This window comes from Mesoplodon bidens, assembly GCF_964165515.1.
Source record: "Mesoplodon bidens genome assembly, chromosome: 3".
Lineage (NCBI taxonomy): Eukaryota > Metazoa > Chordata > Mammalia > Artiodactyla > Ziphiidae > Mesoplodon > Mesoplodon bidens.
In genome coordinates this window covers 135,848,914-135,921,002 of record NC_138178.1, presented here as the reverse complement: position 1 = coordinate 135,921,002, position 72,089 = coordinate 135,848,914, and the positions used below count along the sequence as shown (strand labels likewise).

At 41.8% G+C, this 72,089-nt stretch overlaps 1 protein-coding gene and 1 long non-coding RNA gene across 3 annotated transcripts; one reads left to right on the top strand and one right to left on the bottom strand.

The window, feature by feature from the left end:
• Nucleotides 1–36,030: 36,030 nt before the first annotated feature.
• DACT1 (dishevelled binding antagonist of beta catenin 1) lies at nt 36,031–46,557 on the bottom strand. 2 transcript variants are annotated; one of them, XM_081228612.1, is made up of 4 exons: nt 46,111–46,557; nt 43,758–43,890; nt 42,524–42,679; nt 36,031–39,089 (listed from the first exon to the last, which is right to left on the bottom strand). In XM_081228612.1, exons 1-4 carry the CDS (start codon nt 46,453–46,455, stop codon nt 37,189–37,191), a joined length of 2,535 nt encoding a protein of 844 aa, XP_081084738.1. In that variant the 5' UTR covers nt 46,456–46,557; the 3' UTR covers nt 36,031–37,188. The 2 variants fall into 2 exon arrangements, with proteins under 2 accessions (XP_081084738.1, XP_081084739.1); XM_081228613.1 differs by having other exon boundaries at nt 36,032–38,978.
• A 617-nt stretch (nt 46,558–47,174) lies between these two features.
• On the top strand, nt 47,175–65,069 carry LOC308614297. The gene is made up of 3 exons (XR_014015373.1): nt 47,175–47,540; nt 52,778–52,884; nt 63,631–65,069. It is a non-coding gene; the product is annotated as an uncharacterized lncRNA (long non-coding RNA).
• Nucleotides 65,070–72,089: the final 7,020 nt, after the last annotated feature.

The following is a 72,089-nucleotide window of genomic DNA, read 5'->3' as shown; positions in this document are numbered from 1 at the left end:
AGTGTCGGGCTTTAAATATTCCAAAGCAAAATTAAAAAACAAGTCAATGGGGATAACTGAGAAAGCATTCATCTTGGGGGAGCTGAGCTCACGTCTCCCTTCTTCAGTGTAGAATGACTGGATTCGAAAGACACTTGGCTGAATGCCAGTGAAGGGAAAAGGGGTGTAAACTTTAAGCAAATAGAGCCAGGTTGTCAAATCTATATGCAGTTAATGTAAGGATTAAGAGATAATAAGAGCCCTGGATTCTGGTTAGATCCTAGGTGGTGCTTAACAAGACTATTAAGACAGAAAAACCTGACCAAGAATAGGCAAGTTGGGGCAAAGCTTTCCAAATCATTTTTAAAAAGCTAAATATAGTGTTTTATAGTTGTTTGTGACACAAAAAATACAGACAACACATTATGACTTTTACATAAATGTCACTGTTCAGACACATTTAATTGTTTCCAATGAAAACTCCCCATCTTACAGATGATTAAGAGTGAGGTCAGGAAGCATTAAGGGACTGACTCACAGTCATGCAGCCATTCTAACCTAGAGGACAACAGCTTTCCATTGCACGCACTACCCCTTATTCACAAACCTCTGATGAGGTAGGGTCCAAAGATAAAGTGTCTGCATTAAGTGACTCTTAAATAGACAACATTAAAAGCATTTTACATTTATGGTTATGAAAAATTGGACTTCTTAAGTTGACCTCCTGGACCAAGGATGGCACATTGGATTTTCCTCATGAGCTAAACTGATCAATTATCTGGAGCCCCTTTTGGACCAATGTTCCAAGGCTACCTCTGGGTTTGGTAGGAAAAAAGCAATGCGGTAGATTAGTGATGTCTGCCATGGCAAGGAAAGGTGTGTGCTAGCAGCACGCATGTCCCATAGTTACCATCCCTGACTTAGACACTTAGATGTTGAACTTACTGTGGATTTTCCCTGGCTCTGACTGGTACTTGGGTTCAGTCCTCCCAATGCAAAAATAATTGCTTGGGCAGGTCAGCCACCTCAGAGAGGACTGATAGGGGAGCTGTGAACACCTTGCTTCAGGTAGAACCATCCCATCAGAAAGCTGAATCAGTGTGTCTGAATTATTTGCTTTATAGCAAATATATCTCAGAGAAAATGCACAGAATATGAAGATTCCATTCTCCCTTGAAGAAAAGCACATTGTTCATCTTGTTGGTGACTGGCAACTTACAGTGAAAAGACTGAGCATACGCTTTATAAATTGCCATATATGGGATAATATATTTTAAAATATTAACTGATTTTTTTTCTCCCATTATTTATCCCTTTTCCTTTTTCTTTTTTTTTTTTTTGGAGGAGTTGTGGGGTTTTTTGGGTTTTTTTGGGGGGAGGGCATGTTTGGCCACACTATGCAGCTTGTGGGATCTTAGTTCCCTGACCAGGAATGTAACGCGTACCCTCGGCAGTGAAATCACCAAGTCCTAACCACTGGACCACCAGGGAATTCCCCCTTTTCCTTTTTCTACCTCTCTCCCCCACTCCCACTTCAAACTGAGAATCTATTTTCAGTGGAGGGATTTGACAAGACAATAAAACTTAAATCCCCTGTCACACACTTGGACATATTTTGTTTATCCATTTTGTTGAATATTTATTTTATTTCTATTATGAATAATGTCACTATGAACACTTGTATACAAATTTTTGTGTAAATATATGTTTTCATTTCTCTTAATGAAGCAACTCCTCTCTTGCTTCTGTTCCTTTGATCAGGGAATCCAAAGATTCACCAATATGCTTCCCCTTCGTTTCATTGGTCAGAGTTTAGTAACATGGTCACCTCTGTCTGTGAGACTGGGAAAAAGAATGTTTCTGGGGGCTTCCCTGGTGGCGCAGTGGTTGAGAGTCCACCTGCCGATGCAGGGGACACTGGTTCGAGCCCTGGTCTGGGAGGATCCCACATGCCGCGGAGCAACTGGGCCCGTGAGCCACAACTACTGAGCCTGCGCGTCTGGAGCTTGTGCTCTGCAACAAGAGAGGCTGTGATAGTGAGAGGCCCGCGCACCGCGATGAAGAGTGGCCCCCGCTTGCCGCAACTAGAGAAAGCCCTCGCACAGAAACGAAGACCCAACACAGCAAAAATAAATTAATAAACTCCTACCCCCAACATCTTCTTAAAAAAAAAAAAGAATGTTTCTGGTTTATTCTATCATGGGAGTTGAGAAAGGGAAGAGGGAGTTGGGAATGACTATTGGGTTATCCAACTAACTGTTCTTCCAACGGACCTGTGCCTGCTGAATATCTCCACTTGTGTCAAAGGCACCTCAAAATCATCACGTCCAGCTCTCAACCCCGCATCTCCTTCTTGCCACCAAACCTGGTCCTTCTCCACCACAGCCTGGCTTCCTGGTCTCCTTTCTTTCCCTTACCCCTGGAGCTAATCAATCCCCAAGTCCTATTTTACCTCCTAAGCACGTCTGAAATCTGTTCATTTCCTTCCATCTCCTCCACACCATTTCAGGAACCTTCATCTCCTCCCTGCACTGACACAATCGCCTCCACTCTCTCCTCCCTCCAACCCATTCTCTACACCCTGCCCAGAACCACAGCTTCCAAATGCAAATTAGTTCATGTTCCTGTGAAACTTAAAATCTTTCAAAGGCTCCTCATTGTAAAAGCGATGGTAAAGACTAACAGCCATCAAGCCCCTTCATGACCTCTCCTGCTGCAGGCCTTTCCACAGGCTGCTCTTTCTGGCTTAAATGTTTCCCCCTATTCCTTTGTCTAATTTTATTTCCTACTCATCTTTCAAAGCTCAGCTCAAACATCCTTCACTCTAAAAATCTTCCTTGATTCCTCAAACCAGGGCAAGTCTTCTGCTCTTATAACATGCATTTTGCCTTTACGCATTTAACACATCCAATTAACTCAATATGTGATTACGTGCTTAACATCTGTCTCTCCAGCATGAAAGTAAGCTCCATGGGTCAGGAAGCGCAGCCTTGCTCTCTGCTGCTTCTCCCGTGCCTAGCACAGTACATCACACGTGGGAGGCGCTCAGATAGTTGTAGAACATAAACAAGAATAAATGAATTAGAAATAGATGGAAAGGGGCTTCCCTGGTGGCGCAGTGGTTGAGAGTCCACCTGCCGATGGAGGGGACACGGGATCATGCCCCGGTCCGGGAAGATCCCACATGCCGCGGAGCAGCTAGGCCCGTGAGCCATGGCCGCTGAGCCTGTGCATCCGGAGCCTGTGCTCCGCAACGGGAGAGGCCACAACAGTGAGAGGCCCGCGTACCGCAAAAAAAAAAAAAAAAAAAAAAGAAATAGATGGAAAGTATTCAGAGCCAATTACTACCACAAAGAAAGCCACTGAAGCAACTCTGTAGCTGGGGACCAAAGGGAGGAAGGGAAGTTTGAAGAGACTTGATTTCCTCCATGAAGTACAATATTGCTTTCTTTGCAGACAAAATCTTCAGGCAGTAGCAGCCTTTGGGCGCCTGATTACCAAAGCTTTCAATGGTATTTGCCCAGATATTATTTTCTGATCCTTTCTTGTCTCAAGTTCAAGTCTGTTGAAAGCTAGGATAGTTTCCGATAAAGTACCTGAAGAGTACTAGCATGACATTTGGTACAAGACAGAGATATCCAATAAATACTTTGAGTTTAATTGAATCCTGATATCACTGAATTTTAGTGTCAGTGGCTTCTGGTCTCCAGAAACGTTGTAAGGGGAGAGAGAAAAGTTCTAAGTGCCTTGAGGGCAAGGACAGTATATTATTATATAATCATCCCCTTGCCTGACACATAGAGGACTTAGAAATGCCCACTGCTTTTGTACCACGTATGGACCCCTCCATAGGTGCTGGCAATGAACAGCCTGTCTCACCAGCCCCACTCTCATTTTACCTCTTAAAACTCTCATGAAATCTTCACTTTACAGGAGAGAAAGTGCCCCATACACTTGTCTGAGGGAGTGATCTGCTTTAGAAGAACTCTTGCTTAAAAGTCAGATACAACCTAGAGGCAGGACAGGAATAAAGACGCAGACAAAGAGAATGGAATAGAGGACATGGGGAGGGGGAAGGGTAAGCTGGGACGAAGTGAGAGGGTGGCATGGACATATGTACACTACCAAACGTAAAATAGACAGCTAGTGGGAAGCAGCCGCATAGCACAGGGAGATCAGCTCGGTGCTTTGTGACCACCTAGAGGGGTGGGATAGGGAGGGTGGGAGTGAGATGCAAGAGGGAGGGGATATGGGGATATATGTATATGTATAGTTGATTCACTTTGTTGTACAGCAGAAACAAACACAGCATTGTAAAGCAATTATACTCCAATAAAGATGTTAAAAAAAAAAAATCAGGGGCTTCCCTGGTGGCGCAGTGGTTGAGAGTCCGCCTGCCAATGCAGGGGACACAGGTTCATGCCCCGGTCTGGGAAGATCCCACATGACGTGGAGCAACTAGGCCCGTGAGCCACAACTACTGAGCCTGCGCATCTGGAGCCTGTGCTCTGCAACAAGAGAGGCCGCGATAGTGAGAGGCCCGCGCACCGCTATGAAGAGTGGCCTCCACTTGCCACAACTAGAGAAAGCCCTCGCACAGAAACGAAGACCCAACACAGCAAAAATAAATTAATTAATTAATAAAATCTCTTTAAAAAAAAAAAATCAGGGAGATCAGCTCAGTGCTTTGTGACCACCTAGAGGGGTGGGATAGGGAGGGTGGGAGGGAGGGAGACGCAAGAGGGAAGAGATATGGGAACATATGTATATGTATAACTGATTCACTTTGTTATAAAGCAGGAACTAACACACCATTGTAAAGCAATTATACTCCAATAAAGATGTAAAAAAAAATTAAATTAGATTAAAAAACAAAAAGTCAGATACAGTGCCTCTAGGCCACCTCAAAAGAGATCACAACTTTCCTTCTCAATTTAAGGAAACAAAAGAAGGAGCTTTGGGGCTCAAGCCTACTCTCTTCGAAGTGACAAAAAAGCGATTTTCCCCTCAGTTGTTCAGAGCTTACCTGGTGATTTAAAAGCGATTTTCCCCTCAGTTGTTCAGAGCTTACCTGGTGATTTCCTTTTCGCCGGCATAGTACACAATTGCATAATTCAGCCCAGTTCCATTGTCCCTAAGCCCTAATACTTTGGCTTTCTCTTAGAGCTAATGATCTCAGGGAAAAGAGCATTAGTGCTTAAAATGTACAAGCCTCTCCTTGAGTCCTATTCTTATTCTGCTCTGCTGCTCAGCACCAAATCATAAAGCAGGGCACCATTTCCTTCTGGGTATCCCCATCACACCTACTTAACACTGAGCACTTAAATCACCCTGCCAAGTAGGAATATGCTCATTGTGCTGTGTCAGGAATCGGCGCCAGGCGACGCCAACCAACTCCCCACAAATGCTCGCTGAAGAATTTCAAGGCCAGCAGAAACCTTTCCAAGAGAAACCTGGCAGCCTTTGAATCAAATTTCAAATAAACGTCTGCAAAGACAGCAATCTTATAAAGGATTTTTATTCCTTGACCTCTATCTTATGGTCTTTTGGTTTTAAAAAATATATTAAAAATTTACTCATCCAATCCTTTGCACCCAGGTATTCAAATCACTTGGCACAGGATAAAATGTCTAACCATACTTTATATTATTTTATAAACAACTTTAAAACTGGAGAAACTTGGACTTCCCTGGTGATGCAGTGGTTAAGAATCTGCCCGCCAATGCAGGGGACAGAGGTTCGAGCCTGTGAGCCACAGCTACTGAGCCAGTCTTCAAGACATGGTGATTTCTTCCTCCTCATCAGACCCCCTCCTCAAAGACCTGAGCCCTGGGTGTTACCCTCTTAGTGATCAGTTCTTTTAGTTCACATAAATAGCCACTTCCAAGTGAGCCAGCTGACCCCAGGAAGGCTGAGTGAGGAGGGGCTCCAGCATCTCTCTCCATATCACAATACCTAATCATTCATGCGTGCGACTCAGGGGGGCCACACAAGCGATTCTGTTAAAGTATAAGGAAACCGTGTTTCAGAATTAGTTTCTGTCCTTGCCTGCATATGAAGCAGCTGGCAACTTCCTCTTCCTGAAGGAAGAGGAGGGGCGGGAACACAGAACTGTAATCTCTGGCTGCAAGCTCCTCTGGAAGAGCAAGCCCACCACACTCAGCAGAGCAGCTCTCCCCTCCCAGACCTTGTTGACAGGGAGCCATGCATTGAACATACCATTTCTTGAAAGAGCCATCGTTGTTGGTGACAGTTCACTGAGTCCTGAACAATCTTCACAGTGGCGTTGCGGTCCATAACGCTAAAACTGTTCCCCACGTTCTTTGGCAAGTTAACACAGCTCACGTCTCACAAAAGGAGAGTGAAGCACACTTCCATTCTATGCTTTGTATTTTTTCTGTAATTGAGAGGAAAGATCTTCAACTACAGGACCTTAGCTGTTCTTCTCTTGCAGAGTGAGTTCCTTTATTTAAAGAGAGATATCTGTCCTCTGAGTCCCAGGGCTTTTTCCCTCCAGATCAGCTGGACAAGTGCTGAGAGTACGCACAACTTAAAGAAGATGGAGAGCATTGTAACTGCCTCTCTTACATTACCCTTTGCTTCTGAAACTTCAGAATCAATTGCAACTTGTACAGTCGTATTTGAATCAGAATTCTTATTCCCGTTGGCAATTTTTCCACCCCCAAAGTTTAAAAGAGAAAATCAAAGACATACATATCTTTTTAAAACATCACTCTGTGTTCTCCTCCTAACTCTATGTTTTTCCCTCTGGCCTTAAGACTGTGCATTCCCTTTGGGCGACCTCGTTAATGAAGCCTCTGATATGAAATCTGCCCTTAGGCCACTTTATCAGGATGGAACTCACCCACCATCCCTGGCCTCAATTATTTTCATAAAGAACCAAAGATTCCTTATGCCAGTTTTTCTATTCCAGAACTATCACACGGTGCCCCAGGATTTTTCTACTATGTAAAATAGAAACTAAGTTGAAAACAATAATAGCAAAATATTTTATCCTGGTGATGAGTGATTCTTGAAGTAATTGGTAATTGCTTATAAAATTTGATTCTGTATTCAGCTCAATTTATGTGATCTCCCCTGAAATTGAAAATTAAAAGGGAGCAGTTTAACCTGTAACAACTTTCAACTTACAGATCAACTGTAATCCAATTATTGTAGAATAATTCAACAAGAGAATACAACTGCAAGAAAGCCTATATAATCGGAAGGAAATCAGTAGATTTTTGCTCAACCTAAAAAGTGAAGATCGATATATGATTAATGATGGAGGGGAAGATGAGTCCAACAGCTTGGAATCCTTTCTGAATTGTTAGGCACTTATAAGTAAATAAATAATGAAATCAACATGGTACTGTTGGTTCTTTTGCCATCAGGACAAACATTAACAAACATTAGTGGTATGTGAACCTGTTCAGTGATTTACTGAACCAATCACTGCCTCTTAGATGCATTATCTTATACATTCCAGTTATATGCTAGTCACTGTGTGCTGTAGTGCCTCCTCAATCTACAAGGCACTATACGACACAGTGGTTAGGAATATGGACTTTGGGGTTAGACTACCTGGGTTCAAGTCCTAGCTCTGCTACTTACTGTGTGGTTTGTGCCAGATGGACCCTGCATCTCTGCTGTGTTGCTGGGCTGTATGGATGACATCAACAGGCTTCAGTAAACTTGAACTTCTGATGAAGTCTGCCTAAGTCTACCACTAAAGACTCCTGGCAGGAGCCCAGAGGGATGGAAAAGGGGTTAGGGTGTTTCTTCCCATGGCTCCTTCTCTGCAAGGCTGCCATGGGCTAACATTGCCCCTACCCCAGAGATCACTGCTCCCTGCAAGGTGCTGTTGGCTTCATGTACCTCTCTCCTCCAGAGTTTTACTGACTGTTCACTACCCTCATCCATTCAGACCTGGGGTAGTAACAGCCTGCTTGCTCCTAGTTCCATCAATTCCTCCCCAAAACCCACATTTATTTTATTTTATTTTTTTTTTTTTGCGGTACGCGGGCCTCTCACTGTTGTGGCCTCTCCCATTGCGGAGCACAGGCTCCGGACACGCAGGCTCAGCGGCCATGGCTCACGGGCCCAGCCGCTCCGCGGCACGTGGGATCTTCCCGGACCGGGGCACGAACCCGTGTGCCCTGCATCGGCAGGCGGACTCTCAACCACTGCGCCACCAGGGAAGCCCCCACATTTATAATTAGCCCATTTTGTAAATAAACCCTCCCAAGTTGACTATTTTTATGTATCATCTATGCTCTGTTTGGATGCTGACTGATAAGCATTGTGATTCTGGATAAATTACATAACCTCTCCATGCCTCCATCTATAAAATGTAGAAAATAGCAATAACTTACTTCCTAGACTTGTGAGGATTAAATGAGTTATTAATACATACGAAATACTTGGAGCATTGTCTGGCATATAGTAAGCATAACTAGTTTATTTTTCTTGGACCACCATTTTCATCATTGTTATCATTAGGCAACACTAATAAACAAAGGTGACATGTCCTCGAGGAGCTAACCATCTGGTTTCTAGCATGCTAAGTTGTTTGTGGAGAGCTATAATTTAAAGAAAGGACCCAGAGAAGTCTGACAATTACTACAGAAAGTAGCTTAAGGGAAAGCCAGTGGTGATTTAACAACACTGGGCAGTTAAGATCGATAGTAATTACTAGTGATCCCAAAGGATTTCTACATTCAGTTGCTTGCTCTGCTTTTTCTCAAAGCCCTTTTGATGTATCTTATCCTAGATTCATAGATGTTTAGCGCCATAAAGGACTCTAACTAGAAACATAACCCCTCATTTAGCACTTTATTTAGAAAAGAAAACTGATTTAACCAAAATAAACTGTGGGCCATTTAGATGCAGACCCTACATAAGAAAAATAAGTGGGAAAAAAATATTGGGGCCTTTTAGTCTTGCTCAAGGGACTCTCTGCTAACCATTTGGAGAGATTTATTTCTAACCAAAGTTTCCTAAATCCAAGAAAGAATATTATTGTATTCTCTCCCTAGAGAAGGGAAATGGATCTTAATAAAGGAAAAAGAAGACGAAGAAGGAGGAGGAGGAGGAGAAGGGGGAGGAGGGGGAGAGGAGAAAGAAGAAAGAAAACAAAGAGAAAACGGAAGTCCCCCATCCATTCTGCAGACTGATTTATAATACCCATTAGGTTCAGCAGAATATGAATTGCTTTGTGTCCAAAGCATTTCACCAGGACTTATATTCAATTCCAAGAGTGATAGTAAATGGCAGGGGGTAGGAGATGGTTATTCCTCAAAAGAAGAGTGAAATTTACAGGATATTATGTGTGTCAAGTCAGGTTGTGAGGGTCTCATTCCCTTGAGATAATGTAGGGCTAGACCCATCATTTCAAAAATCAGAATCTTTGCGGGAAAAGAAACTAGACCCCAACCCTAAATATTTCATTTCATCTCTCTGAGCCTCTATTTCCTGTAAAATGAGACGGCTGAACCAGATGGTCCCTGTGATTCCTTCTAGTCCTTTATATCTAAAATTCAGTGAATTTTGAATTGGATATTACAGATATCAAAGAACCCCCTTCCCAGCCTCAGATTCTATTACAAAGAAACAGATGAAGGCTACACCTCACTTGTGAAAGGATCAAAGTTGCTTTTTTCTTTCTTTCTTTCTTTTTCTTCCTTCTTTCCTTCCTTCCTTCCTTTCTTTCTTTCTTTTTTTTGACATCTCTGAGTGGATTTCTGATCCTTGAGTCCAAAAATTCATTTTAAACTCATCTAGTTGTTTCAAACTCCTGGTGACAAAAATTTAGTTAAAAGAAATGGATTTACAAGTAGCATGCCAAAAGCCACTTCATTAATATGTCCAATTAGGAAACCCACTTGGAAGAGTGAATTGAAATGAGAAGGATGAAAAGATACTTTGAGCAAGGTTAGAAAACAAGCCATCAACTGAGAGAAGATACTTGCATCACAGATAACCAGCAAAGTGCCAGTAGGTGAAACTTGTAAAAACCTGCAAATTAATAAGAGAACAACAATCCAACAGAATAATGGGCAAAAGATTACAAACAGGAGAGAAATGGCCAATAAACATGAAAAGCCGCTCAGCCTCACTAATAATCAGGGAAATGCAGATAAAAACAACAAAGACCATTTCGCTCCTATCACTTAGGCAAAAATTTAAATGACTGATATTACCAAGGTTTGGTGAAGATGTGTAGACATAGGGACACACAAGGCTGGTAGTAGTATAAATAAAAATAAACATTTTAGAGAAAAGAACTAATGAAGTTGAAGACATGCATACACTGAGGCCTAGTATTCTTCCAAGTGTATAATCCAGTGAAACTCTAACATAATAGTTCAAGCAGATAGCTTACAAGAACATGTTTATAACAGCAAAAATTGGGCACAGTCAAATGTCTATCAAGTAATAAAAAATAAATAAATTTGGTGCAATCCTACAACAGGATATTATACAGCAGTTAAAATGAATGAGGTGTCAAGCCAAATACACCAATAGGAACTTGTAAATGTCTAGATATATATAGTCGCAACATTATTTCATTCATCTAGTATTATAAAATATGCCCCAAACTACATAATTTATGGATACACATACATGTAGTCAAAATATAAAGTCATGAACGGGAACATATACAGGGTTGATATGTCTGGCATCAGGAGAGTAAAAACATCTGATGAGGGAAACAAGGAAATGTGATTGAGAAAGTGTTCACAGGGCACAGGGGATTTCCATGATGTTTTGCTTATTTAGAAGAAGAAAAAAGAAAGATCTAGGGATGGAGTAGGGAAACGACAAGATGAGTCTGGAACACCTTGTGGTACCAGGAAGGAAGGAGGAACTCAAAAAGGATGGAGCGTGTAGAAAGTATGTAAGAGTCATCTTGAAAGAGCTATCAGTGGCTAAATCTAGGATATTTTGAATGACAAAATAATGATAGTAATGAATTATAGCTTATAAAACAAAGCAAACTCCATGAGTCCACTTTGATATAATAAAATACTAACTAAATAAATAAATGAGAGAAGTCATGATGGAAATAGAAAAAAAATCACCATTTGGCAAACACCAAAGTAATCATTGTGGCAGACAAGAGCCCCCAATGGATGCTAAAGATATGATGAAAAACAGGATATTTGCATAGTCTCCGTGTATTTCTGCATAAGATACTCATTAATACTTACTAATTGCAAAGGGGAAAAGAGTAAATTCTCTTCAGCCAAATGATCAAAGTGAACATCACCAGTAATGGAACATATCCACATTGAGAACACCCTGATGTGATGCACTGAAAAGGGCACAAAGTCACTTCTGTGGTGTTCTTGCTAAAAATGCATAACATGAATTCAAACATTAGAAAACACCAGACAAATCTAAATTGAGACACATTCCACCAAACAACTGGCCAGTATTTTTCACATGTCCAATCATAAAAGACAAAAGAATACAAGGAACTATCCTAGTGGCAACATAGGACGTTAGTGGGGAAAGTTGGTGATATCTGAATAAGGTCGGTAGGTTAGTTAAGAGTACTGTATCAATGTTATTTTCCCAGTTTCAATCATTGTGCTATGGTTTTGTAAAGGGTTAACATTTGAGGACGCTAGATGAAGGGTATATGCAGACTATTATCTTTGCAACTTTTTAAGTCTAAAATTATTTCAAGATAAAATGTTTTAGAAATAGCTGCAGCAAATATGACAAAATGGCAAAGTGATTAATGGTAGTGAAGGATCTGTTATCTATACTTCTCTGTATGTTTAAAATATTTCATAGTAGGAGGAAAGAAAAAAATGAAGGATGTGTAAATTTAAAATGTGAGTATAAGGAGTTAGTCTAAAGAGATATTTTTATCACATAGCAGTTTTAAAACAATGAGTTACTGTGGTGTGGGCCCAGGCTTTGTATCTGCCAGTCAGGAGCCTTGATTGAAAACTAGAAAAACAAACACTGGCATATTGAGAAGTCCTGATCTTCTGACTCTATTCTAAGCAAAATACATGATGTTAATTTCCTGTCCCCCTGCCTGGTTTTCTCTTGAGGTTCATGCTGATTTCCCTTGGCCTACTACTACTCTAATATTCTTCCTGATTTGCTTTCCACGTAATTCCTCACTAGCCTAGCAGTCTAGGTCCAGTTCATTTTGCAGCTTTAGAAGTAATTGTCAATTTATAGGAAAAGCTATCTGAATGGAAATAGGGAAATCAAGTGTACAAACTAGCTTTGAGGAGATGATGAGTTTGACTTTGAAATGTAGAGTTTGATTGGCTTCATCACGACCTCCACGTGGAGATGCCTTGCCGATTGTTGGAAATGCGAGTCTGGAATTTGGGACTACAATGAGGATATGACCTAGTTTTGGGGGACAGAAGATGTGTGACTTGATAAAACCACCAAGGTTTGGGAACAGAACCTTGAAGAACAATTAAATGTAAGGAGCAGAAAGAAGAGAAACCAGCCTTTATCGGGAATGTAATAAACAATATTACCAGTAGTGTTAAATGATGTAATAAATTCAAGAAAGATGAGAACTGAGTTAAAACTAGTGAGTTTGGTTATTAGAATGTGGTCTTCAAGGCATCAGATGCTTCAGGATTGTATGGAGGAGGGGTGGACTGCAAGAAGCTAAGGCCAAAAGGAGTGGGAAGGGAATGGGGAGGCACAGACATGTGGTGGCGAGATGAGGAGGAAGAGAGAATGAGCGTTAGCCTTGAGGGAATAGCTGCACCAAGGGAAGGATTTTAGAAAACAAAGTGCAAGCTCACTGAGGGAAAGGAGAAGGGGCCAATAGAGAAGGAGAAAAATTATGCGTTAGAAGGGTAGAGCAAAGTCAGGGAGGGGAGAGAACGCAGGTCACAGGCTGAGGGGTGCACCAGCATCAAGGGCTGAGCCTACCATCTTCAGTGCAGTCATGAAAGAAACACTGAAAGTGAGGATTTCGGAGTCAGTGAAGAGAGACACTGAGGAAGCCTCTGCCTAGAGCCTCAGGTCAAATTCACCTGTTGTATGAGGAGTATTAGGGGAGAGACTGAAGGAAAGTAAGGAGGTTCCGGGGGAAATTACAATTTTAAAATAGCATTAAGTGTAAATCCACTGCTATCTTATTTTCTCAACTGACTGTGGAGCAGCCCTGGAGTGGAAAAGTATCAATGCATACAGCATTTAATAAGGCTGCTTTTGCATTTGTTTTGTAACTCTATTCCAATAATCCTATGACATAACTGGAATGGATATTATTAACTCTGTTTTATCAACAAGAAAATCAAGGCTCAGTAGTTAAATGCCTACCAAGATCGTACATCAATCAAATCAGGATTAGAACTCAGTTCTATTCACTTTGTTCCCTCGAAGCACTTTGGAAGAAAGGCCTATTTTATACAAACTATATTCAGCCAAGCAATTTTTTAAAAAGCTCCCAAGAAAAGCTGCCAATGCATGCACTGTCAACAGAATCATGCCTAATAATCTTATTAGTGGAAAAAGAGTCTTCATTAAACTTGTTACATGGTTAGATGAGGGTTGGTAGCAGATGGTAGATATTGAAAGCAGCTCCTTACAGCTAAAAGCTGTTGGCAAGAGCATTTAGAATATACAATGATGGATGACATAGTATTCAATTTAGGGAAGGTGGTTGAGTCTAATACAGTGACCCAAGGGTCAAGCTCAGACTTACTGCTAGTTAACATCTCTTAGGATTCTTGCAGCATGCATAACAACATGCTAATAGAGTCTGAAGACAGTCATAACTGATGGGTGATGGAAATACTAATAAGGCCGGGGAAAGAAAATAAAAAGGAACTTGATACAGTTTAAGGTTTAAAGTGAAGACATTTTTCACTAAAAAAGAAATGCAAATATACTGTAGTAGGGTTGAACCCCTACACTCTCGGAAGAGGATCAAGAAAAACCTAGAAGGTGATCAGAAGAGAAGTAACAGGTGATAATACAGACAGGATGATAGTGCAGCCAAAAGGTTCAACTTGAGTCTCGAGTTAAAATTGCAACTGACATGCTGTCACTTGCTTAACACAAAAGGCGGGGAAGGAATGGATTTATGTGTTTGTGAACCTATAAAATGCACACACGCACACATACATACCCACGCAGAATATCTCTGAAAGGAAACAGAAGAAAATAATAACCTTGGTGGCCTCCTGTGAAACAAACCAGTGCCCCCCAAGCTAAACCCCACCTGCAAACTGTTATATTTGGCAGCACATTTTTAAAGCCCTGAGTATCTTTAGGCTTGGTGTAAATTCTCCAGTTTAGCATAAGCCTCATCATTCTCTCATTTCACATGTTTATGTTATCTGCCTGGCCCTTAGAGGGAATTGAGTTGGCATCACCACACATGTCCAGACACACAGACACAGTCACATATGGAAATAGATAAACATAGAAAAGGGCCTATACAGATATATTTTGAAAGGTTAACAACAATGATCTCAGAGCAGTTAGATTATGGGTGACTTCTTTTATCAACATTTCTAAATGTCCTCCTAAAGACAGCACATATATAACATAAATAGTAAATGCTGGCTGGTCTTAAATTCATGTTTAAATTAACATCAATTAGCAGTCTCTAGCCAAGTACAGGAAGACGTGGTGGGACAATTGTTCTGATAGATTTTGCTTTCTGTTCCTCCTTTTATGCCTGTGCCTACATCTTTGTATGTGTCTTCAACTCAAGCCAAGGCAGGTGAATGGTTCAACCACGTGTAGTAACTGCATGGTATCCACATTTCAAAAAAGGAAAATATTTAAAAGAATTTTTTTGTTTTTATTTTAATAGGTAATATTTTAATGGGTAGTGTTTAAATGATTAAATAATAACCCACTCTCCCAATCATCCAGTTCTCTTTCACAGAGGCAACCAAAGTTACCAGTTTGTTGCGTATTATTTCAGAGGTGGTCTATGCATATAAGTAATTACAAATATATCATCTTTGGGAAAATTTTGCCCAGAGCAAATCTATTGTTTTTATCTGGGCATTATGAAGATGACTTGGAAATGTATTTTGTCTGGTGATGTGAACAGAGGTCACTTTCAAGTATTTGTGGAACATCACGGCATTTGCTTTGAGAGGTACGTGTGTCATTGCAACGGTGGCCATGGAGCCCAACCATTTTCTCACACTTCCAGCTGTAGGGAAAGCAAGAACGGCAGCCTAACCAAATATTTCAACCAAGCAAATCGACTTTGTCAGTACTTTTAACGGTATTCCTCTCATCTGATAATTATTATCCCATTTCTTCCCTGTTGCTGACAAAAAGCCTATAGAGAATAGCTAGTTTCAAAAGTGAAATGGGCCTGACTGTGAAAATATGCAACCTTATGATTTTCGTGACAATTTATCTTAGTCAGAGCTAAGCGAATTCAAATCCAGTCCATCATATCTCTACCTCCAAATCTCCTACACAATGCTGAAAAGACACAGTTGTGTCCGCTTCTCCTTAAGTCATTTATCATTTTTAAAGGGAGGGAGGAGAGAAAGTGGTTTCCTGCATAATTAAAAATCAAGAGTTCCCCACTGTGAAGGTTGGATTCTAACTGAGGCGGGTGTCTTAGCTGAGGGGGATAGAAGAGGGGCTGGGATGTGTGTGTGTGGATGACAGCCCAGGTGAGATAAACACCCCTTCTTTAATAACCCATGCAAACGCCACACTCAAGGGATTAGGGAGAGGCCTCCACTTATCGTCAGGATGTTTCCACATGACAGGTGACCTCTGTGACCTGGTCCTGATGGAGAGAAGAGAGTGTTTAGGAAACAGGGGCCAGCTCTCTTCTCTCTCCTGCCTCTTCCCTCCTGCAATCTAAATGGTGTGATTGAGGCGTGCTGAAAGGTGAGCCTGTCACACAAATCTCCTCTCCAACGGCCTGCCAGAATGTGCAGATGTGACAGGAAAGGTCATGACACCCAAACAGAAGGCTCCCTTGTGATTTTCAGCTGTCACTATACAGGGTAGCAAGGCTGTCTTCTCCTTATTCCAGAGCCTGGGGTAGAGACTTTCCTTGGATCCTCTTCTGGCAAATGCTTTCTCCCCAGCTCCAAATCAGGAGCACATGCTGTCAGCTACTTAGAACAAGAGGCCCTGCGGTTCTAAGAATCGGTCAGGCAGCAGGGGTCAGTCCTCACAACCCTTGGTAATTCATTTTGCTTTGCCCTGGGCTGTCTGGTTCAGTCCTCACTTGCCCACACGTGGCCCCAAGTCCACTGCCCTTACCTTTAGGAACAAATCTTTAGCCTTCCTGAAGCCGTCTGACCCCATCCCCCTAACACCTTTTAACAAGACACTCTCTCCACCACTGTTCCCTCTCTCAAAGCTCAGCCATCTATCTTTAGCAAATCTAAAAACAGACGTCAGGAAGAGATTAAAGTTAAGCGTATCTACTTCAGGATTTTGCCAATCATCTTCCACTCACCCACCCCCATTCCTATCCCACTCTGTGCCCAAAGGGCTTAAAGCCCCCAGAGCTGACAAGAGACAGGAGTAGCCCAGCACAGTTCCGTGGTGGGACTTGGGCACTGCCTACTGTCTGAGGAAAAGTGCTATTTCTATTTGTTGCAAAAATGTCTACAAAGTAGATTAATTGTCTTAGGGAGTTCTACTTTTAAATAGGGGAATAAATGCCATCTACAGTGTCATGTGGTGAGCCAGCTTTGTCTAAGTGAAACTGTATGCTTTTCCCTCACTGGATGTGGACTCATAACCCAATCAGTGTTGCTTTGAAAAGACCCTTATGCTTAGATGTGGGATGCCCATGCAACTGAAAGCAGAGCCTAAGCACGATTAGGGGGAGGGAGAGTATCTAGGCTGGCCTTGCACCCAAGGGCTGCAGGGCTGGACAAACACTGGAGGAGGGGCACTCAGTCTTTGCCTTGGGCTATTTACTGAAATAACATCTCTCTGGGATAAAGAATGTTATCATTTAAAAAAAGAAAAAAAAAAGAGAAACCTAATGGTTTCAAGACTAGTGCCCGGGAGAATTAGGATGAAACACCCTGTCTAATGAGAATAGCAACATTTCTAAAAGGCCTTCAGGGAAAACTGGGGTGAAGGCCTTCGGGTGGACATTGCTTCTGCAGTAGCCAGGTCTCCAACACCCATATTAGTCATTCATCAAAAAAATGTCTGGGGCTTCCCTGGTGGCGCAGTGGTTGAGAGTCCGCCTGCCAAGATGCAGGGGACACGGGTTCGTGCCCCGGTCCGGGAAGATCCCACATGCCGCGGAGCGGCTGGATCCGTGAGCCATGGCCGCTGAGCCTGCGCGTCCGGAGCCTGCGCTCCGCAGCGGGAGAGGCCACAGCAGTGAGAGGCCCGCGTACCGAAAGAAAAAAAAAAAAAGTCTGAATTCCACTCTGCCGGCCTCACCAGGCCCTCGGCTCTTTCTCTGGCCTCTCACTGCCTGCCCCACCCCCAAGAGAAGCCACCTCTCAACACCCTGGGTTCCCACTGCACCCACAAGCCCTCTGCAGCAGCCCCTGCCCCCGTCACCTGGCCCCGGCAGCTATGGCTCCGGCCGCTCTCTTCAAAGATACCTCACACCTGAGCGATGGGGGCTGTGGAAGGCTAGCGCATCCCTCAACCCAGTTCTTTGTAACTTCACCCAAACTTGACAGAGAAATAAAACAAAACCACACTAAATATAACATTTGGGGCCGTAATAACTTAAGATTGATATGAAACTTCTATCATTAGGGACTATACTCTTGGGGAAGTTGGTAATATATGGGAGAAGGCATTATAGGGTGACTGAAACTGACATCCATCTGGAAGCAAAACACTCTATTACTGTCAAAATGTGTGCTGCATACAAATTCTGTGTGGAATGATCAAATACAGAAATAGTTTATTGTTATTCCAAGGCCTTATTTTTTGTGATAGCTTCGTATTATTAGAAAAGAGTGCTGTTCACCACTAAAACCACTTCCAGCTGGTCAGAGACACCACCAACCTAGAGCGGGACTTGCAATTGAGGGCTGAACGCACCCGGGAAAGGAATCAAAATGTGAGGGTGAGTTTTATTCTAATGATTTTCTAGGCACTAAAAACCCCATAACAACACTCTTCCTGTTGTTATAATTTTTCTGTGCATTTAGCTGGGAAACGTCTGAAGCCATTTTCCTGATAAACGAAAGTTTCAACTGACTTTTTGCCATCATCTGGAGGTTTTTGTTTAGCATGTAAAAGAGCCAACGTTTACAGCTGGTTTTAAGGATTTCATTACAAAATGTTACCCCACCTCTTCTCGCACACTGTGAGCCGAGCAGCTTTCAATTACTTGGATCATGTGTACCTGAATGAGATAACGGTTGAGTTTAAAGCAGTTAAGTGGAAAAAATAGTAATTATTTTTCTTTTGCATTTGAAGGGCACACATTATTTTTATTTGAAAAATCAAATCATGTGATTGAAAACAAAATAAATAAGCAGTTCAGGCTCATATCTGTGAAATAGCCTCTGGATGCTTTGAAGGCAAAAAGCAGCTTAGACACCATATTATTTAATCATTTTCTAAATAACCAGCGATAAATATGTCCCCAAACTGCAAATCTAACATAAATGCACTTTGTCAGCTAGACAAACCTGCAAATCTAACATAAATGCATTTTTCTAAACAACCAGCAACAAATATGTCCCAAACTTGCACATCTAACATAAATGCACTTTGTCAACTTGAGACTAATGAACACAAGGGAGAAGATTATCTAATGGCACAATATGATTGTAAACCTGAGACAATACCAACGTGTATAAGAAGTCCCTTCAGACACTGATTTGCCGGGAAAAAATCGGTGCTTCTCTGACCCGACCAAATATCTGCCCCCCAGATTAGGAATGGCTGGCCAACCCAATCCAGGTCATCACACAGCCTGAAGCCAGAACAAACATCATTCCAGAGAGACAAGAATCACCTGTTTCTCAAAGCAGCTACAGGAGAGGTTTCAGCTTTCCCCTGAAAGCCGTCAAGATGCCTCCAGTCTCCACTGCCATCACCCCCTAGCATTCATCCAGCCTGAGTCCTCTTGGCTGTGATTGGAGTCTATCCCCTCTTGGTTTATCCTTAGTGAAGACAAAGAACATCGGTCACCACCTTCTTCCACTAATAATCTGTCATATCCTTACGACTGCACTATGCCCAATAGCAGACTTTTTCTTGATGAATTATCCCTAGTCCTTCAACATCTCCCCTCAGGGCTAAATTTTTCTAGCTCTTTAATCATTCCTATGTCTCTCCTTTGAACAGTCTTCATGTCCGTCCCCGCCCCCACCCCCCCCCCCCGCCAGGATGTAAAGTCCAGGCCAGGATACCGTATTCCAGCTGTGCACAGACGGTGCTGATGAGAATGAGGTTATGCCTAACACACCAAGCAGAGACACAGAGAGGAACCAAGACTAGAGATGGAAAGTCCCAACAGCCTTCCAGTCTTTGCTTTGAGTCTGTTACTAACGTTCCAAGCACCCCTGTCTCCTAATAATCACTTCCTTTTTTTTGCTTAGTTGGCTCCACTGTTTTCTGCTACTTACAAACTTTTTCTTACAAATACAACATCTGTGTTTAACAGTTGCTCCCAAATATAGCTGCTTTAAGATTGACAAGGCTCAGGTACAGAGCAAGACAGAAAGAAGCCCTTAACAGCAAAATGCCAAAGCTTGGCCATTTGGCCCTGTCTGGAGACTGTGTCCTAGAAACTCGCTCTTCCACATTTGACCCACCACCACTTAAGCCTCATGACTCCGGCTTAGAAGACCAATTCACTATAATCTTAGGTAACAACCCTCAACTCAACCTGTGCAACTGCACAGCCCTAGCCCCCTTTCCAACACTCACTAGGGTCACAACCATCTATTCCAACACCATCATGTCACAGATGTGGAAACAGAGGCTGAGACAGACATAAAGTGAGAGCATCTAAATGTACAGCGCTGAAACGTCCTTTCACCTGACTCCTGCCAATCAATCCATGACTTGCCCCAGAGGCACTGAACTCCTTAGCATTGTCTAAATGATGAGGGAATTTGCTATGTCAACTTTCAGCAATGTGATGTCCAGCAAAGTGTTTAATGGTTCTCTGGCTCTGTTTCCCCATCTGTTTCTCAGGGTATTTTGTTTCTCTGAACACCAGCTCCCATGGACACACAGCCCAATGCCAAGGGCCTTGACTACCAAATCACAAGGTTCCTTTTGTCTCTGACCTCAGTTTCCCTTTAAAAAAAAAAAAAAAAAGCTACTTATTTTAACTCTATGACTATTACCAGGAAGAATAGTTTCCGGGCAACGTACCTCAAAAAGATTATCCCCTAGCAACATGAGGCATCTTTCTCACTATCTTTCCATTTCCCCTTATCAAAAAGGGTAAAAATGATCTTTTTAATATGCAGAATCCTACTTATTAATATGTGAATTCTTTTCAAACTCCTGCTCTCCTAGCTGAAAACCCCTTGTTTAGCCTTATGAAGTATTTTTATTTCCAGATAGAGATTGTATTTGTCATTATTTCCCTTCCTTCCTTTCTTGCCTTTTTCTTTCCTTCCTTCCTTCCTTCCTCTCCCATCCTCCTTCCCTCCTTTCTCTCTCCCTTCCTCTTTCTTTCTTTCTTTCTCTTCCTCAGGTTCACACCTCTGCATTCAACCCTTCTGAATTCTTCTGTTTTAATCTCTACTTACTTCCCCAGTTTCCTGCTTGTTATCTAGTCTGAGTCTCTGCTATTCTGGCTACTTTTACCCTTTCCAAATTCTAGATTTAAGGTCCTCGAAGAACTTAGTTAGATTTTATTTTCATTTAATTTCCCATCAATCATTAACACTGCTCCTGAGCATTTACCCTGTATTTTGTATTTTAATAATTGGTCATATCAGAGGAGAGCTAACTGGACTTTCTTGTGCAATTTTGTTGTACATATATTGAGTCCTATTCCGTTTCTAGTCTCCTCTCTGGAGTCTACTCACATTTGCTGGGACATTATACATAATCCATTATCCAGAAAATGGAAATATAATACTAAGTGGCTTACTATAGCCCCCATTCCTTTCATAATGTCATAAAAATTTATAACACTTAAAAGCCAGTGATCCCCAAGGTCATTTATCCTCAAAAAAGAACAAGTTTAGGGCTTCCCTAGTGGCGCAGTGGTTGAGAGTCCGCCTGCCGACGCAGGGGACACGGGTTCGTGCCCCGGTCCGGGAAGATCCCACATGCCGCGGAGCGGCTGGGCCTGTGAGCCATGGCCGCTGAGCCTGCGCGTCCGGAGCCTGTGCTCCGCAACGGGAGAGGCCACAACAGTGAGAGGCCCGCGTACCGCGCAAAAAAAAAAAAAAAAAAAAAAACAAACAAGTTTATTCTTACGGAGCAGAATCTATATCAGATGTAGTTCTCACATTATAAGAAATGTGCCTTTAATGCACAACATCAGGGCAGCCTGTAAGTGCCTAGCATCCATTCAGTGTCCTGATGGTGCAAAGCTAATTAGACGAGGCAGGTGGGCTCTTACCATTCAGAGGTAAGGACCGGTATCTCAGAAATTCACTTCAGCCTCCATATCAGATGTGGCTTCACAGAGAGATAATGATCCCCTTCAAACAATAGGAAATAACTGAGAAAGGTCATTATGTCACTGTTAAAAAATGTACGCGATAATCCTGCCCTAGCAGTTACCTAATCTGAGTTTTATTTCAAAAGGCTCCTGAGCGGGAAGGCTTATGCGCACATACCTACCTCATGAAGTAATTGCTTTCCATGGCCATCAGATAGTGGTAGCGGAATTTGAGCAACTGCAGAGTGAGGGGTGAGGTAACAGGAATGAGGTAGCAGCTAAAGAAGTTCTAAAACGACACCCAGTTACACAGAGCTCTTTCTAACACCAGTTGAAGATAAGGCAAGGTCCTCATCCGGCAGATGAGCACTTTCCGAACACCAGCTGGCCTGAGGTGACTACTCCAGAGCCATCTGCCTCCAAAGAGGCCCTCACCTGGGCTCCAGGCCGCTTCCTGGGGGAGCCCCAGGCTACGGGCGATACTGATCCCTGCCGACAGCCACCTCTCCAGACAGCGTCCTTCGGGAGACACCAGTTGTCCAGGTATTAGGTTCAGCCTCTCAGCCCTGGGCAACTGTGCGACTAACCTTTCCTGGTGACCTTCTTTCAAGCCTTCTGCTCCCCGTCAGGTCCTGTGAGTTAGCAGTTCTCCTACATTCCTGATGAAAAGAAGCACAGCGCACAGGCTTTTCAGATCACCGAAAATTGGTCCTTCCACATCCTCCCAATAAAATATTAGGCAGCCATTTGAAATGATGATGCAGTTACATCTACTGACCAAAAAAAGTCCACGCTAGATTATTAAATTTTCAGTTTAATAATAAAGATTAAAAAACATTAATCTGACAAGTTTTTTTAAAATAAATGTTTATGTGAATATATTTTTTAAAGGGGTTAAAATGTCTGTTAGGGCTTAACATCAAAATATGAACTGTGCAGAGAAAGACAAATATTAAAAGATATCACGTATAAATGGAATCTAAAAAATAATAAAAATGAATTTATTTATAAAAGAGAGACCCACAGACATAGAAAACAAACATATGACTACCAAAAAGGAAAGGGGTGGGGAGGGATAAATTAGGAGTATGGGATTAACAGATACACACTACTATATATAAAATAGATAAACAACAAGGACCTACTATATAGCACAGGGAACTATATTCAGTATCTTGTAATAATCTACAATGGAAAAGAATCTGAAAATATATATATATATATATATAACTGAATCAATTTGTGGTACACCTGAAACTAACACAATACTGTAAATCAACTATCCTTCAGTTTTTTTAAAAAAATGAACTGTGGCCAACTCTGAAGAGTGGAAATTACAGATTATTTTTTTCTTTTTGCTCACCCCTGTTTTCTAATTCTTTGGTGAATGTGCACTATATGTGTGATTTTTAAAAAAAAAAATAAGTTAAGAGAAGGAAATTCAGCCTGTCAATACATGGGGGAATTTTTTGTTCCGTTTTTTATACTGGGGACTTAGGAGACAGCAGTTGCTGAACTGGGCCTGGTTGGGGGGTTGGGGGCAAAGGATTATGGCGCCTGACTCTGGGAGAAATCTCCACTGGCCACAAGGATTCCTTGAGCGCTCTGTGCCCCATAAAGGCACAGAAGAGCCTTATAGAGAAAATTGAGGCCTTGGAGAACCACTGATTAAACACAGAAGAACCACAGGAGGCTTGAAGGGGGAAGTCCAAGTAACATGGCTTTAAAGATTCGCTTAAAGGAAGTAAAAGTACCCCTTAAATAAAATATTGATTTTGAAACTGTATTACTACGACCTTTTCTTGATGATCAAAAGTAGATAGAATTTTATTCATCACCATCATGATTTTATTATTATATTTTTACCACCTCTACCTAATATAAAACATCTGCTGCCCTTGAACTAGCTTCCAATTCTCCCTACCACCCTCTGTGTATCCAGTCCCACCCCTCAGCTATGATGCCATTCTTAACTATATTCTTTCAGTTGGTCTCTCTGTGCTTCATGTCATTTGTACCACTTGTTTGGTTTCAATAATATAAAAGCTTTATGTGGTAAATTAAAATTTAATGTGTGTATAGCTTCACCTCTTAAGAAGATTTAAGTTCACTACCAGAGATCCTGCTAGTTGTCCCCCAAATACATTCTTTCCCTCTTCCAGAGTAATAGAGCCCCTGATTTTACCTGGGGCACATAGCAACCCAAAACAAAGCCCACATTCCCTAGCCTCCTTGCCCTAGAATTGACAATGTGACTAAGTTCTGGCCAGTGTGACATAAGTAAAAGGGCTGTGTGAAATTTACAGGAAGGGCCTTTAAAGAGAGGGAGCGTGCTCTTCTTTTCTCCTTTTTCTTGGAAATGTTGATGTGATGGCTGGAGCTCAAGCAGTGAGTTGGGACCCTGAAGTAAAGCTCAGATGCCAAGGAATACAGAGCAATAAGACACAAGTAAACTGGGCCCTGATATTATGAACCTTCCTTAAACAGCCTGGACTGCTTTTCTCTAGATTTATTTTATGTAAGAAATAAACTTCTGTCTGGTTTAAGCCACTGTTGTTTTGGGGTTTCTGTCACTCACTGATGAACCAAATCCTAACTGATAAAAACAGTGACTGTATTTTCATTCATTCTGTAAACATTTCCTGAGCACCTACTGTGTGTCAGGCACTGAACATCCTGGCTCTGGAAATACAGCAGTGACCAAAGCAGGCAGAGTCCCTCTCCTGTCCTCCCCTCATGGAGCCTACATTCTAGCTCAGCCTCCACACAGCAAGGCATCTAGTAGGTGCTGAAATATTTGGTGAACAAGTCAACAAAGAGCCCTCCTGTTTATCTTTTGGTTTAAAACAGATTTTGTGTTCATGTCTGAGGATATTTGCACAAATAATGCTCAAGAAAAAAATCACAGCTGTTTTTTAAAAGAAATAAAATTACTTAACGAACCTTTTCTGTTGCCATACCTACCCCCCCAAATTAGGTAAACACATTAACAAAGCCTATGGTTGCCTTTTAAATTATAGTAAACAAGGATGATGCCACAATGATAGCTCAAAATAATGCACTGTGGTGCTACACATACCCCTCTATGCCTCCATAATGGGGATTTGTATAAGACTGGTGTGAGAATTAAATGAGAATAACTCAGAAACAGTTATTAAATATTAGCTATATTCAGTTGACAATAAATATTAACAGCTTTAAAAATAGTCATAATTCTAAATTCAGTAAATCCATTTCTGGGATTCTATCCTAAGAAAATAATCCTAAGTATGAGGGGAAATTTTATGAAAAAAAATGCTCTCCCAGAGTCATTTATAATAGGCACAAACCAGAGATTCAGTGACCTTACCCTGCCACCCTGACTCGCATCCAATGGTGAGCTGAGGCCGAGCACTCTGGCCCAGGCCGAGAGCTATAAACCCGGGACTGGCTGGGAAGATGCAGACGGGGTTGGGAAGAAGCAGAGAAGAACGCAGAACTTGAGTCCAACTTCCTGGCAAGGCAGACTTACAAGAAAGAAGAGTTCAAAAGATCAAGTCCATCAGGGTAGAGCAGAGGGAGAAAGCCAAAATTAGGCTTGACCCCTGAGATCAGGCTCCTTGAGGGAACATTCTAGAATGTGGATCTTGGAGAGATGCCCTGAGATCGGGAGGGGAACGGGAGGAAGAACCCTCCACAGAGCATCTCAGGCGCAGTTGGTGGGTGGGCCAGGAAACGCTGGGTCCTGAATAGGAACAAAGTATATTTCCATCATGAGCGGAAGGGCTAAATAAATTATTGAATACCAGAATAATATATTATGTAACCATTACCAAATCTGATTAGAAAGACTGTAGTAATCAGAGAAAAATGCTCAACTATTGCTAAGTATATACGTTTATGTACGTATAGTATATATCATGTATATGTATATATTTATATACATATATTAAAAATATATCTAAGTACTATATGTATATGAAACTATATATATATACTTACACATATATATTCATGGTATGTACTTATATATAAGTATATATGTATATGTGTATATACATATGTATACATGTATATGATAGCAGCTATGGCATATGCATAGGAAAAATATTTGGAGGAACCATATCAAAATGCTAATAATTGAGTAGGAAGGTAATGATGATTTGCCTTTTTTCTCTATTTGTTAAATTTTATTTAATGTGCAGGTTTTAAACTTTTATGTTTAAAAACTTGGATGTGAGGACAAAAAGAAAATTAGGCACATTTATCTAAATGTTATAGTGCTACTCTTCCAGAAATTTGTTTCTTAAGAATAAAATATGTGTGTCTTAGGCAGCAAGCCATATTTTCAGCCTCCTAAATCCTTTCCTCTAAATATCAACTGATGAGATTCCAGAGAAAGAATGTTCCTTCCTTGAACTACTTTTGGCTCTTTGGGAATAATTGTAACTCTTTCCTGACATGGGATATCATTTAGGGGACAAAACTCAAAAACCTTGTTTATGGAATACACTCTAATGGTCAGCAATTACCTGGGTCCTTTCCAAAGGTTCTCACTTGTTCCCAAGGTAAACCTTACACACACATCATATAAAGCAATACAAAAAAAAACAAACAAACAAACAAACAAACAAACAAAAAACAAACAAACAAACAAAAAAAAAAGCAATACAAAAGAAAGGGAAATGCTACAAATGTAAGTACTATTATACTTCTCCCATTATATATTTTCTCATTTTTATTAGGAACTTCTTGATGGAATGGGAGTCATTTTAGCTCCTCAATTCACCAGAGCACAAGTTGATCTTTGGTTTTGGAAATTCTGGAGCTATGATCAGAATCAATTAATATATATGCCAAATTGACCACATGATTATCAATACCAACTATCAGGCCAGCCAAAGACCTCCCATGAATTCTCTGAATCCAATCAATTCAGGCAAATATTTAGAATAACATCCTTAGTAATCAAAGATTGATTTTGAATTTAATTAAAAAATATTTTTTTAAGTTCCTCTAAACAGTTGGGGAAATATGAATGTGAACTAGATATTAGATAAGATGAAAATGCATTTACTGTACATGGAAAGGTGGAGATCCTTGACTTTAAAAATCAAGTGGCAAAATAGCAAGTAAGGTATAATCTCATTATAGGGACAAAAATATATATAAGCATAATTAGAAGGGGATCCAAAAGGATATACAATGATGGGTTGGCAGGAATCATCTCTGGATAATAAAAATAGTGTTTTATATTCTTATTTTTTGCTTCTTTGTATTTTTTATTTTTTAGGCCATGCCGCACAGCATGTGGAATCTTAGTTCCCAGACCAAGGATCCATCCCTCGCCCCCTGCATTGCGAGTGCAGAGTGGACTGGACTGCCAGGGAAGTTCCCTTATTTGTATTTAAAATTTTTTCTATAATACACATACACTGTGTTTGTAATAATAAAAGAATATTTTCAATTAAAAAAAAGCTCCCTTCTGTTTTAAAAATAGACCTCTGCATTTCCTGGTTCTGGCTACGTACAATATTCAGAATAAAATGTCAGACCCATAGAAAGCCAGAAATGTGGGAAGCATCCTCTTAAGTAAAGAACATAGGGCTTCCCTGGTGGCACAGTGGTTGAGAGTCCGCCTGCCGATGCAGGGGACACGGGTTCGTGCCCCGGTCCGGGAAGACCCCACACGCCGCGGAGCGACTGGGCCCGTGAGCCATGGCCGCTGAGCCTGTGCGTCCGGAGCCTGTGCTCCGCAATGGGAGAGGCCACAACAGTGAGAGGCCCGCGTACCGCAAAAACAAAACAAAACAAAACAAAACATAATTTTAAAAGGAAAATCTCATGGGAAAAAGTTGCTTTTGCAAGATTACCTGCCCAAGTTTGCCAGTTCAAAGCTTTAACACGTTTTGCATAATTTTTTGATAAATAAATAGGTTTTAGGGTTATTTACCAAAACCAGGTTCATACTCTGATCATTTTGATGTTACCCATCATTAGTCACACTTTCCCAACAAAATTCTCCAGGCTGCACCTCTACATCCTAGTATCTGTGTATAGCATTCCCTTTAAAATATAACAGCTAGATGAACTAGTGATAAGTTAAGACTTTTTTTTAATATTTTGGTAACCTTGAAATATTCATCTGTTATAGTTAAAAATAAAGGTAAATTATGCATTGACCACTTCAGCTGTAATGATTCCAAAGCAGCTGTTATTTATCTGGGCAATGGTCCTCAAATTAAAATATTCTCTGAATCAGCTCTGGGCTTCATGCTGCTACTCCTTATATTTCACAGATAGGTTGTAGCAGCTCCAAAAAACCACTGTGGGCCAAAGAGTAAATAACCATTTTCAAAAGTGTAATTATATACTGTATTTATATTATAGTCAGAGATATGATGATCAGGTAAATAATTAAAAGTGACAGGTCTGAAACTAAACAAAATGACTCTCAAGGAAACAAAAGGCACTTTTATACTACATTTCAAGCAGTATACCTATGTATAGAGAATGTTATCCTTTTTTCTTAGCCCCAAAAGAAAGAATCAAAGAAATAATTATATAGCTCCCCTCTATCCTCCAAATTAAAGGTCTACACCTAGAAAAAATTAAAATAAAATTGACTGTACCAATCCTAAATACCCCTTCTTGCACATTGATAAAGGATTTCCTTGCTTTTAATGACTCTTACTGTTTTATGAGATTTAAAAACCAGAACACAGAAAGCCTTGTGTGTTTTTCAGAGTTGGGTGGGGAATTTTGGGGAAGCACATGATCGGCTTTTCCTTCAGGACTCTGCTGCATCTTTGAATTCTATCCATATAAAAAATAAATGGGTCAGTGGATTCTGGATCTGCCATGGCAGCCTATTCCTCCTACTAATTACAGCTAAAAACTCTGACAAAAATATGCGGAGAAAAAACTACCTGAGGACTGTGAAAGTAAACAAAAGCAGATGGATTTGGGGGGATGGGTGTGTTTTCCATTTTTTTCTTTTCTCATGCATCTTTATCCTAAGAACAGATCCCAGTTTCAAAGCAGTGTGTGCCATAGGCAGGTAAACTTCCAATAGAAAACATGTCTTTCTAGACAGAGGAACAAGGAAATGATCACTCTGTGGGGTGGAGTGAGTGGGAGAAATCCCAGAGGGGAAAAAACTAGAGAAAGGGGTCCCCTAATTCTGTGTATGAATCCTTGTTTCAATCTAACAGCTGAGCCAAGCATGCAAGGTACAGACTCAAACCAACACAGCAAAGGCATTGAGAGTTTAAATGAGATATGAACCACCTACCTAAGTGTCAGACTAACCCCTGAACTATGCAGGTACAGGACAGACCCAAAGCAGTACAACAAAGGCTTATATGATTGAACTCAGAGTTAAACCACTGCCCACAAAGGTGAGAAGAACTTAGGGTCAGAGCCTAACCGGATTGATAGCCTGCTAAAGCAAAAACATCAACATTCTCCTGAGGATTATGAAAGGACTCAGAACATATGCAGTATTACATTGATATGTTCAGGATACAATCTGAAATTACCTGACAACCAAAGAAACAGGAAAATGTGACCCGTTCTCAAGGGAAAAACAATCAACAGATGCCAACCTCAAGATGACCTACATGTTGGACTTCCCTGGTGGTGCAGTGGTTGAGAGTCTGCCTGCTAATGCAGGGGACACAGGTTCGAGCCCTGGTCCGGGAAGATCCCACATGCCGCGGAGCAACTAGGCCCGTGAGCCACAACTACTGAGCCTGCGCGTCTGGAGCCTGTGCTCTGCAACAAGAGAGGCCGCGATACTGAGAGGCCCGCGCGCCGCGATGAAGAGTGGCCCCCGCTCCCCGCAACTAGAGAAAGCCCTCGCAAAGAAACAAAGACGCAACACAGCCAAAATTAATTAATTAATTAATTAATTAATTTTACAAAAAAGAATAGCATAAAAAAAAAGATGACCTACATGTTGAAACTATCAAACAAAGACTTAAAGCAGCTACTATAACTATGCTCCATGAGGAAAACACATTTGAAGTGAATGAACAGATAGAAATTCTCAGTAGAGAAACAGAAAGTATACACACACACACACACACCAAAACAAAAACAAGCAAACAAAAAAAATCCAGCTAGAAATTTTAAGACTGAAAAATATAATATCTGAAATTTTTTTAAAAACTCACTAGATGGGCTCAATAGTAGAACATAGATAGCAAAGGAAAACGAAGATAGAGCAATAGAAGTTATCTAAACTGAATAGAAGAGAGAAAATATTGGAAAAAAGGTTTCCAGATCTTTAGGACAATATCAAAAACTCTAGGATTGCAATTCTACAAATCAATTACTAAAACTAATAAATGAGTTTAGCAGAGTTTAATGTTAATATACAATATCAACTGTATTCTTATATACCACTAGCAGACAACTAGAAAGTAAGATTTTCAAAACTTCTACTTAGAGTATCACCAAAAATCAAAAAATACATAGAATAAATCTAACAAAAAAATGACCAAGACCTTTCCACTAAAAACTATAAAACATTGCCGAAGAAAATTAAAGAATACCTAAATAAATGGAAAGATATGGCATACTCATGGATTGAAAGACTCACTATTTTTAAGATGGCAGTATCTCTATAGTGAACTATACTCCACGTGATACAAATAAAAGCTTCAGCAGGGTTTTGTTTTGTTTTGTTGTTTTGCAGAAATTGATAAGCTGATTCTAAAATTTACATAATAATGCAAAGGATCAAGAATAATCAAAGGAGTTAAGAAGAAGGAGAATGAGAAAGCAAAGTTGGAGGACTTGCCCTGCCCGATTTCAATAATTACTGTAAAGCTACAAAAATCAAGGCAGTTGGTATTGGTGAAGAAATAGGCAAATAGATAAATGAAAAAGAACAGAATCCAGAGGGGCTTCCCTGGTGGTGCAGTGCTGGGGCTTCCCTGGTGGCGCAGTGGTTAAGAATCCGCCTGCCAGTGCAGGGCACATGGGTTCAAGCCCTGGTCCGGGAAGATCCCACATGCCGCAGAGCAACTAAGCCAGTGCACCACAACTACTGAGCCTGCGCTCTACAGCCTGCGAGCCACAACTACTGAGCCTGAGTGCCACAACTACTGAAGCCCACGAGCCACAACTACTGAAGCCCATGCTCCTAGAGCCCATGCTCTGCAACAAGAGAAGCCACTGCAATGAGAAGCTCGCACACTGCAACGAAGAGTAGCTCCCACTCGCCACAACTAGAGAAAGCCTGTGCACAGCAACGAAGACCCAATACAGCCAATAAATAAATAAATAAATAAATAAATTTATTAAAGAAGAGGAATAGAATCCAGAAATATATATATATTTCAATTTTTTTCTTTTTTTTTTTTACAAAGGTGCCAATTCAGAAGTGAAAGTCATTTCGGTGAATAGTGCTAGACCAAATGAATATCTGTTTGGAAAAATTGAACATCTGTCCTTACTTCTCATCATATCCCAAAATTAACTCAAAATAGGTCATTGACCTACATGTAAACCTAAAACCGTAATACTTCTAGAAGCAAGCATAGGAGAAGATCTCTGCAACCTTGGATTAGGCAAAGGTTTCTTAGATGGGACACCAAAATCACAAACTGTAAATGAAAAAATAGAAAACTGGACTTGATCAAAATAAAAAATGCTCGTTCTTCACAAGGCACCATTAAGAAAGTGAAAAGGCAAGCTACAGACTAGGAGAAAATACTCACAATATATACCAGAGGACTTTTACATGAAATTAAAAAAAAAACAAAAAACTCTTACAACGTAATAACAAGAAGCCCAACAACCCATGGACAAACTATGTGAACAGATACTTCACCAAAGAAGATAGACAGATGGCCAATAAGCACATGAAAAATGTTCAACATCATTAGTCATCAAGGAAATTCAAATTAAAAACACAACAGGATACCATTATACATCCATTAAATTGGCTAAAACTAAAAAGACCGAGCATGCCAAATGATAGGGAGGATATGGAGCAACCAAAACTCTCATATGTTACTTGTAAAAATGTAAAATAGTACAACCCGTTTGGAATATATCTTTGCAGTTAAACATACGCCTACCATAAGACCAACGTATTCCATTTACCCAAGGGAAACAAAGACATCTGTCCACACAAAGACCTGTGCGTGAATGTTCTTCACTGTTTTATTTGTAATAGCCCCAAACTGGAAATAACCCAAATGTCCATCAACAAGTAAATGGGATAAACAAATCATTATTTATCTGTACAGAAGAATACAACTCAGCAATAAAAAAGGAATGAACTATTGAGACATGAAGCAACACAGACAAACCTAAAAATCATTATGCAGAATGAAAAATTCAGGCAAAAAAGCACTGTTTACTTCCATTTATATAGAATTCTATAAAATACATAGTAATCTATAGTGACAGAAAGCAGATCAGTGGTTCCCTGGGGAAAGGGGTGGAGGCAGAGATGGAGTACAAAGATCTCAAGGAAAGTTTTGAGAATGATGGAAATGTTCGTTATTATTGATTGTGGTGATTACACAGGTATATAAGTATATCAAAACTGATCCAATTGTGAAGTTCAAGTATGTGCATTTTATCATACTTCAGTTGTACCTCAATAATATTGTACCAAAAATAAGAGGGGGAAAGGAGAATCCAACTTACTGGCAAAGGCAATGGGTAGTGCTATGGTTTCTGTTTCCAGCCTTTTAATGGATAGACAACCTAATCATTTCACTGTAAAACACTTGGAAATGATGGGTAAACTATTAACAAACATCCTCGTTAAGTGTATATTGACTTCACTAGAAATGAACCCAAGTTTGGTCTACCTTTTTGGAGAGTAGAGGGAGAAGTTTCTGGTCCCTAAAGCAAGGCACACAAGGACAAGGACTTGGCTCTCCGAGGGTAGGATTTGGGACTGAGACTTCCCCATATTCCTACAGGCACAGAAGCACTATACCCTCAGTGAAGGGTCGGTCCAAGAAAAAAAAAAATCCACTTCTTGGCCCAGGATGAAATTAAGGAAGCTCTTCCACCTTGGGAAAGGTCTCCTCTGAGAACATGTAACTTCCATGTGGATTTAGGATTTGAATTTATACTACCTCTGTAGTCAGGTAACCTCAAAGCAGAGAAATGAACTTAAAAGTGGTCCAGCCTGGAAATGTCCCTGAGGCATCTGACAGAAAAAAAGACAAAGCTCCTTGGTATGGCAAAAGCCTTAATCAAGCCTCACAGGATTCCCACGATAATACCCCACTGAAGTGGTCTCACAATACAAAATAACAAAATACATGAGAAAAACTAGAAAGGCAATATGTGTGCAAAAGTATAGCACTCAGGTAACACTTTTGTTGCTAAATATTAGAATTTTTCTAAGCAGAGCAAAAAAGTAGCCCCATAAAATCTGGTGGCTTTTTCCTCTGGTGCCTATTTTCCAAGGACATACTTGGAACCCCATTACAAAGAGAGAATTATATTCACAAAATGAAGGAAGCAAGTTACAGAATGATACATATAAACTGAGACTTGGTTTTGAAGAAAAAATATAAAGGTTATATATTTGTGCATATAACAGAGTATGGAAATATATACACCAACGTTACTGAAGAGTAGAATTTGAGGAGGATTGACAGAGAAGAGTGTAAACACCTGTGTATATATCTGATATCTTTTTCTTTTCTGACAGAGTATTTGTAATTTATTTAAATAAAGGAAAATATTTTAAAGAGCCATTTTGTTTGAAACAACAATAGCAGGTATTTTGTCATTGAAAATAATGGACAAAACCCAATTTTCCAAGTGCAGTACAACTGCTAGCTACAGGGAAGTCAAGCAATAGACAGAGGTGGACAAACCCGAAGTTCTTTGAAAAATCCTATTTTTCATGCTTCTCTTCCTTTGGCATTCTGTCACCTAACATGTAATTATTCAGAAGCTGTTTTTCAGGAAGCGTCCCTTTCTGAGAATAATGCTTATTGAGAATAACTTGGACATGATTCAAGAACTGACTGCAGGTCCCAGTTGCCTTACACAATAAACTTTATAACTTGCCGCCAAAGAGATTGGATCACACCATTAGAAAACATGGAGAGATCATCCCCTTGTTTGTGCCTGGCTTAGATTTAATCAGGTAACCAAAGAAATTCTAGTCAAAGAAGAATGACTGCATATAAAAACATATGAATACGAAAAGACTAGCAACTCTACATTTTCAAAAATTGTCTGAGATGTCTTGTTAAAAAAAAGATGTCTTTTTGAAAAAAAAGTCTTATCTTTAAAAGATAAAGATGATACAGTTTTATAGAAGAAATAATTTGCTATAGTTTCAAAGTTAAAAGCCTTCTTAGAGATAAGAGGGATATAAAATATAGGAAAAGAGATCATTTCCAAGACAGAATAAAAAAATGGATAGTTAAGGGATTTTTGTTGCATTGCAGTTTAGCATGTAAAAAAATCATTTTAATGGAGTACATCTCATAATAAATATATGAATTATGAGACTGAGCTGATTCCAGAGTATCCTTTTAATGAAATGTATCCTCCCACTGGCCAAATTTGGGACATGTTGAGCATCAAAAAGAACAATAACCGTAAGTGATTGTAAAGAATCAAATGAATAAAAATCCACGAATCCATCATGATATTTTAAAAAGAGAAAGGGAAAAAAAAACAAGGAAAGCTCTTTTTTGTAGAATGTCAGCTAGTAAAAGAAGAAAAGATACTTAGAAAACCATTTTGCATCCCCAAGGCAATAACTGATTCAGGCAAGGATCAGCAAAGTAAACTAAAACCAGTAAGTGGAAGGTTATGAAGAACAGGATATCCACACACACTACCAAAGAGTCACCCACAAACACTAACCATTTGCAAAGAGGAAAAACAAAACCTTTATAGTGGAGAAAATTCTGCTCACCGACTTGACTCTTAAGGGATCACTCTTAAATTCAGTAATAGTAGGGCAACCTGATATTCTGTTTCTTGATGTGAAGCAATAAAATACACAAGATCACTAGTGAAACCTTCTTGCCAGGAAGGTTTAACCTGAATCCAATCAAGCCTTCACAGTTTACAGGAAATAGAGGGACTAGAAGATGTTAGAAGACAACATAAAGAAGCAACCAAATTCAGAATGTGGGCCCTTCTACAAGACAACTGCTCTGACTTTAAAAACCCAATGTCATTTGAAAAAAATATGGAGAGGCTATCCCAGACTTAAAAGACTAGGGATCTATAACCAAATGCAACGTATAACATTGACTGAGGGAGGGGATATGGGAACATATGTATATGTATAACTGATTAAATTTGTTATAAAGCAAAAAATAAAAAAAAAAAACATTGACTGAATCCTGGTTGGGAGGAGCAGGGAAGCTGCTACTAAAAAATTCTTGAAACAAATTGGGAAATTTGAATAGAGATTAAATTTTTGATAATAAGAATTATTGTCAATTTTCCTTAAGTGTGATCATGGTGTTGTGATTATATAGGAGAATCTCCTTGTTCTTCGGAAATACATAAATTTTTAGAGATGAAATATCATGATGACTGAAATTTACTTTAAAATAATGTAGTAGGGCTTCCCTGGTGGCGCAGTGGTTGAGAGTCCGCCTGCCGATGCAGGGGACACGGGTTCGTGCCCCGGTCCGGGAAGATCCCACATGCCGCGGAGCGGCTGGGCCCGTGAGCCATGGCCGCTGAGCCTGCGCGTCCGGAGCCTGTGCTCCGCAACGGGAGAGGCCACAACAGTGAGAGGCCCGCGTACCGCAAAAAAAAAAAAATAATAATAATAATGTAGTAGCGTGGTGGGGAGAGGGGGGATTGCCAAAATCTGTCCTTGACCCACAAAACCAGCAATATGGTTTAATCTAATATATATCAATACATAAAGAGTGTTAAAGCAAGCATGGCAAAATGTTAACTGTTGAATCTAGGTGGTGGCTGTACAGGTGTTTATTGTATTATCCTTTCAACTTTTCCATGTTGAAAAGTTTTCATACTTAGAAGTTGAGGGAGAGAGGGGAAGTCTTCTCAGAAATATTTTCCTTAGAAGAGATCAAATGTACCTTAGGGCTTCCCTGGTGGCGCAGTGGTTGAGAGTCCGCCTGCCGATGCAGGGGACGTGGGTCCGTGCCCCGGCCCGGGAGCATCCCACATGCCGCGGAGCGGCTGGGCCCGTGAGCCATGGCCGCTGAGCCTGCGCGTCCGGAGCCTGTGCTCCGCAACGGGAGAGGCCACAATAGTGAGAGGCCCGCGTACCGCAAAAAAAAAAAAAAAAAAAAAAAATGCACCTTAAATTTTAAAGAAGCACCTTAACCATTCTAAAGAAGTAGCTTGCTTTTCCTCATTTGTTTATTCACCATCCATTCCAATACTCCTAAAATCTGCCTTAATTATTATTGCAAATAATATTCTAATGCTAGAATAGGCCTAATATAAATCCCACAATAATCAGCACAAGATTTATAGGTGTAAACATCTGGTTTTATACCCAAATAACAAACTTAACAGCAGTAAAACAAATCGTTTATTACAGCATATAATGCGTTATATTAAATTTACACAAAGATATATAAAAACACATACTGTTTATATCATACAGTCATTTAACATCAACAGGAATATCAAAACAAATACTACTCATGCACAAAACATGCATATACTGATATAAAAAAAGGAATTTTACACAATACTGTTTACCAAAAAAAAAATTTTTTTTTTTTAAAAAGCCCTTCCAAACAGGGTCAGTGGTCCAATCTGGACTGGATTGCACTAATACGTTTGGGCTAATGCTTAGGTGGCACAGTGCTCCGGGAGCAGTTCTGAGCTTGGAGTCGTACCCAAGGGTTATTTCACTAGGAGTGAATTTCTCTGTACCCGATGACCAAAATGTTATCCCAAAGGCAAGACTCCAAGGGAGGAATGGTTGGATCTGCTGCAAATTACGGAGGAGGAGAAAGGCATCAATGTTGGGTAAATGGCCCTAGAAGGGGTTACTGTAACCAGGGCCTAGGCACCAAGTGCGGCAAAGGTTTTAGTGAATCCTTTTAAGGTATTACCAGCCTCCCTATCCAGGTCAGCTCTCTGGATGTAGGGTCTGGTCTTCAAGTTCTGGGTCCAGTAAACCAAAGAGTTCTGAGGAGAATACAGAATAGGGATACATCCGAGAAAAGAAGAGTATATAAAAAACTACAGAAAACCATGACTGCCCCTTGTATCTACCTCACACAATTGTATGTGATACCCCCAACAGGAAAACCCTCATGGAGACGCTGCCCTAAAGAACCAAAGAAGCAAATGTATGTCCTAAAATTCCATCCACCTGACCTCCAGATCAAACGGTCTCATCCCATTAACACTTGAACATCAAAACCTGTGCCTTCACAGATGCTCACAAAACGTCAAATAAAAACCATCTGATACCACAAAAATCACTATCACCACCATTAGAAACTCAATATTCACTTCTAACCAACAAAGACATTCTTTACCTTCCACTAAAGGCACTAGTGTCCATACTTGACGAAGATGAGACATAATTCACCTCGGTTTTATCTAAACCAAAGGAAAGCATTTCATGGGATTATTACACACAAAACAGTAAGACGCCGCCGTTTCTTCGGGAACTAGAAAAACCCCACTTTCTACACCAAGGACGTTACTCAAACGGTCGTCATCAGTTTCAAAGAGCCAGACCGAAAGCGCAGGATTTTCTTCTTGAGGTTGTGTGAAGCCTTAATTTTGACGAAGGTTTTGGTGGGGTTGTGGCGAAGGTCCGGGGCCGGGACCGGCTGCAGAGGGAGAGTCTGGACAAACTGGGACCAAATCAAGCCTCCGCTCTCCTCGGAGTCGCTGGTGCTGGTGCTGTCGCCCACGAACTCGCCCTCGCTCACACTGGACTCGCTGTCGCCGAAGCAGTTCGTGGTGTAGTTGCTGCGCTCGTCCTCGCTGGTGTCCAGCACGGTGGAGTGGAACAGGGACTCGCACTCGGCCGAGTACTCGGAGTCGCTGGCCGCGTAGGCGTAGGGGCTGGCGTAGGGCAGCGGCCCGGCCGCGAACAGCCCCGCGGGCTCCCGGCGGCCCCGCCGCGCGCGTCGCAGGGCCTCCTCGTAGGACACCTCGGCAGCCGACCTCCACCGCCGCGAGTCCGTGCGCTTGTGCTTGGGCTTGGCCACCACCGCCTCCCGGCCGTGGCCGTGGCCATGCCCGCGGCTCCCGGCCCGGTGGCCCGCCCCCAGCGGCCGGCTGGGCGGCCCGGCGTCCGGCTGGCCGCCCCCGCCCCGCCGACCCTTGGCCGGGGCTCTCCGGAGTTTCTTATTTGTATCCGCGTCATCGGGGAACCGACACTTCTTGCCGGCCGCCCGGCCTTTCTCCCTCACGGCGGGCAGCGCGCTCTCCGGCCCGTGGACGGCCGGGGCCCGGGGCTTCAGGGCGGAGCCCCTCGGGGCGACCGCAGGCCGCGTACCCCGGGGCGGCCTGACGCTGGGCGGCTGCGCCAGGACCAGCGGCGCCTTCCCCAGAGGCCCTTCCTCCAGGCTCTGAGAAGAAGAGCCCTCGCTTCTGAAATCCAGGGCAGGCCGCTCTTCCACCGGGAAAGCGGGAGACAGCAGAGCCGAAGCGGCGGGAGGGGGCGCCGCCGTAGGGAGAGCCGGCGGGCTGTTTTTCTGTGGCACCTTTTTCAGTGGCTGGACCACCTTGTTCTCTTGCAGCGAGGCGGGGACCCTCCCAGGGCTGTCTTTTGGGGAGGCAGCTGGGATCTGCCCGCTTTCCTTAGGAGACTCCCCTGCCCCAGCAGGGGGACATCTAGCAAGTTCCTGGGAGGCTGGCTTGGCATTTTTGGGCAGATGCTTACCTGGAAGTTCAGTGGCAGCGCCTGGGGAGATGCCCTCAGGCGCGGGCAACCTCTTGCTTTCCAGTGGTTCTGGCTTTGATTCTTTTGACCACTGTTTCAGTGGGGACAACGTCCCATTGTCCAAAGAGGGGATCCCGCCAGAGGGCAGAGGCACCTGTTTAGAATTCTTAAGGTTCCCACCATTGCCCTGTGAGACGGCCGCAGTCACTCTGACACAAACGCTCCCATTCCTCAGAAGCCCCTTGGTGGGGTCAGCGTTCACACTGGTTCTCGGCTTGTTGGTCCTTACAGGGTGCGTTTTTTTCTGGACCAGGCTCAGAATGTAACCATCCATTTTCTTACTCGATGAAGGATGGGGAGCAGACCACAAACTGCTTGGAGAGGGTAAGGAAGTGTCCGTCTTGACGGCATCCAGCTCAGATCCAACACAAATGTCGTTGGCATGGCTACCGAGCCTCTCGTCTTCCCTCAGGGGATTGCCGGTCAGGCAGAGGAGAAACATTGGGCTCTGCACGGCCACAGCATGAAGCGGACTGGGGTAGCGATACACATCATTCCCGTTTTTAGACACCAGATCACACTGGTACTTGGGATTCACATCTGCAATGACACCAAGGGAATTAGACTGTGATGTGGAGGGGGAATGGCCAACTGCCCCTGAGGCCTGGTCTTCACAGTGGCCTTCTTTATATTCCAACCATCCTATGAGATCTGAAAAACATTTAAAGGTACACTCTGAAGAAATGAATTGGTCAGCACCATCTCGACTCTGGCCAGTTTCTACGAAGACAAATTCATGGCTAGAGGGAGAATGCCAAAGAATCAACAAATACTCCACAAGCTATTCTACTATTTCACATACAGTTCACACTACTGGGTGACGGAAAAAATAATTAACAAAGGAATTTTTAACAAGCTATAACTGTGAAGGAAAAATATTCAGTCATTAAAAATGCTTTCAGGGGCTTCCCCAGTGGCACAGTGGTTGAGAATCCACCTGCCAATGCAGGGGACACGGGTTCGATCCCTGGTCCGGGAAGATCCCACATGCTGCGGAGCAGCTAAGCTCGTGTGCCACAACTACTGAGCCTGTGCTCCAGAGCCCATGAGCCACAGCTACTGAGCCAGCGTGCCGCAACTACTGAAGCCTGCGCGCCTAGAGCCCATGCTCCACAATGAGGGAAGCCACTGCAATGAGAAGCCCACACACCACAACGAAGAGTAGCCCCTGCTCGCCACAACTAGAGAAAGCCCACGTGCAGCAACGAAGACCCAACACAGCCAAAAAAAAAAAAGAAATGCTTTCAGGGCTTCCCTGGTGGTGCAGTGGTTGAGAGTGCACCTGCCAATGCAGGGGACACGGGTTCGTGCCCCGGTCCGGGAAGATCCCACATGCCGCGGAGCGGCTGGGCCCGTGAGCCATGGCCGCTGAGCCTGCGCTCCGCAGCAGGACAGGCCACAACAGTGAGAGGCCCGCATACCGCAAAAAAGAAAAAAATGCTTTCAAACTATTGAATAATATGGGGAAAACACCTTAAAGCGGAGAGAAAATCATAATAACAGACTATTGATTACAGTTTTATTAAGACTGGATATATTCAAAGAAAAAAGTCTGAAATGAAGCACGCCAAGATGCTAATAGAGCACTAGCATCTCAATGTGGTGGGAAAGCAAGTAATGTTTGCTTTCTTCTTTATTTTCTATTTTTTAAATTTTCAGTAAATACGTACTGCATTATTACTGGAAAAATAAATGTTTTTTGAGTCGTTCTTTCTCTAGGCCACTCTCCCTTCTGTGTTCTATTCCTGGTTTCCCTTTAAAATACTTCAGATAAACTATACTCTCTATGTGCTTCCTCCTCATTTTTAATTTTTTTTTTAGACCTAATTATTATTTTTTATTTTTTTATTTTTTGCTTTATAACAAATTTAATCAGTTATACATATACATATGTTCCCATATCCCCTCCCTTTTGCGTCTCCCTCCCACCCTCCCTATCCCACCCTAGACCTAATTATTAATGACATGTGTTCTAGTATAACTGTCAATTGAAAGGTCAGGGTAGCTAATCAAATTTCAATAGACACTAATTAAATTTAAATAATAATCACCCTATGTTTTCAATAGTGACACTAAAAAATAAAGTACAATATTTTAGGAGGGAATTCTTGATGATGTTTTAAAAGGCTGAGTAGTAGTATTAATGAATAAATTTCCCACATCTCAAAAATGTAGATGCCAAAATACAATGACATCAAGCTTTCTTGCTTAATTAAATGATTTTGCTCTCGTCTTGGCATACATTATAAATATCAAATCCCCTGAACGACCTTTAGTTAGAGAAAATCAAAGTTTTTGTCACTATTTAATTTGTTGTCCATTATAATTATATTTATTCACTCAAATATTGAAAACCCACTACATGCTAGGTTCTATGTTAATTGTTAATTTAAGGGAAAGCTCCATGAATTCCAATGATAATTAGCAGTTGGGTGGGGGCGGGGAAGGGGGGAATACAGTCTAGACCCAGAAATGATATGATTCATTTGTAAACAAAAGATTATTGTAAAATAAAAGTGCCATGTCCCCAATCCCACCTCCACTGCCAATAAATAGTTTGTTTTAAGAAGGGGAAACCTCTCTAGCTAATATCCTTGCCCACCCCTCCTCACTACCCCAAGGCCTATCCTTGTCTTACTTTAAGCCACATTCACCTACACATCTTTCATCTCTTTTTCCTCCATAAAGTTAAGGAACAAGACAGGCATCCCAGCCGGCAAGGGCCAGCCCAACTGTCTCAATTATGTAAAGACGTGGCATTTGGGATAGCAGGAGTCTGTCTTTAAGGAAAACCTATACCAAAGTACCTTTAATAGGTTTATAAAATTTCCCTCTGAAGCCAGATCTGCAGAGTGAAAGGGAGCAATTACCAATGAACTTGAGGCCCAGTTACTCTAGATAACACAGATTTGTGCTTCGCCAAACATTTGCTGCTAACAACACACACTGTACAAAGACATCAGCCAATTAGCAGCCTCAGTTGTTTAGTGTTATGTTTGCATTGCCTGGACCTCAGAAATTCAACCTTTTACCCAAGTGGACAACACATACAAACCAAGGGTGCAGTGACTTGTGCCAGGACCCACAGCTCCTCTAACTTCCATATTTTCTCTGATCTTCTGAGGAATCGTACTAAAGCATAACTGAGGAAGGTGTCCCGAGTTTCAGCAACAACTCTGCCATTCAGCAAATGAGAAGCCTCTGACAAAGGCATATAAAACCAAATTCCTCCTCTGTTCGTCGAGAAGGTTGAACACAACAATTTCTGGATTCCCTCAGTGTGGTGGAAAAACATGGACCTGGCAGATAGTCCTAAGCTTGAACCCTGCCTCTGTCACTTACTCTCTATATAACCTTAAGCAACTTACCTAACCTAACCTCAGCAGGCCCCATTTTTCTGATACATAAAATGGAGCTAACAACACCTGTGCCCTGCAGAACTCTCGGGAGGATTCAAAGCACATAAACGTATGCAGAGCACACAGCAGTGTGTGACACATAGTGGAAATGCAGAAACTCTTCCTGTATCAACAATGGCATGATTCTCTCTAGAGGTCACTGCAAGAATAGCCCAAAATGGGCAACATGGTCTAGGGGATCTCCCCCTATCCACCTGCTAAAAGAAGAGAGCTGCCATCATGCAAGGCATTCTGGAGAACAAGGAGGGGCCACTGCTACCAGAAGTGCCAAGCAGCTCTTAGCCAGGCTGACAGATATATTTAACTTAATGTAAGCTTTAGCTTTAAATGATTAATAGAAGAAGAAAACAGATCCAACGTAATTTTGAAAAGAAAATGCAAACAACTGGACAGCAAAAGCTCAAAAAACAGAGCTCAAGAACTATAATATTGGGACAGGATTTCTAAAAATAAGTTATCTTGCTATCATCAGAATATAAAGCCAGGTGATACCCAAAGAGGACTGGAATTGTGGTGATCTTGATTCTAGATGCAACTATGGCACTAAAGGCAGAAAGCTGATGAAATTCTCTGAGCCTTTGTTTTTCATCAGTAGAAGCTAGACAACCTTTAAAGACCTTTGACCCCTTCCAATTAAAAATGTCTATCAATTGTAAAAAGTCTTACCTGCAGATTTGGGGCAACCATCTGAGATAGTCAAGGTTGCCTCCAAGGGGCTGCAGAAACAGGTGCTGGAATGACAGCTGGATAAACACTCACTAAAGACGGAGTTCGAGGAATTGGAAAGGGATCCCGAAGCCCCATCACTCAGTTCATAAAACCCTACAAATAAAAAACACCATTTGGGATTAAGATCATACCAAGCAATAACACACATTTGTGCCTAAAAGGAAATGGGGTAATCATGTAGAAAAGGTAGGAAAAGGAGAATATGAGAGGGAGGGGCACCAATTTTGGTTCACAAGATTTAGTGTCCTGACTTTATGGTTTCATTTCCAGCAATCTTTGGAAAAAGGCAAAAAGCTCATAACTATGGGTATGTTTCAAAGCTAAGAGTACCCTCACTCTCAAACTGACCTAGACCCCACCTTTAAAGATGTGCAAGGAAAGAGACTTAGATCTATCAAACTTCAACTTTTTCATGGACATTTCAGAAAGAATAACTTGAAGAGAAAAACAAATCTATTTAAGTAGCCAAATGGTTTAAAAGAAAAAAAGAACAAACTTTTGAAGTGGTCTCAGGAAGCTGAAGTGTGACTAATTTTCTAGCCCAGTTCTGACTTTCTCAAGTTTCAAAGGAGGAGCACTCTTCCAGAAATCTGAATAGAAGCTTTTATTTTTAAACTCAGGAGACTTCAGTCAGATCAATCTCATTATTATAAAATTTCGTTGTCTAACAAACTTATCTACAAAACAGAAACAGCCTCACAGACATAGAGAACAGACTTGTGGTTGCCAAGGGGGAGGGGAGTGGGGGAGGGATGGATTGGGAATTTGGGATTAGCAAATGCTAATTCTACAGAGAATGGATAAACAATAAGGTCCTACTGGGAACTATAGCACAGGGAACTATATTCAATATCCTGTGATAAACCATAATGGAAAAGAATATGAAAAAGAATGTATATATACATATAACTGAATCACTTTGCTGTACAGTAGAAATTAACACGACATTGTAAATCAACTATAGTTTAACAAAACAAATTTTTTAAAAAAATTTGTTTTCTGATTTTGTTTCCCTCTTATGCAACGGAATGGCAGACTTCTCTTGTTTTGTTTTATTCTCTCCGCACTGGAAACGAACTCCACTGCCATTTGCAGGTCTGGGAACGCTAAGCACAGGGGGCCAAAGCAGAACTCATGACCGCAGAATTCCTCCTTGTACTCCCACACTCACCTGAGCTGGGGCGGCTGTCTGTCTCCAGGTGCTCCTCAGATGTCTTTTCCACATCCAGTCTCAGGTCACTTATCTGCTTGTCGAGTTCCTGCAACTGGTTCAACAAACCAGCATCTCTTCTCCTCAAACAATTCTGATTAGGAAGAAAGGGAGAAAGGAAAACAAACAAATTTTGGTGACAGAGAACCAGAAAGTCTGGCTCTAAGTATTCAAATTACCATCTGAAGAGTTCCCTACATCTTCCAAAACCAAAATTTTTACTGGATGACCTGAAATAAAGAAAAACTTCAAGAATATGTCCTACGTTGAATTCCACTTTCTCACATTTTGTGGTGATATAGTTTCTTCATAAAAACATGACTTGCTTTTAGTTTCAACTAATATATATATATATATATATATATATATATATATATATATATATATATATATATAAACTTACTTTTTATAGGTAGTATGAGAAAAACCCACTGAGATTTTTCAAAAACCCTCTGTGTACAGCCAGTTTTTTACAGAACAGTACTTCACTGTAGACTCTTTAATTTGTCAGAGTATAACAGATTTCCTACAATACACTATAATCTTACTTAGGTGAGATTTTCTGGCCAAATGTCCTGCAGAGTTTTGTTTTCTATTAGTTGCTTTGTGGGGTTTAATCAGTCTTAGGGTCTTTGAAAGTGAGAAACTAATACTAATAGCCAGTGCCAAGTATAATGTGAGCTGGCAGAATCCAAAACCCTCAAGGGAAGGTCCATCAAGATTTGAACTCAGCTCGGGTTTCCAAAGGTGACAGACCGTAGTGCTAACTCACACCGCCACCTAGTGCTTCCTATTGCTGGGGAAGCAAAAAAACAAAACTCAAAAGGCATCTGGTTCAAATCACAAATGCCAAGTCTACAAATGAAAACAGTACCACAAACACTGAGTGGACGGGAATTCTCCTGACGTGCTGCCTTGCTCCCCTCCAGGGGTCAACAGGAATGCGCCACTCACAGTTGTGAGATTCAGGAAGACAAGAAGGTGCTATTGTATAAGACAATGCACACAATGTCAATGACAGGCATAACCAGCAAGAATTGGCTCAAATCAGCGTCTGCTACTAAAAAACACAGCAAAATGCCAAAACAGAGGTATTGCACAAACCACCATACACATATTGTGCATCCTTACAAAACAGATGCTTATGAATCTACCCCTCCTGTCTGTTCTTTGACTTAAAACGCTTGGAGACATAACATGCTTGTTTGTTAGAATGAGTTCAGAAAAAAATGAACCAAACAAGTCAAATCACTTTGATGCTCAAAAAAGAGACAAATTATCTGAAAAGAGATAATACAAGAAAACACTTGACAAATAACCACACAGCATCACTGTTGGTAATCGTAGTAGGGACATTATCTAGCGTGCGTCTAGTTTCAGATAGTATCACATGGTCAGATAAGGATTTTTTTTTCTCCTGTTTTCAAAACTACATTTTTGAGGTCACCGAAACAAAGCTGCCGCCATTACTCTGAGGCTGGGTCAAAAGCTGTTCATCAATACATTAAGCGCCGAAGTTCTTTTTCTTCCCCATTAATGAAGACGGCAGAGAATGTCTGAGACGCTGACACAAATCCAATGATAAATGCTCCCTGAGAGCAGGTTTTTCTCTTCGCCCACCTCCACCTCAAGTCACAGCGAGCAGTACATATAAAATATGAGGGGAGGGGGCACTTTCTCCAGCCAAATTTCCATCATTTGCATCGGTTTTAGCCGCCTTATACAAAAGGGCTTCTATTAAATTAAGCAGCAGCCCCGGCAAAAGCTGGCAGGCTGGGGAAAGCCTTGGGAGGGGCAGGTTCCCCGCGGCCGCTTCCGAGTAATCGTGAAATTCGGCATTGGACAGTCAACCGCGCCACAAGCCCCCTCCTCGGCTTTTGTCCCCTCTCGGCGGGAGGACATGAAGCCAAGAAGCTCCCCAAAGAAATGCTATTTTAAATGAGGCTTTGCAAACCCTCGGGGAGAGGGCACGCTTTCGTCTAACTGGAGAGTTTGAAGGTAACAACCAGGAGACTCCAAGAATTCCAAAGGCAAAGCAGGAGGGGAGAGAGGCCACCCCCGCCCGGCCGTCCGCGCGGGGTTGCCAGCCCCTTACCTGACACAAAGCGGGCACACGCCGGGATCGCGTGGGCGTCGGCAGCCCACACGCCGCGGGCGCCCTCGGGAACCCAGGTCGGGGGGGCACCGGGCGGGGGTCCCGGGAAGCCAAAGGATTTCCCCAGTCAGAGGCACCCCAGCGCCCACCGCAGGCCACCTGCCCGACCCCCGGCCCGTCTGCAGGGACAGCCGTGCCCCACCTCCGGGCACGACCTACCAATTGCTTCCTCAGCAGCAAGATGTTCTCCTCCAAGAACTTCTCCTCCAGGCGGCTGCGCTGCGCCGCCTCCCCCGGCAGCTCCCCGGCGCGGGCTGCAGCTGCCCCCGCGCCCCCAGAGCTGCGCAGGGCGCCCCGGACCAGCAGCTCCTGGCGCTGGCGCAGGTACTCCAGCTCCGCCAGCCCGGCCAGCGTGGCCTCCTGCCGCTCGCGGGTGCGCTGCCGCTCCGTGTCCGCCTCGCCCTTCTCCCGCCAGCGCCCCTCGGGCTCCGCCGTGCGCTGCTCGCCCCGGACCGGCGCCGGCGGCTCCAGCTCCCTCGCCGTCCCGGCCGGACTCGGTTTCATGGCCCCCAACCCTACAGCGCGCACCCGTCCCCGCAGCCGGGCTGCCCGGGCGGAGGAGCGGGCGCTAGGGCTGCGGCCGCGGACTCATGCCTCCCGGCGGCCGGGGCGCGGCGGCAGGGGCGGAGACCCGGAGCGCTCGGAACCCGCGCGCGCGGCCGCTGCCTGCGGCCGTCCGGGAGCGGGCGGCGCCGTCCGCTGTCGCCACGCGTCCCTCGCCGCGGCCCCGCAGCTGATAACGCCCTGCCCGGCGCTACGTCACGCGCGGCGGCCCGGCGAACCCCCGCCCGGCGCCCGCCTCCCCGCGCCGGCCCCTCGGCTGCGAGGCCCGCTCCCCCCCGGCTTCCCCCTCTAGTGTCAGGGGCGCTGCTCGCGCTCGGCGCCGGCCTCCTCCTCGCCGGGCCCTCCCCGCTCCTCCCTCTCTCCTCCCCCGCTCTTCCCGCGGGCCTCCTCGCCCCCTTTTCGGGTTTACAGCACCCAGTTTTTGCCTCGCTCCTTATTGGTTCTTTTCCCTCGCACAAAGCAAGGGGCGAGCACCTCGAGCCCCAGCATCCTGTTACAGTCGGCCTCGCAGGCAGGGTCCGCGAAGGGACGCGGCAGTTGGGCTCCCCAGAGAACTTTCTGAAACTCGACCGAGTTGAAGCACACGTTAACCCTTTCCCCACCCGTCCACTGTTCGTACCCACTCAGGCTGATTTAGGTTTCTTTCACCTTACCCAGCAAGGTACTGCGAATGTATTCAAAGACCATTTCTTGGGTTTGGCTTTTTGGACTCCAAGTTGTAAAGGCAGGCACTACAAGGCACAGTGCAACGTTGTCCTAAAACAGTTTCACTCTTAGTTTTGTTGCTGTTGTTTTAATCTTTTCACGGAAGGCATTTATCAATAAAATTAGGCAGGAGGATGTCGCTCTATAGCAAGCGATTGCATCAGTTCTTTTGCAAGCGCCGGGTTGAGTCCGCGCGCCTGCGCCCTTCGATTTTTGTTTGAGTTTTTTATTGTTATTTAGTCTGCGAGCACAAGAACTCTGACTCTGAAACCAGACTGCCTGAATCTGAATCCCCTTTCCAGCCAAGACTAGCTGTGCAGGCAAGTAACTTCACCTCTCTGTGCCTCCGTTTCCCCAACGGCAAAATGGAGCTAACAGAAGGAGTCTGTTGTTAAGAATTATAATAATATACAGTATATAATATATATGGGAGTAGGGGTGTTTACAACGTGGCAGGCACATAGATAGTAAAGGTTATATGAGTTATATCTTTTTTTTTCCTCCAGAGGGACTAATAAACTTTTCCCCTGCAGTAGCATTTGTGGTGGTCATCTCTGCTTGGGACACTGGTCGCAGGGAATTTCAGTGGGATAGGGGTCTGGAAATGCCACTAGCTGGCTTGTCTAGGGAAAAGTACCATATCTCTTTTATTTTTTTTTTTTTTTATTTTTTTTTTTTTTTTGCGGTACGCGGGCCTCTCACTGTTGTGGCCTCTCCCATTGCGGAGCACAGGCTCTGGATGCGCAGGCTCCGCGGCCATGCCTCACCGGCGCAGCTGCTCCGCGGCATGTGGGATCCTCCCGGATGGGTGCACGAACCCGCGTCCCCTGCATCGGCAGGCGGACTCTCAACCACTGCGCCACCAGGGAAGCCCAACCATATCTCTTTTAAACAGCAGTACATCCAAGAGCCTCAGAAATCGAACCCAGCAAGTCGCAATTTGCTGAAGTTCAGGCAAAGTGTCGTGTGAAGGAGTGCATCCTATATCATTATTTCAGACTCTTACACCTTTACCCAGCTGCTTAGCCCTGCTAAGAATTCTCCATTTCTCCCCTCTGCCTAGTCCAACCTTCTTCCCTCCAAGATCAGTTCAGTTCTCTCCTCTGAACTCCTGTTAACTGCATGAATATTTGATTCTTACCAAATGCTATTTGTATGGTTATTTATATAGGTACGTACACTTACATCTATGTACGTAGGTGTTTATGTGTATCCCTTCTCTCCAATTACATTATTAAAGTTCCCTGAAGGCAGTGATTGTTTTAATATCCTCTTAGTATTACTGTACTCAGGACAATGCCTTTGCAAGCATTCAAGAAACTGCAGGTTGGTTGTAAATTGTTTTCTCATTAACATACTTTCCAGCTAACTTAATAGTACCCATTTAATCTCTGCAACAAATAGAGTCAAGTTGACATGACTTGAGTCATGTCATAGAGTTTTGTTGACAATAGAGTCAACAAAACAAAAACCAGAGTTCTCTTGCCACCCTCCATTGACTTCCCCATTGCTGCCCCTCACAGACTAACTGGAACTATATCTACAACCACGATTCATAATTAACCAGATTGTATATTAGATCTCAAAACAGAGTTATGCTGAGGTGCTCATCAACATACAAAATTAATTCCATTCAGTTCACCTATGCTTTATGCCTACTGTGTGCCAGACACCATACTTGATAATACAGGAATGAAATTTTCCTCCCTAATTTTAGTAAGGCACTAAAGAATAATGACTAATCCTGTCTACCAAATGCCACTCACCCATGTCCTCTGTCATTGTCTCATGCTATTCATTTCTAGGCAAGCTTCTTGCTTTCTAGTTCTGAATTAGATTCCTTCTGGCCGGGTGGAATCTATTATTGTGGCCTGTGTTATGTCACACATCGACAACTATATTTATATAGTTGAGGGGGGGAAAAGCTGAAACATGTTTTTACACACTACTAATAAATCTTGTTAAAGCAGACAAGTCGCTGTGTCTCCAAACCTCCCCACCTCCCAAGCCCCCTACCCACCAAATGCCACTTTGAGCTGGCTCATTAGTCCAAAGCCAATCATTTGCCCTAACAGCTTGTACATCTCCATGAAAAAGCGTTCCCAGCAAGTTTCAATATTAAAAGTAATGTATTCAAATGGTTCCGCCAATAAAATGGTCGCAAATAGGAAAAAAGGTCATGCTTTCTAAAGTGTCCATTACACGTTAATAAATAATGCTGCTCATTCACGCGCCAATTAAAACAAACTCAGGCTGTCAAGTGAAGTTAGAAGCAAGGAGCTCAATGCTGTAATTGTTTTTCCAGGAAAACTCCCAATGTCGTCAGATTAAGTGTGCCTGGTTGGGTTGCCCCTCTTCTCTTCTTAACCCAACAGCCAATTTTTCTCCTCTCCAATTTAGTCCTCTGGCTTTCTTTCCTCTTTGGTTCTTTGTTTTGGTTGCAGGTATTTGGGACGCAGTTGAAGGTAATCACCCACTGTTCACTGCTCCCTCCTGTCAGAGACAGGATCTCACTTCCCCCTATTGTTTTTTTTTAATTTTTAATTTTTATTTATTTTAAAATTTATTTTTGGCTGCGTTGGCTCTTCACTGCTGCACGCAGGCTTTCTCTACTTGTAGCGAGCGGGGGCTACTCTTCATTGCAGCGCGTGGGCTTCTCATTGCGGTGGCTACTCTTGTTGCGGAGCATGGGCTCTAGGTGCGCAGGCTTCAGTAGTTGTGGCACGTGGGTTCAGTAGTTGTGGCTTGCGGGCTCTAGAGCTCAGGCTCAGTAGTTGTGGCCCAGGGGCTTAGTTGCTCCGCGGCATGTGGGATCTTCCTGGACCAGGGATTGAACCCGTGTCCCCTGCATTGGCAGGCGGATTCTTAACCACTGCGCCACCAGGGAAGTGTCCCCCCACCCCCACCCCCACCCCCCGATTTGATTTTTCTTTCCCTTTCTTTTTAAAGCAAGTGCTGGTGCTTCTTCCTCCTCTAACGCCACTTCATCTTCTTTGTAGTATCGCTCAGCTCTCCTTAGTTCTTTTGCTTTCCCTGGAGGCCTCTGTCTTCTCAGACAAGCTGCTAATCGACGCTCAGAAAGTGTGACATTAAAGACGGGGACGGGGTGGATCTGCTGCCCGGAAGATCTGGAGAGTAAGATAAAGTTGCCAGCATGAAAAAGAGTCTCGACTGAATATATCACAGTCGTGTAGCTTATGCTTAAAGATATTTCCTGGGCAGGGTCAGAAAGGGTCCCTCAGATCACACAGTCTAACGCTTTGCTCTTGGGCAGAACAACTCCCAACAGCACCCTCACAAAGTCTGAGCACCACTGTACAAATGCCTTATCCAGCAGTGAACATTCTTTTACAGCCAAGCAAAGTAAGGAGCATCAATTGCACGTTTTGCTATAGAGTAAAGCAACAAAATGATGCCTTGCAGCTTTTATGGCCAAACACAAATGATGTAATTGGGAAAAGCTGTCTCCAAATAGGAGGGAAAAAAATAAAGGGCAATCCTTTGAGTTGGGGTGATGACCACCATTCGAGGGACTGGGATCAAAGCTCCAGCCAGACATCAAAGCCCATCTGAGTCTAATGCCAGAAGAGCCACAGTGAATTAAACTTCATATATAAACTAATTATAGCCTGACCCCACAATCAGGCTTCAGTGAGCACGTAGGGGAAAGAAAGCAGACATTGAAACAAAAGATCAAGAGAAAAGAAGGTTGGTAGCAAAACTGGGCAACATCATGGCCCTGACCACTTTACAAATCTTTTGAGGGCAGAGGGGAATCAGGGAATGGCAGCGGAAACAGCAAACTTTTGACAATGCTGGTCTTGTCTGCAAGGCTATGAAACAGCTTCTTCCACCCTCACTGACTCGTGCACAACCAGAGGCATCCGTATTCCTGGAAGAAAAGGTTTTCTTTTAGCTCTTTTTTAGCACTGTGAAAGAAGTTCCCCGGCACCAGATTTCTGTTGAAGGAGAGAGCACAAGGTGATTCCATGAAGTTTAGGTGTGGATTCCCAGCACATCTGTCTGGCAGTGCCTGGCGCTGCCCACACTCTCAATCACTGATGTCTCCACCAGCTTTGGACTTTAGTCCCTTAGCTCTGCCGTTTCAGCTGGTTATCTTTACAGATGGAAAGCGCAGCATAGCAACCGTGCAAATACCCTAGAACTACTTGCTCTGGTAACAACACCATGAAATAAGACTACTTCATCCCTAGGTAAAATTTAAAAGTGTTTCAATTACAAGTGGCCTCTTTAAACAATTATATTCAGTGGATTTTGCCCTTACTCTGATTTATTGGGACCAGTCACCAATTATTTGAAAGTCTCAATCCCATGAACTGGCAAACCATTGCACATCTGATTTGACAATCCAAAGAACATTTTCAGTCATATTTTTTTGTAGATAAGCGTTAGTGATTTCTTAAAATCACAAAGTCCAAGTGTACAACCTGAGTCTCTTAATTAAGAGAAAAAAATTTAAAGCAGGTATTCTTATAAGATAAAATCAAATATATACCATCATCATTACATTGCACCTCTTTGAGCGATTATTCATGTATTCAACAGATATTTGAGTACCTAATACATGTCTGGCGCTGGGGACAAAATGGTAAACAAATCAGACATAGTCCCTACCTTCATGGAGCTTAAGGTCTAGGAGGTAAACCGACATTAATTAAATAATTACACACATCTGTGATATATATATATATATATACACATATATATATACATATATATGTATATATATATATACACATATATATATACATATATATGTATATATATATATCCAAATTGTGAAACTACCACAATTTGCAAAATAATATAGTGGGATGTGTAAATAATTTCATATTTTAAGAACAGAGAGGGGCTTCCCTGGTGGCGCAGTGGTTGAGAGTCCGCTTGCCGATGCAGGGGACATGGGCTCGTGCCCCGGTCGGGGAAGATCCCACATGCCGCGGAGCACTGGGCCCGTGAGCCACGGCCGCTGAGCCTGTGCGTATGGAGCCTGTGCTCCGCAACGGGAGAGGCCACAGCAGTGAGAGACCCGCGTACCGCAAAAAAAAAAAAAAAAAAAAAAAGAACAGAGAGAAAGGCATCAATATAAATTATCCTTGGAGGCTAATATTTCTTTTAATCCTGTCTAATTGTGTCATCTTAACAAGTAAATATAATTATTGATATTGTATTGAAAAACGGCACCCACACTTCATTTTTCTTTTTTAAAATAATATTTTCAAAGCAGATATATTCTATGATTCTATCCAAAAAGTAATACTCAAGTGAAATCACACACACCCCTCAAAATTATTGACCTTTATAAAAATTTTTTACAGAGAAGGGGATCTTATATTTAACTTTTCATTATCTTTTTAAAAAATATTTACTCTCCTTAGAGCTACATTTGAAAGGTCTATAGGGAGATACTTGATCTATAGCAAACTAACAAAATTTTCATCTAAATATCATTTATTAAAAGGTAGTAACTAATATATGTAAGTAAACTTGAAGATAACTAATTTCCTTACAGATCTGTTTATTACCTTTTCCTCAGAATAATCTCAGAAAGGAGAAAGCTTCGCACCAGTGCATGGTACTCTGAGCGATTTCCAGTGTGGTTTCCTGATCATCATTTCTACACCAGCAAAGGGAAGTGACCAGGTGATGCTTTGCTGAAGAGCTCTGGTTATTCAGGTGAAAGCAGAGGTTTCTGCTTTAGGATTTAGACAGTAGGTCCAGTTCTTTCATTTCCTTTGCTCCTATGAACCTAGACTCTCTGAGGCCAGGGAGAAACCGAAGCAGAACTCATAACGAGCTCCCACCCTGAGTTCTGGGCAGGTGTTTGCCTCCAAGACCCACTAAGCCACTTTAATTAAGATCCCTCGGGGGCCTCAGGACCCCTGTGGAAAAGTCCAGAATGCCATTATCGCCCCGAGAGCGCCCGAAAGCGCTGGCTGCCCCCTGAGGCTTAGGTGGCCTCGCCCCACAGGGAGCCGCTTCCTCTAATCCCGCTGCACCTCCGCGGCAGCGCCCGCCGTGTGAAGAGTAGCACGTCCACTTCAAACAGAAATCGGGCCTTGGGTCTGTTTGGGCGGAGGGGAAGGCAGGGGGTGGTGAAGAGCCGCAGATTCAAAGAGAAGTCAGCTGGGATGACAGGCAGCGGTTCCAGCCCCCAGAGACTGAAGCGGCTGACAGGAGGCCGAGGGGCTCCGCTTCCATCTCCCTCTGCGCCCCGGGGGTCTCTCCCTCCGGGGCCGGGACTCTTTGAAGTCAGGGAGGATGGTTTTGACAACAGATGGGACAATTCGCTTCTGTTCAGTTTGGTCCGTGCAGACTAAATCCAAACAGAGTGGGGGGAGTTTTGCCTCGTGATAAAGGAACGGCTGCCATTTTGTCACACCCAACTCTTCCCCCTCCCAGGCCCCATGGAGGAATTTGCTTGACCCTCTCTAACCTTTAATACATGCTGTTTCCACAGAAGAAAGAATCCGATTCTAACATTAGCACTCACTGTTGTGGTGAGAGGCTGTACACTGAGGGTCAGGCCAGGCTGGATTTGAACCCCAGCTGCACCCCACTCCATGGCTCGGTAATGCCCACCATACACTGGTGCTGCCAACTTGGACCTCTCTCAGCCTCGTTTTACTCATCTGTGAAATGGGCCTTATACCTAACCTTAAAGAGAGGTTGTGAAATGTCTGGAAATAAATGTTGGTTACCCCAAAGTCTCCAATGTTACACGTGCTTGCGCCCTCCCACACACAGAATGGACATTTAAGGACGTTTCTCTCAGATACAAATTATCATTAACCATTGCTTTGCCAGTTTTCATATATTGCTTCGAAATTTTTCCTAAAGCATACATGTCATATTGTTTTCAAAACATTTTATCTGGTTTTGAACTGTGATTTCACCCACTGGCACTTGAGGCTGCCAAGATGAAACACAGGGATCCTGCCCTTAGAAACTATATGGACCCATAGAGCAATATGGTGTATTGGAAAGAGCATACATAAGCTTTGGCCAGCGTTCAACTCCTTAAAAAAGTCTTTTAATCTCTCTGAGCCTCAGTTGCCTTATTTGTAAAATGGGATCACAGTTAAGTCACAGACAGTATATGAAGGATCTGGCACATTATAAATGCTGAAGAACGGTTGACTTCCTTCTTTCTTCGCCTTCATCGTTTATCTGAGGTATTATTTAGGTTAATGAAGTTTATTTGGCCCCTTCCTTTTTTTTTGCATGGCCTTTGATTATGGAAAATTTCAAAACACAAAACTAGAGAGAATGGTATGATGACTTCCCATGAAACCATCACCCAGGTTAACAATTAAAAACAGATTATGAACAGGGCACATTTAGAAATAAATATTTTGATAATTTGGGGCTCAACGGATATAGAGTTACAGATTAAAGCCATATTCCCATCTTTAGTTTAATGCCAGGCATATAATAAGCATTCAATAAATGCTAGATATTACTATCATTGTTATCACTTATTTTTTTCTAAACATATCCAAAAACCTTTTACAGAGCTTATATAATACACCTTTCATCCAAAGGGGGCAAAGCGTTTCCCACAGTCCTTACAGTACATCGTGATGTGGGGAGATGAAGTTACCCTGAAGAAAAAGCCGTGGAGTGATTCTCACAGCCTCTCAGGACAAGACCCCGGTTACTGGTCCCGTGGTTCTTGGTTTTGTGCACCAACGCCTTTTCCCTCGTGCTCTGGCTCACCTGCTGAGCTTGGCAGTGAGCTCCTTGAGAACTGGATTCATGCCTGATGCAGCTTGACCTCTCCAGGGAAAGTGGCTGGGTGAGTGCTTAATGTTCAAAGTCATCGAGTCTGGAACAAAGTACTATTAGGAAAAGAACTAATGAAGCCAAATTAGCTTGAAAATTAGTTAAAGCATCCCCAGTGTCTAGACTGAGTTTCCTTCATTTGGGTTAGAGAGGTCTTTTTTCATGAACAACTAAATCTACTATGATACATAGATTAAAACTACTGGACCCTTTTGGCCATTATATATAGAAACACTGAAGCCAAGAATGTGAATTCAAAAACTCAAAAGTAAATTCTTGGCTTAATCAGTGTTGCCTCTTATTCAATTTGACTTTAAACTCCTCAAGGGCAGGGACAAATCCTACTTCCTTCCTCAAGGGCAGGGACAAATCCTACTTCCTCTCTAACTCCCTCAGAACAAAGCCCGATACAAAGCAGATACTCACCAAATGCTTGTTTAATTCAATCGCCTTTCAAGGTAGATTGAGATGGAATCCCGTCTCTGATGGACTGGCTTTGGAAAATTCTACAAATAGATCTTTAGAAACAAAATTGGGTACTTTTCCAGTCAGCTCCACTTTCAGAAACAACTTCTGTAAGTTTGTGTCTTTTAGGAAAATATTGAGGAAACAGGAAAAAGAGGAACCATTCCATTTCTGAAAAGATAAGAATAAAGTCTGATAAAGACAAAAGGCATTTGGGGTCAGTAGAGTTAAAACAAACTCAGACTGCCCAGCCTGTTTGAAGTTGACAAGAAACAGAGAATGACCCACTGGTCCATTATGGAGCACAAAGCAACTTAATCAGCATTTCATCAATGAGACGACACCATGGGGTAGCCCAGCCAGGCCAACTGGCACTGTGTAAAAAGCCGTGGGTATTTTTACCCAAAGAGCATTTCTACCTGAGCACATCTGTGTGTGTTTGTGTGTGTGCTGAGTATAAGGATGAGGAATGGCAGGGGGTATCACTAATGTGGGATCCATGCTTTCTCATTGTTTCCCATAATGGAATTCCTATGAAGATTCTTAAAAAATGGTTTCATTTTCTTTTGTCATTAATTCAGGTTTACTCCTTCATGGTAGTTTGTAGCACCTCACAGAGTCCTAAGCACCTACTAGGAGTTTAATAAAACGCTTGTTGTATTGGGTAGGTACAAGGGGTAGAAATCACTAATGTAATATTAAACAGATGCATTTCCACTGAAGACATACTTTGGTGAGGGCTCTTCTAACTGAAAATGTTTCCTTTCCTATGCTATCACTTATATGTGGAATCTAAAAAAATGATACAAATGAATTTATTTACAAAACAGAAATAGACTCCCAGACAAAGAAAACCAACTTATGGTGGTTACCAAAGGGCAGCGGGGTGGGGGGATGGGTGATAAATTAGGAGTTTGGGATTAAAATATACACACTACTATACATAAAATAGATAACCACAAGGACCTACTATAGAGAACATGGAACTATACTCAATATCTTATAATAACCGTTAATGTAAGAGAATGTAAAAAAAGAATATATATAACTGAATCTTTGACGTACACCTGAAACTAACACAACATTGTAAATCAAATATATTCAATAAAATTTTTTTAAAGAATGGTTCATTTCCAAAGATGGATGCATGTGAGCCCACTTCTCTGAGCGCAGAAAGTTTTACGTTAAAAACTGTTCCAACCTCAAGCCCTTCTTCCTAGTCAACCTGCACCTGGGAAAGACCCAAATATACTCTGACTGACGCTGGGTTCTTCTCAGGATTTTTCCAGGAAGCCAGGATCTTACCTTGCCAACTGCTGTAGCTGCAGCTGCTTCAGTCAACTACAAAGGGAGGGAAATCTGGGGCTGCTGCATGACCGGTGTCCCTTCAAGCATCAGGCTGCCCTTTGCACCTGGGGGATTTCACTGGCTTAGGAAAAGCAACACAGACAAAAAAGCCCAGAGCTTACAAATATATCTTTTCCTTCCCCTTTTAGCTCATTTCCACATCAAAGAATTAAGTTTCTCTATTTTCAAGAGAGCTGAGGCCATTTTAGAATTACAACGCATACCACTCTCTTAATCTGGACCAACTGTGTCTCCTGACACTGTCCAAACCACATCACCCTCTCTTTCCTCCCTCCTTCCTTTTTAAATATCCCCTCTCCTCTGAGGACCCTAAATAAGCATCTTGGCAATGGAAGGCAGTAGAAATTAAAGTGGATCTTTGGCATATCATATACTGTTGAAGAAACACAGAAAACTGAGAGCTGTTTAGCATGTGACCTAAGCGGGGACTTTGACCCTTAATAATCCAAGAAGGGAAGCATGCAGATATGTTGCTATGCATCACTAGGTAATTGCTTGAATTCTCGGTCTTTACAAAAAGTTTGTCATCCTGTCCAACTTGTCTTCTGAGAAAGAATGAAATTAGCTCTTTACCTTTCCCCCATCATCACAAAGAACAAAACCCCAAAGCTAGGTGACTATGTTTCAGGCCCCTGTGTACCCCTTCTGCCCCATATGTTCTGACCAGGAGCCTATCAGAAGAATGTGAATAATGAGGCTACGTTTTCTTTTGACCCAGCTGTTTACAAACAAAGCTCTGCCTTCTAGGAAAGGCAACGAGATTTAAATTGCTGAAAATTATCAGCCTCAACTCATCGAAATTTCATTGCAGTGCTACTCATTCAGGAAATGGGAACCATGAGAAATTTCCCTTTTTTTAAATTGCCACCAGATGTGGCATACAAAGAATCTTTATTAAAATATCACACAGTAGCCAATGCCCTCCAATTTTTTCTTCTGACACTTTGGTCAGAAAATGAATAACAAACCACTGATCAGAGAAAAAGAGCTCTAGATGTTATCTGGGAAATTGCAAAGGCCTTCACCTGCCCCCAGAGCCTCCAGCCACCTTGCCCTGCCTTACCTTGTCTTTTTTCCATAGCACTTAACACATTATTACACTATATACTTATTTATTATGTTCATTATTTATTGCCTGTCTCTCTTGCTAGAATGCATGTTCCATAAAAGCAGGGATCTTTGTTTTGTTCACTGATATATCCCAAGGGCCTAGAACGGTGCCTGGCACACTATACCTGCTCAAATATTTGTTGAGTGAATGAATCAATGAGTCAGTTTGTCCATTCTTATTTTTTTTTATTTTTGAAGTTTTTATTGGAGTATAGTTGATTTACAATGTTGTGTTTGTCAATTCTTATGGGGTCAAAATCTCTAGGCCTCACCTCGGAAGTGGCACTAATGCCACATATCCTATTCCACACAGGTATCATCAGAAGGATAATCCCAATCTGAATTCCAGATACACTTTGTCTCGCTCCCTTTACCCTGCTTCTCTCCCGAGAGTATCTATTTTTGTCAATGACAACACAATCTACTAGTCCTAACACTAAAATTCTTATTCTGTTACACTTCCCTCTTCCTCAGATCACTAAGTCATCAAATTCCTGAAGATGCACCCTTTCAAATGTCTCTCCGATTTGTCCCTTCCTCTCTATTCTCATTGCCCTTGTCTACACAATTATCACCTCAAATAGATTCCTAATTGATCCCTTAGCCTCTAGTCTCTCCCCCCTACAGGTTCTTTTGCATATCATAAGCATCGTTTTGAACACATCAATCCTCTTCCAAAGCCAGCTGTGATCTGGCCCACCTAGCAAACCTGACCTTCCTGAGTGGTCAAATGGTCAGGAGTTAAGTCTTGAAAAAATAGAAAGTGTTGCATAGGCAAATGAGTTATGATACGTAGGGGGAGGGGACAGGATCGCAACTGTTAGGCTAAGGAGCTTGAACTCCATCCTGGAGGCTGACTGGAGACAGAATTCATGGTCTATTGAAAGATATTTCTGACGATTAATTCAACAATTATCTACTGTGTATCCACTATATCTCTGGCAGTGTTGAAGGTGCTGGGGATACAGGAGGGAATCGTTTTTCTTGGGATTCTGGGACAGGTAGAGAGAAAACAGCAAAGACCAATAACAAGCCACCCACAGCCTCTGTCCTTGTGCTCACTTGTTCCCTTCTACTGGCCCCAGACACTCTCAGATTTAAAATAAGCACAGTTAGCCAGGCTAGTCATCACTTCACCTATTCTCTTGCTCAAAGCTGCTGCTGCTGAAGACTTGGGCCACAGGTTAGTTAGGAAAAAGAAAAGAAATGTTTCGTATAAGTCATGAGTCAACAAACTTTTTCTGTGAACAGCCAGACAGGAAATATTTTAGGCTGTGGACCTTACACTGACTATCACATTGACTCAACTGTAACACAAAAGCAGCCACAGATAACACTTAGACAAGTGGGCATGGCTGCATTCCAATAAAACTTTATTTACAAAATCAGGTAGTGGGCAGATTTGGTCAGTTAGTTCACTGACCTCTGCTCTAATATATTAGGATATTTCAAATCTAATGCTTTGCTTTAATTAGGGAAGGTAGCATGGAGGAATGTAAAGATAATGAGCTTTGGAGCTCAGAAAATTGGAAAAGAATTCCAACTTAACAACAAAACCTGGGGCATTAGGAAAATAAACTACAGCTTCCTAATATATAAAATGAGACGCAGCATAGCATGGTGGCCTGTAGAGTCAGTCTGCCTGGGTTCAAATCCCAGCTCTTCCACTTTCTACTTTTGTGATTTGGGGCAAGTTTCTTCATCACTCTGAGCTTCAGTCTCTTCAGCTATTTTCAGGGGGATGAAAAATTAAACCCTCTTCATTTTGAGGATTAAGTGAGCTCATGCATATTAAGCGCCTGGAACAGAGTAAGCACTTGATAGCTGTTAGCTATTATTATTGTTATTATTACTGTAATATTACTGTGACTTTCCTAAGGAGTGGCTATTGAGCCATTACCAATACAAGTATTTGTTTTCTTCTTTCAGAGACTAAAAACAGACAGGAGTTGTTCTGTTCTTACACTTTGAACATTTTTTACACAATTACAGGAAGCTGAAGCCACCTTGTAAAGCAGCCCCTGCTTTTTTCAAATATTTGCCTATAAGTGGATTTCAAAGTCTGAAGATTATCATGCATAATATATTATGCTTATGTCAGCATTAAAATTTTTCCGTTGATTTTTCTCTTGCCCCCATCAAGGGTTTTGTTGGACATGACTTTGTCTCAAGAGGAGGCTGCTTTTGCTTATTCCGAATTGTGAGCACAAAGAATTTCTTTCAGGCTTAGTGTCTTTAAATCAACTTATGTGGTTTTTGTCTCCAATTACAACCAAGTTAAAATTCTCCAATACATACTAAACGTCCCTTCCCAGGTTAGACAGACATAAGATTGTCCCAGTCCATTCAACACCATCAGGAGAAAACAGGACTGGATTTTGGGTGTCTCCACCCAGAGCACCCTGTCCTCCTGGCAACTGGTGCCAAAACTGAGGAAAGAAAGTAGATTCATGAGTCTAAGGAAATCTTTTACTCCAGGGTGCTGTATCCAGAGTTTAATCATAATGGACGAGTAACCTTTCAAAGCACACACAGAAAAAGAGATATTATCTTTCACACTCTATAGCACACATCAAGAATAATACTGCTCCAAAGTACATTAAAGCAAAGATGGTCTTATTTGAGTGAGAATCTGTAGGATCACTTTTGTTGTCTGTTATGCTTTATAGAATGCATCTCAGAAATCTTAATGGCTCTTCACATAAAGATCCCTTGAGCCAGGAGTATGGACTGTTCCCTTCTGGTCATGTCACCGCTAGTAAGCACAGCAGCCTTCTCCTAGCCTGCTCAGAGAGTGGCGGCCTGCATTTCAGGTTGTCTCAGACAATCCAAGCCACTGTATACGTCTGCTCTTTGTTAGAAGTAATCAGCCCCAGGAGCAGAGGTGGTAAACAGTAATTAATATGCAAATTTGCAAGTAACTTGCCTCAGGGTGCTGAGCGTTCTTTGTTTGTTTGCACAGTCGTGGACAAACTGGGATTTGTCTTTGCCGTAATTAGCAGGATAAATATAAAATTATGACATTAATTGTTAGCTGTTTTTTTAAAATGGTAGTATACCCCTGCTGTGCCTGAAATGCTGCAGCTCCGTAGGGGGTTCCTTCAAAAATGAATTTTAAAATGCCGAAGTACCCATTTTAATTAAAAGGCAAACACTGAAATGAGTTTGTCACTTCAAAACGCATAGTTACCGGGCAACAAATCATCAATGCATATATTAACAATTAGTATTTGTACATCAGTTGACCTTATCTCAATGCAAAAAAAAAATCACTCTTTTATAATAATAATGAAGAGTAATATTTATTAAGTACTCTGCACCAGGCACTGTGTTAAGCACTTTTCTTGCATTATTTCAATGACTCCTAGTAGCAGACAGACTGGGTAGTGCTATTAATGTCCGCATACGTGGAAGCCAATGCTTTAAGATAGGTTTTTCTGGGTCTGCTCTCTAACTCTTGTGTCTTCAAGATTATATGTGCAGCTCTGGTTTCTTTTCTTTTCGGGTTCTCTCTTCACTGAGAAGCTTTTACCATCTGGCTGCTTTCAATTAATGTTTCGCAGCATACTGATGATGGCCTAAACCTTATCTCTAGCTCCAACTTGTCTCCACTACATTTTAGTCCTCATCAGATTCTTGCTTCTGCTACCAGGTAAAGCCCATATTCCTTAGCCTGATATTGAAGGCTCTCCCCAGTCTGGCTGGCTAATTTCCATCTTTTATTTCCCATTTTATTCTTTCATGGTTCAGCTCAGCTCCCATTATTTAGTGCTAATTGGCAAAGTCATTATATTTGTTCCTGGGGGTGGGATGGGAAATGGGAAAGTGAAATTTTAAAAAGCAACAGTTCTCAAGGAGGTTCTGGCGAGAATTCAAAGGAAGCAACGATCAACTTCTAAACTAAGACTTCTGATTGTCCTGATTATAGAGAAGTAGGAATAGGAACCCAGTGCCTCTCTCTTTTGGTAACACAGCCCAGTGCCTTAGGTATGGCATGCGGCGTGATGCCACAAAGCCCTTGGCAGTGGTTTTCTTCCAACTTGATGTACGTATCTCTGAAGTTCTTCCTTTCCTTCCAAGTCTCAGCTCTAGGTCGCCTCGCTCGGAAAGCCTTCCCTGCTTCTCCCCAGCACATGAGGCATCCTCTGTCCCATTCCCACTGCAGCCTTCCTTTGACAATTACAATACGATATCACACCACGGTGTGATTTCGTGTTTACCTGGCTGTCTCCCCACTAAACTGTGAGCACCTTGAGGTTAGAAAAAGGATCTTCTCCCCTTTATGTCTCCCATGCCTAGAAGAGTGCTGGCACCTTATTGGCACTAGTTGCTCCTTGCAAGCAGCCAGACAGTGTCAGACCTGCTAACAAAGTCAGACAGTGCCTTCAGAGAGGAAATTAACAATTCAAAGCAGGGGCCAGTAAAAAGGAACCTGGAGGAGTAGCTGGGGAAAAGCTACCTCCAGGCTGGCCAGGGCAAGTGATCTCCAAACCTCCAGCTGATTACTGAGGGCTGGGAATGGGAGTGGCTGCAAAAGAAAGGCTTAGCAAAATGACTTTATAAACTGCTCCATTCCAGGACTTTCTGAAACAAAATACCCCAGGAACTGCCCTTTGAATCTCTGAATATGGCAACTTTGGGCAGGTTCCTTGGGAAGAGTAGGTGTAATATTTATTCTACTCTTTTAAGAGATGGTGAAATAATGGTGCCACTAGAAGGCAATTGCCTCGATACTGCCACAGTAGCCATTAGAAGTCTGTAAAACTTGACCTCAGTGGATGTTCAAAGGGATACACACCAGCAGCCCAAGAGCTGTGAGGCCTCTTTCTGGCACTGTCTGTGGCTCCATCATGCAGGGCCAGAGATAGTCAAGGCAGGAGGCAAAAGAAGGAATGATGAGAAGAAGAAAAGCATCCCCGGGTTTTCAATGTACCTTCAACCTCCCACTCTTCCCCTTATAAGACCCTCTGCCATCAGTCACAGAAGAGCACCACAGCATCAGTTATTCTCAAAGGATGGGAGAGAGTCCCCCAAACACACACCGTCGGGGTATAGACTGAAAATTCCTGAGTTATTCTGCTGGCACTAATACTACAACGTCTCTAACCTCCCAGGGCTGACCCAGACATGTCTGTTGTCCCATTTTCCGTACATCCACTCCAGCTCTTTCTAAAGCCTTGGTGCAGGGTGCCAGGTCTAACAGGGCGGGAACCGAGGAGGAGCACAGGCTCTTTGGAAGCAGGCATCTATGGATCAGCTCCTGCCATCCAGCGAGAACAATGGGAATTCCCCACCCTCCCCATTCTCTTCATCCTGAACAGGGCCACTTTTATTATTTTATTTTTTGGTACTCCACATGGAAGGTTCTAAAAAGAGGGAGGCTTGGGCTTCCCTGGTGGCGCAGTGATTGAGAGTCCGCCTGCCGATACAGGGGACACGGGTTCGTACCTCGGTCCGGGAAGATCCCACATACCGCGGAGCGGCTGGGCCCGTGAGCCATGGCCGCTGAGCCTGCGCGTCCGGAGCCTGTGCTCCGCAGCGGGAGAGGCCACAACAGTGAGAGGCCCGCGTACCGCAAAAAAAAAAAAAAAAAAAAAAAAAAGTTCCAAAGCACCATCAAATATTATTCTAAAAATCTGTCATTCTTCTCTCAAATTACAGTATGCTGCTTCTCCATTACAACCCGTTGTATGTTTTATTACGAGTTTCACTCGAAGTTGATGAAGAAAAGGGGTGCTGACCTGAAAACTGAAGTGCTCTTCTGAAGACTTTGAAAACCCGTGGACTTTGTGGGGCCACAGAAGGGATGCTCATCACTGCCGCCCCTCACCTGGGAAAGAAGCCAGTCTGTGGAACAGCACACTCAAGATTCATTACTGTCATTCAGTGAAATTACATGTATTAGCACTCAGATTAGATTGTTTACATAATGACAATTACTACAAGAGGGAAGGCGGCACTGAAATGTGCCTGTGTGGTTGACACACGTGACTGATGAAGAGCCCACACCACGCACGGGGCACAGGCTGAGCCTCTCACCTGGCATCCACGAAGATGCTGAGGCAAGGTGCAAACCATGGCTGGTGGTGTGGCAAGCTTTAATGAACATGGGGCTAATGGAAGTCCCCGTCAGACAATCTCAGGTTACTTAGGCCCAGCAAAGAACCCAATCTCCAGTCATCTCTTGTCACGAGCTAACTTGACCTGTGGGATTAAGGTAATGACTCACTCCAAGAAACCCTCAGATCATTTTTGAAACTCACACAGTTCTGCTCTGAGAGACGTGGGATGTTGGTCTTTCCTCTAAGGTATGGAACCTATGCCTAGCAGGACTTCAACATATCATAGACCCACTTAGCTCTTTAGAACAAAAAGCTACCTTCCTACCTGACACAATGTTGGCTTGCCAGCTCCAAGGAAGGATTAGTGGTCCAGGTGGTTTATTCTCTGAACTCAGTGAGACTTTGTTTAGCATTTAAGCCTGGTCTAAACAGTTCTGACCTAGATTTCTTCCACATTTAGAGATTATCAGCCCTTTTTTAAAAAACAGATTCCAGTTATGTGCCCTGGAAGCCATTCTATTTGCTACTTGATGGCTTTCCAGCCTCTCTCTGAACCTCTTTCCATCTGCTCTGACTTGTGTCTAACACCTTTTGAACATTCATTCTTTCATTCAGTAAACTATCATTGTGCACCTATTGGGGGGCGTCCATTATGCATGCATTATGCCCTGCGTTGAAAAATACAGCCCCTGGGGCTTCCCTGGTGGTGCAGTGGTTGGGAGTCCGCCTGCCAATGCAGGGGACACGGGTTCGTTCCCCGGTCCGGAAGGATCCCACATGCCGCAGAGCGGCTGGGCCCGTGAGCCATGGCCGCTGAGCCTGCGTGTCCGGAGCCTGTGCTCCGCAATGGGAGGGGCCACAACAGTGAGAGGCCCGCGTACCAGGAAAAAATAAAAAATAAAAATAAAAAATACAGCCCCTGATGTCTCTCTGGTGGTCACTATCTCTGCTGCTGCTTCTTCCCTCACCTCAATCCATCTTGACATTAGTAGTCCAACCTTTACTTTATCTCATTATTTTTATTATGTTAATAATATGTATTCACCACAAAACATATAAGAAATACAGATAAGAAGAAAGAAAAAAAGATAATTGAAACTTGAATTCATTTGATCATTACTTTTCCTTTCCAGGTAAGCAGATATCATAATACCAGATACAACATAAAAGGGGCAAATGTATTTTTGTTTCTTCATTTAACTTTTTATTTGAAAATAATTATAAACTCACAGAAAGTTGCAAAAATAGTACCCTTCACCTAGTTTCCCCCAGTCATCATCTTACATAGCTATAGTGTAATGAAACACACGTAAACAATTTACCAAAGAGTTCAGAACACTGGTAACTACAGTGTGATATCAAAACCAGGAAGTTGCACTGTGTGTGTGTGTGTGTGTGTGTGTGTGTAGTTCTATGAAATTTTATCACCTGTGTAGATTCATATAATCACTACCACAAGACACAAGATAGAAAACTGTTCCATCACCATCAAGGAACTCCCTCATGCTACTTCTTTTTAGTTGCACTCACCCCTGTCTCTAACCCTTGACTACCGTCAATATGTTCTACATAACTATAATTTTGTCCTTTTGAGAATATTACGGAAATAGAATCATGCTGTATGTGACCTATTGAGATTAGCTTTTTAAACTCAACATAATGCTCTTGAGATCCATCCAAGTTGTTACATGGATCAATATTTCATTCCTTTCTCTTGTGAGTACTATTCCATGGTAAGGATGTACCACAGCTTGTTTAACCATTGAAGGACACTGGGGTTGTTTCTGATTTTTATCTTTTGCAAATAAGGCTTCTATAAACATCCATGCACATGTCTTTGTTTGACCATAAGTTTTTATTTCTCTGGGATAAATGCCCAAGTACAATTGCTTTTATGGTAAATGCATTTTTAGTTTGATAAGAAACTGCTAAACTATTTTCCAGAATGGCTGTATCAGAAATCTAGTTTCTCCACATCCTCACCAGCACTTGGTACTGTCACTATTTTTATTTTAGCAGTTCTAAGTACAAGGCATTTTTAATAGTAACAGTATCTCAGAAAGCATGGAGATAAACACAATGAAACTTAACTTCCTAACTACTTTATAAAAAAAAACTAATAATTTTCACTTCTAATATGCAAGTTTTACTTGATGTTTATAACAGATTCTACCTCATTAAATATTACTTTAGCTTTTTTAACATAAAAAAATAATAATAAAGGTCAGCCTGGCATGGAAAGTTAATTCATAAGGTCTCACATTATAATAACACTAATTGAGGATATTTTCACAAGTGTACAGGGTTTATGGGTAAATCCTAGAATATTGAAGAGCAGAGCTTACATTCTTCATCAGCGGGATGTCTCTATGTCTCATTTTGTTTGGGACAGTCCTGGTTTATGCCTGTTGTCCAGTATCTCATGTGGTTTAGAATTTTTTCTCGATTTTTCATTTTTAAACAAAGTATAATTAGCAATTGTTGCATTAAGATAAGCTGGAGTATATTTAAGAGAACTCCATCAGAGCCAGAGAGATGCTGGGATCAATGAGAAACATGAGACATAGAGACACGCTACTGTAACATATGTGAGAGTCTAGAGATTAAGTTCTTACATGGTAGTTTAGCCATTTATTGTAAATCTACAACTGTTTATTTTGTTGATAACATGTTTATACTGCAATAAATCCTTTTGACCACAATGAATTCAATAAAAATGAAGGAGTATATTTAGTGGAAAAGTAAGTACTAAACATCCAAGAAAGTTGATGATGAACATGTTTCTTGGACAAAACGTTTGTTGACGTTTATCATTCTCTATATGGGGGTCACAGTGATATCACCGACCACATGAGAGCCAGAAGACTAAATCTACTAAGGAAGCACCAATATCGATGCTTAATAGTTATTTTAAGAAGAATGCGCTGGGAAAAATATTAACCACTAAAGCTTCGGAAGGTGCATTTATACTCACTGTGTGAAGCATGTGTTTAGATCGTGTTTAAATCAAATGACTGTTCTCCTAAACACATTCCAATATATTTTCAATTTCAAGTTTTCTTGTGTACATAGAAAAAGTAAAACAAGAGATGTTATGTGTTATTTCCATTAATATTAGAATCACAATTAAATGCCACCAGTTTTATGTTAGTGTCATCATTTACTTCAAAGAGAAAAATCTTTTAATTGCAATATTGGTTCATTGTTTTTCATCCAGTTCATGGAATCAAAGTAGAGGTTTTAGACGTTGATTCTTCCACATCTGATATTATTGTGAATGCTACTGAAAATTCCATTTAAAAGTTTGACACTTAAAATAAAAATTTTTTATGATAATAATTCAAGTTTTGGTAGAGCAGACCGTCATGGTAAAGACAGTTTTCTCCAGTTATGTAACAGAAGTGTATAACAATTAGTGTAGTGCTCATATAATTTATACAGTAGTTATATCCACAGAAGATTCAAAATTAGGAAAATGGATAAATATAATTACCTACACATAGCATTACTGAATTACAAACCTGATATCAAAGACTTTAAATTATACCAGCATGGCACTACATGCTTTCTCTCCTTCCTGTCTGATATAAGATTTTAGAAATGCTTGAGTCTTGAAGAACTATTTACTATTTCAACTTAAGTGCCCGTCAATGGCACTGAACATTTTTATAAACAAGTTTTCTAAATTTGGCTCCATTTCATTCAAAATTAGCTGGAAATACTTAAAGTATTTATTGAATGGAATGCCAAACAGTTCAGCTTCTGAAGTTTAATGAAATCACAATTACTAAAAACAAAGCTTACAAATAAAAAGATATTGAAATGTATCCCTATACAAGCAAGAGAGAAAGTGAGCCCAGAAAGGAGAGTTCGAATAATCCCCAAGTATGATTTGAAATTCTATGATTGTACCTGGGAATATCTCATCTTGTAGGAAGTATCTTTTGATAAAATTCCTGTTTTTAACTGGCTAAATTTATATTTTGTTTCAGAAAGAAATCTGAGAAGGTCTACAGTTTGGGGGCATTTAAATTTGGCAAAACAGTCAAAAGATTCATAAATGGTGAAAACTTTATTTAATGAGCTTTTGCTTATAAAAGTATTTGTTGAAATAGTTATCATAAATAGAGACAAAAAGACAGTCTGTGAAATTATTTGGCTGAAATATTCAATTTGAAAATTCACATTAAAAATTTAAATTGAAAATATATTTTACTTAGCAGAATTTGCTTGCTCTGAGCTTAACAAGTATCTCAGCATCTATAGAGAGTATTTTCTCAGACAAGAACCAATTTAAGGTGTTAACAATTTTAAAATTTACAGACCTTAAAATGTAATCTTTAAGATGATTGTGAGCATTTATATGTGAACATTTAACTTAATAACAACATATTGAAAAAAATATCAGAAAAATACAATCGGCTTGATTATCAGACAGAACACTGTGCAACTGATTAAAGCACATTAATATATACTGAGACTAATTATTCAGATGATATCATTTCAAAGTTCAGATAATAGATATAAATAACTTAAAATTTTTTCTTCATGTACACTGTTCTATTATTTTTATTCTTGAAAAATAATTTCTTTTTTGAAAATAGTTTTTGAACAGAATTTATAGGTCCACCATTCTAATAAAACTAATTTGTTGGTTAATAAATGTACATTTTTTAAAACTATATAATTAAGTTTTTAGTACCCTTTCATTCTTAAAACCGTCCAGATTTGGATGATGAGTTATATAATCACTCTATTCATAAGGAGGCATTTTCATATTGAAATTTGGTCCAAAAAGTGGACTGCAGCATGTTCACATGTACCCAGCTTAAATACATAGATGATGGTTTGATGGCTCGGGTGGTTTTGAATTAGGTTATCCTAAGACTGAATAATGGACTGACCACAGTACATGGACCACACCAACAATACACAAAATATCTCCAAGGATGTCTGCCAAATATTGGAGGATTCTTCCTCCCTTGTGGAGACAGAGAAATTCAGTAACAGGAGTGGCTCTGACAGTCCCAAGAGGATAGCTATGTTTTTCACTGTACATAGAGCATAAAGGTAATAATGATGGTCTCCAATTCCATAAAGAGTTGAAGAAAGGGATCTTAACCAGTCCTTAAATCCCATATTGCCTAGGAAAGGAAGAGGGACATAGTCTAACCTTCCTCCATGACAGCCCTCCGGCTAACCTTGCTTCACATGATAATCCGACACCAATAGTCCAAACTGTTGGGTTCTAGTGGAACCACTGAAAGATTTATACCAGGCTGCACCTCCATAGAGATAGTCTTGGCACATTTGGGGGCTAATTTGTGATTTCTCAAAAACCTTTCCAGATTTAGAGAGCAGCAAGCTTAGTGGAAAGAATATAAAAGTTGAAGCTAGATATCATTTCTCCAGCTATGTTCTCTTGAGCATCAGAACACCTTACCTGTAAAATGAGAATGATAATAATAATATCTTGCACAAAAGAGAATAATTTGAGCAGTGAGAATAAGAATAATTTGCTATTTAAAATACAACTATTCCTACTTCCATCCCTAGGGAAGGAGACAGTTTCTCTTAGGAGTAGGTCAAGTTTTTGCCCAGTAGAATGCTTTGATGAGCACCCACACTCAAACCCTGGGCATGGGCCATGGTTTAGAAAGATATTAGGAAAAAAAAGAGGAAGTTATAGATAAACTAAATTTCAGTAGATACGGACAGAAATTTGAGGGAACCATTTAATCTGAAGTTCTCTGCTGTGAGCTGCTGTGATCCCTAGACCCAGTGCTCTCTACTATTACCCTAGGCACTTTAATAAATATGTAGTCCATCTGATTGCCTTGTAAGGAGTGGTATTTGGGGAAATTCTAGGACAGGGCTACCTTCGTGGGCACGTGACCTGTGCAGTCGCACCCCCAAGCTTAGAAAGGCCACATTCTTGGTTTAATGTTCTCCTGTCACCATCTTGAAATTTTTAATTATTTTTGACAGAGGGTCTCCTTATTTTCCTCTTGCACTGGGCTCTACAAATTATGTAGCCAGTCCTGTTCCAGGAGCACAACCTGTATTCTTTTATGGGGTCCATGGGTCTGTGGGACAGACAAGGGAAAAGCTCCAAAGGCCAGATATTAATGAGAGTGAGAATGCAGTAGGAACATGAAATCAGAGCTAGCAGTGACCACAAGAATCTATCCCAATCTTGGTGAGAAACTTGGATTTCCACAGAAAGTTAGGACATTCAAACCAATTTTGTGTAAATTTCAAAGGTAGGGCAAGCCCAACATTATCTGTATTACAGTAGCAATGTTGATAGATAGATGATAGATATATAGATAGACAGATAAGCAATATTATATGTAACACGGCTGAAACATGGTTATCCTCAATAAATGATTAGTATTGTTGTTATTTTAGGGTCACACCTGAGTAGCAATGAGAAAGTGTGAGAGGTGTGACTATACATGCATACATGTGCACACGTGTGTTGTGGGTGTTCCTCTAATTCTCTCTTCCAAATAGTACATCTCCAAATGTACAAATTTTGGAATCTTAAATTCTACAAAATCTACTTACACACGTCACTTGTGCTGTGAATGATACTTTTTAGTCTGCTTGTAGCTTTACCAGGATTTCCAGGGCTAGACCTACAATGAAAAGAAGGTGTTAATGGGAAAGCAGAAGGGTACAGGTAATGAAAATTATACTACTTTAAAGTGTTTATGGAGAAACATTTTTAACACTAATAGAGCCATGGCCCAACCTTAGTACGAATGTCATGACTGGAGCCATTTTCCCTTTGAGGACACTAGGGAACAGGAAGAACTCACTTTATTCCAAACACAGGAGAGGCTGAATACTTCCCTTGGACCTGTGGCCCTTACTGATCTTATCCTGAAACACCTTTGCTTTTCCACTTGAGGCAGAAGAAAATTTCTATAATAGATTCAGCTTTCTTTGTTCCTTGATATCCTCTGGAAAAGAACAATTAAACATCCAAAATGACCACACACACTTTTCACCTCCACTGGATCTATAGTCCTGTTAATGTCCAAGTTGCCCAATAAAGGAAAACCCTTAAACTCTCGAAACAGGGATCTTTGACTTTGGGATATGATTCAATGATGTAAATAGGTGACATAAGACATTTTCTTGAGCATTAATCTACATTAAAGTGTACTGAATGCATGAGAGAGTGGCTACTGGGAGCTCACTAGCCTCATTTCTGTTCTTATTCAGAAAGAGAATGTGGTAGGAAGAATTTAAGATGATCCCCCCCAGTGACACCCCTGAGTGTCAGTGGGACCTGTAACTTGCTTCTAACCAGTGGAATATGGCAAAGGCAATGGGACATCACTCCCATGATTGTTATGTTACATGGCAAAAATGAAGAGATTTTTCAGATGTGATTAAGGTCTATAATCAGTTGACTTCGAATTAAAAGGAAATTATCCTGGGTGGGCCTGACCAAACCAGGTGAGCCCTTTAAAAGAGAGTCTAGAGTTCAGAGATGCTGGCTTTGAAGAAGCAAGCTGTCATGAATTCTACAGCTGCAAGAAAATGAACTGCCAACAACTATGTGAATTTGGAAGAGGACCCCAAGCCTCAGATGAGACCTTAACCCCAGATGGCACCTTAGTCTCAGCTTTGTGTGACTCTGAGCGGAGAAGCCAGCTAAGCAGTGCCCGTAAAATCCTAAATGTATGCTGTTTTAAGGCACTGAGTTTCTGGTAATTTGCTACACAACAATAGAAAACTTAATAGAGAGGGGTAGAAAATTAGGGGTGAGGGCCAAATAGGGAACCCAGCCTACCAAGGAAGTCATGAGCTAGATGATAATTAAAGCTAACTGAGGATGCTCAGCTGCTAAGAGCCCAGCATGGGACTGCCTACTTGACAGGGAAACGTAAGTGAGAAAGGCAGTAATAAATTGCTTTTTAGATCTGAAATAAAAGCCACCACTCACTTGATTATCATCTGAAGCACATCCATAATCATAGCTGGTTTAAACAAAACAAAAAAAACCAAAAAACAACAACAAAAAAGCCAGAAACATACTCTCGA

Bases quoted from the DNA above. Each gene is read 5' to 3' on its own strand.
- DACT1 (XM_081228612.1), bottom strand. From the start codon at position 46,455: ATGAAACCGAGTCCGGCCGGGACGGCGAGGGAGCTGGAGCCGCCGGCG. The intron at 43,891-46,110 runs GTAGGTCGTGCC...CTTCCTAATCAG, and splicing joins TGCTGCTGAGGAAGCAATTG to AATTGTTTGAGGAGAAGAGA. The intron at 42,680-43,757 runs GTGAGTGTGGGA...TTTTATTTGTAG, and splicing joins AGACAGCCGCCCCAGCTCAG to GGTTTTATGAACTGAGTGAT.